General features: G+C 37.4%; 3 protein-coding genes and 1 pseudogene across 11 annotated transcripts; 2 read left to right on the top strand and 2 right to left on the bottom strand.

Annotated features, from left to right (window-relative positions):
- Positions 1 to 8,830: 8,830 nt before the first annotated feature.
- LOC113335620 (protein MAIN-LIKE 1-like) lies at positions 8,831 to 16,419 on the bottom strand. 9 transcript variants are annotated; one of them, XM_026581645.1, is made up of 9 exons: positions 16,124 to 16,419; positions 15,300 to 15,738; positions 14,160 to 14,899; positions 13,844 to 14,053; positions 12,996 to 13,751; positions 11,255 to 11,371; positions 10,190 to 10,241; positions 9,347 to 9,848; positions 8,831 to 9,130 (listed from the first exon to the last, which is right to left on the bottom strand). In XM_026581645.1, exons 5-8 carry the CDS (start codon positions 13,128 to 13,130, stop codon positions 9,364 to 9,366), a joined length of 789 nt encoding a protein of 262 aa, XP_026437430.1. In that variant the 5' UTR covers positions 13,131 to 13,751; positions 13,844 to 14,053; positions 14,160 to 14,899; positions 15,300 to 15,738; positions 16,124 to 16,419; the 3' UTR covers positions 8,831 to 9,130; positions 9,347 to 9,363. The 9 variants fall into 9 exon arrangements, with proteins under 9 accessions (XP_026437430.1, XP_026437429.1, XP_026437431.1 ...); XM_026581646.1 differs by lacking the exon at positions 8,831 to 9,130 and having other exon boundaries at positions 9,432 to 9,559; positions 9,675 to 9,848; XM_026581644.1 differs by having other exon boundaries at positions 8,831 to 9,848.
- Positions 16,420 to 24,884: 8,465 nt separating this feature from the next.
- LOC113335832 lies at positions 24,885 to 24,984 on the top strand (annotated as a pseudogene).
- An 18,063-nt stretch (positions 24,985 to 43,047) lies between these two features.
- Positions 43,048 to 48,194, bottom strand: LOC113335810. The gene is made up of 7 exons (XM_026581847.1): positions 48,092 to 48,194; positions 47,695 to 47,809; positions 47,447 to 47,516; positions 46,571 to 46,824; positions 45,535 to 45,651; positions 44,409 to 44,460; positions 43,048 to 44,088 (listed from the first exon to the last, which is right to left on the bottom strand). Exons 2-7 carry the CDS (start codon positions 47,788 to 47,790, stop codon positions 43,592 to 43,594), a joined length of 1,086 nt encoding a protein of 361 aa, XP_026437632.1. The 5' UTR covers positions 47,791 to 47,809; positions 48,092 to 48,194; the 3' UTR covers positions 43,048 to 43,591.
- Positions 48,195 to 51,835: 3,641 nt separating this feature from the next.
- LOC113335712 (ethylene-responsive transcription factor ERF017-like) lies at positions 51,836 to 52,456 on the top strand. The gene has a single exon (XM_026581729.1). The coding sequence runs from the start codon at positions 51,836 to 51,838 to the stop codon at positions 52,454 to 52,456; it is 621 nt and encodes a 206-aa protein (XP_026437514.1).
- The last annotated feature ends 18,364 nt before the right edge of the window (positions 52,457 to 70,820 follow it).

A 70,820-nucleotide genomic window follows, 5' to 3' on the forward strand; every position in this document is an offset into this window, starting at 1 on the left:
GAATATCGCAAGGGTCGGCGAACAAAAGAATAAAGACAAATAAAGAAATATAAAGTGAGCAAAACTGGAAGAAACATACCTTTTTATCTTTCTCGGGCCAAGAGAATACCCAAGGTTGATAAGTAGTGAGATTCTCAGGAAGAATATTTGATCCAGCAATATAAGGCCCTCTTAGCATCAAGGGAAAAACATACCATTTATCAACTTTAGATTGGCGAGGAGTTGTGTTATTACCAGAATGCCAATCAATATCTTGCATAAGCAGTTTCGCTTCATCAATGTTATCTTTCCTTTTCAAACAAATACCCCAGCGAGTATTCTCTTTCTTCATGGAGATCAGTTCATAATTTTCAAAGAAGCTCGCTACTGTATATTTCTCAGCAATTATTTCTAAGTATGCGAATTTAGGATCCCTAAGTTCTTTGGAGTAAAAATATCCTTTACCAGCACCACGATTAGCAAACTCTAGCATCATACGGATGCAATCCCCACTCAACTGGAAGATAGCTCGCGAAAATCCCGAATGAGCAAGAATTTCATAGATTAGAGGGATATCTGGATCATAAAGAGGAATGGGAAGACCTGCGAGAATTTGTCCTAGCGAAATTATGATTGATTGATCATCACAATATTGATCATAAAAAAGTTTGATAGAAAGAATTGATTTGGCACTTTCACCAGGAATGGTAGAAAGTGTGAAACCTTTCTCTGCAAGATCTTTTTGAACGTCTTTTAAGTTCTTCTCATGTTTATGGCCACTTGGAGGAATATTTGAATATAGAGTATGGGAATGAATAAAAAGTAAGAAGATTGAAGAAGGAAGAACTACAGTAGCGGAATTTACGGAAGAACAATAGAGTTGCAGAGATGAGAGAATTGAAAGGGAAGAGAAAGTAAAAAGAAAGTGAGAATAAGAGTAAGAAGAATATATAAGGAATATTTTTTACTTGAAGAAATAAACACCATTAAGACGAAAATACATGAGCGGTTGAAAAGCAGCTGTTACAGAAGACATGTCAAGAAACAGATGGAAGAAAGAATACGTGTGATAAATGCAGAATATGAAACGATGAATAACTGCGGCATTTCTCACATCATTCTCTACATCGCAGAAAAGATATCAGAAGACGCGAGATGTAGGATCAGAATCTCGCAACAATAATATCTTAGCGAAATTATCAACAACACAACACAACAGCGTCGCAGAACAATTTCAGAAATGATATAATAAACGACGTCAGCTAAAATCATGAGAAATATGTGATGGTCCTGCGAAAATTAGAGAGTTTGCGAGATTAATATTTGTAAGTTGCGAGAATGTTGCAAGTCATATTCGAAAATAAAGGACAGATTAGCTGTCATCCACTATGTATTTCCCTATAAATAGTCGTTCAGTTGTAAAGGGGAGGGAGAGATCTTTTTTGAGTAAGAAATAAGTAAATAGGAGAGAGAAAGTCTAGAGCAGAGGTCATTCTTGATTCCTTTATCTTGGATAGTACTAGGTGATTTAAATTTTCACATTACTGATTCCTCTGCTAGCACTAGTACTTCTGGTGATGGGCTAGTTAATAATGTAGTAAATCACTGTGGTCTGATAGATTTAGGATACATAGGTAAAAACCACACTTGGAGCAGTAATAATACTGGTACTGGCCATAGAAAATCTAGGATTGATTTGGCTCTACGAAATGGGGATTGGAGTATTCACTACCCAGATTCTAGGTTGATTCATCTTAATCACTTAGGTAGTGATCACTCTCTTATACTTCTAGACACTGATTACACTCAAAATAAGTTATGGATTCCTTTAAAAATTTTCTATTCTTGGCTTAGTCATAATACTTGTTCTGATGAGATTGCTAAAGCTTGGTCCATTCATGTCAATGGTTCACCTGGTTTTCAATTTATTCAAAGATTAAAATTCACTAAGAAATTTCTTAGTATATGGAATAGAGAGCATTTTGGCAACATCAACCAGCATGTGGAAAGATTACAGTCTGAGCTTGAATAGCTTCAAAATCAAACTCCCAGTGAGGCAGTTCACAATGAAGTTCTCACAGTAAATGCTGAATTAAGCAAATGGCACCATAAAAGAGCAAACTTTTATCAACCAAAGTCTAGAACTACTTTTTTCAAGGAACATGACAACAACACCAAGTTTTTCCATGCTAGAATCAACAGGAAGAAAGCTAGAAACAATATTGATGCAATCAACGATCAAGAAGGGGTCTGGATTCAAACTAGAGAAGATATAGCTACTCATCTAACAGATAATTTCAAGAGGATTAGTACTTCTACAAATCCTATTTTAGATGAGGGGATTTATTTAGTTATTCCAATAGTTGTTACAGCTGAGGATAATGTTAATCTCTGCAGAATCCCAGAAAATCAAGAAGTTCTTTCTTCTCTCAAATCAATGGAAAGTTGGAGTGCACCATGGACAGAGGGATTTCAGACTGGCTTCTACAAAAGTCAATGGGAAGTTGTTGGGAATGACATCTGTAAAATGGTTCAAATTTTTTTCCAATCCAGGCATATACTCAAGGAAATAAACAAGACCTACATTTCTTTGATATCAAAAAAGAAGAAACCAATTACAGCTGCTGATTACAGACCAATTGGGTTGTGCAACACCTCCTATAAAATAATCTCAAATATTTTAGTTAACAGATTGAAGCCAGTTATGGAGAAAATAATTTCACCCTTTCAAGCAGCTTATGTATCAGGAAGAATGATAAGTGATAATACCATTATTGCACAGGAAATAATTCATTCAATGAAGAAAAAAATAGGAGAAAATGGTTGGATGACACTCAAACTAGATATGTCAAAAGCCTTTGACAGGCTTGAATGAAGCTTCTTACTCAAGGTTCTTCACTATTTTGGATTTTCTGAGGATTTCTATGAATTGATTTATCAGTGCATTAGTACAACATCACTTTCTGTCATGTTAAATGGATCACCATGTTTTGAATTTCACCCCACTAGAGGTATCAGGCAAGGTGACCCACTGTCACCATACTTATTCATTATGGCCATGGAATTTCTATCCAGACATCTTACTGAAGCCAATGAAGCCAAAACTATTGTTGGAATTAAAGTAGCAGGTAGTAATTCACCAGCTAATAATCATCTGCTTTTTGCAGATGATTGCTTGATCTTCAATCAAGCAACCCTTTCTTCAGTTAACAACTTGTTACAACTACTTCAAAATTTCAGTTTGCAATCCGGTCAGGTTATCAACTTTGATAAGTCTTCTGTTTACTTTAGTAAATCCACTAAACCAGAAAATGATGTTGTTCTTACTCAAATTCTAGGTGTCAGCACTATGAATACTAAAGACAAGTATTTGGGATCTCCTTTAATTTTAGGTCATTCCAAACAAGAGTCTTTCAAATATATAAAAGACAGTTTTCTTCATTGATTTTTTTGATGGTCTTCTAGCAACCTTACACAAGCAGGTAGATCGATTATGATCAAGCATGTGTTAAATTTTGTTCCTCTTTATCAGACGGGTACATTTCAGTTACCTAAAAAGCTTATTAATGAGTTAACTTCAATTCAGAGAAAGTTTTTTTGGGGTCATAAAACAAATAAAGGTCATAATCCATTGGTCTGGCTTAAACTATGTAATTCAAAGGATATTGGTATATTAGCCTTCAGGGATCTTGAATTACTTAATCTAGCTTTATTAACAAAGCTAGCTTGGAGAGTTTGTACTGAATATTCTCAGTTATGGGTTAAGGTACTTCAACCAAAATACTTCAAAGATATTGATGTTCTTCATTATACTGCTAAGAAACTTAGTGCTTCTTGGGTCTGGCAAGGTATTGAGAAAGGACTTCATATAGTGCAGGAAAATTGCTTTATGGAAGTGAACAATGGTAAAAGAAAAAGAATTTGGCAAGATAGATGGGTCACTGGTATGCATCAACCACCTACTCTTGTTTCTGACATGCATTCTTCATTCACTTTTGTTTCTAAGCTAATTTTCCCAGATACAAACTCATGGAATATCACTCTAGTTCATCAGCTTTTTGATTCTTCCACTGCTGCTCGCATTACTGTGATGTTCTTGGATACTTCTCTAGAAGAAAAAATCATTTGGATGCCAGTTAAAGATGGAAACTTCTCAGTAAAAAGTTCCTATAACATGTTAGAAAAGTGTCAAAGTGATGCTCAAGTCAATAGTATCGCAGTTCCAAGTAATATATGGAAGTCATTGTGGAAGTGCAAAGTAGCACACAGAGTTAAAATCTTTATTTGGAAATGCATTCGTGACATAATTCAAACCAGGAACAAGATTTCAAGTTACAATTCAGAAATTGATAATATATGTGGCAGTTGTGGAAGAGCAGTAGAAATAATTGAACATCTTGTCTTTGAATGTAGGCATGCAAGGGCTGTATATAGAAGTATCAACGTAGATATAGATGCAGTCAGTTCCAACAATACATCAGCGGCTCAATGGTGCATAAGTTGGTTTCAGTCAAACCAAAACAATAGAGAAGAGCAATGGTTGAACAGGCTTATGATTGGCAGTTGGATAATATGGAAGGACAGATGTGACTCTGTCTTCAAAGGATTATCTCTAAACCTTTTTAATTCCATGCACAGGATACATTACTATTTAAATCTCTGTTCTCCTAATTACACCTTGCACAATTGTGATGAAACCAATAATTCTACATCTTCACTGTAAATTTCAAATTGGAAACCACCATAGACTGGTTTTTTTTAATTCAATATTGATGCTTCATTTACTAACAGAGTTGGTACTGGTTTGGTCTTTCAAGATCATGCAGGGCACTGCGGAGGGATTAAAGGACATTCTCAACAGACTGCGTGACTCCAGAAAAATCCGAATGCAGAGCAGTAAAGAAAGAACTCATATGGGCCAAAACTCTGCAACTAAAGAAAGTTTACATTGAAGGAGATGCCAAATTAGTTTTTCAATCCATCACAGATGATTATTACCTCACTCACTGGGAACGACGTAATATCATCAAAGAAATAAAACATCTTAGCACTAGTTTTGATTTATGCTCTTTTAGTTATGTCAGTAGAAACAACAATCAAGTTGTTGATGCTATTTCTAAACTTGTCAGAACAAGTTCTGTCAATCTGATAAGTTTTAGTAACGTTCCTTCTCCTATTTGTAATTTTCTAGCCAGAGACCAAAATTTCTCTGTTGTCTAGTTTTTCTCATAATAAAATTTTTAATTATCAAAAAAAAAAAAAAAAATTATAGACATGATTGTATTACTCAGAGAATTGATAAAGAAGATGAAGATTTTGGTTGAATTTCTGAGAAATTAGACTAACAGCGGATGAAGATCGTATCAGAAAACCAGAGATTTAGGGTTTTCAATCTGATACCATAGTTGTGGTAAAAAGATCAAATGATTTTCACTAACAGAACTTAACTTTACAAAGATGAGATACTGTACATTATATATATAAGTATCTTAGAGATGATGGTAACGAAAGAAACCGTTAATAGCTGGCAAACACTCATAAGTCAAAGAGTGAGCCAATAAGAAAGAGACGCATTACTCTGTCAGTTACAGACACTATAAACACACTATTCAGACAAGTAGGATTCAGCCAGAGTAATAAATGTGATTCAGATGAACAAGTGTGTCAATTATGGTACACTGATGTTTCTTACGGTCTTCTCTCTATTAAATGATGATGCTGATGGATTTTAGACTAGACCTATTCAAGGAACGTGGCCAGTAAGTTAGACCCACTCAGGAAAACATGCCACAACTGATTTATTAAAATTATAGATAGATAAAGCTTTTGCCCCTGTTGTATAACAGAATGTTAAGAAAAATGAAATAATGGACTCGATGATATGGGGAGTGTCTACAGGTGGGACAAGAAGCCTTGTCCAAATCCTGGACATGAGGTGGCACAATCCTAATGGTTAAAGAGGAGAATGATTCTAGCATCGGGATTGGTAACGAGCTGAAGTGATGAATGATTAAAGGTCCGGATTTATTGTCCCATATCTGGACAATAACAGTTGTCCCATGTCTCGAGTTTTCCGATGATATGGTTTACAAATTATGTTTGGATCACTGACATATCTCAATCTTATTTTTAAAAAACCTTGCTTGCAGATCCGGCAACCATATGTTTCAGACCTTTGAGTTATAATTGTCATATATCTTGACAGCTCAACTGCCCGCATGGCCCGTCATCATTGTCTAGTCGTATGTTTTAGTTGCCTCCACAAAGAAGCAAACCATGCAATAGTAGATCATTTTGTTTTTAGGAAAGGATGATTCTTTACGGACCGAGAAAACTGACTATGGCAAAATTGCCGGACTCATTTTTTTTATGTGGGTCCCGCTGGGCCCGCGGAAGCCAGCAGAGGGCCGACGTTAGTGAGAGAAAAGGGGACGGTTTTTTTTTGTTATTTGTAAAGAATTTTTGTTGTTTTTAATAAACTGTTATAGGACCTTTCATCAATATTATGGTTGGAATTTTTGTATGTGAGAGTATAGTTCTTATGTGTTATCATAGTTGTCGTTTGGACTTGGGAATTGGAAATCAATTTATTGCGGCAGACTATTGCTATTGACGCGGATGGCTCCTTTTTTCATCTTCTTCTTTGAAGCATCCCTTTATGTACGTTGAACGTACACTCAATCTCCTTGCTGGTGTGTGATTTAGTCACGTATCTGTAACTACTGGAAACCCAGTAGCACACCAAAATCAGAGAAGAAACAGATCTAAGACATGATAAAGGTTTTGGATAAGAAATTCTTTATTGATTAACCATTCCAAATAGTGAAGATTACACGTTTTTGAGTACAAAGAAACCCTAATTTCCCACTCTAAGCAAAGCTGTCTCTCACCAAAGAATCCGACCTCCTCATACATTTCCCAAGGACCCCTACTTATAGACCAATCAACCCTAGTGGTGTAAAACTCATTTTTCTTCGCCAGCATCTCGTGGAGATGCTTTATAATTCACCCATATCATTTTCCATGAAGTTTTCCCCTTTCTTTCGCTGAAAACTCTGGGTGTTTGTCGGGACAGCTGTCTATTTTCTTTCTCCATAATTTACTGACTTCGCCAATTATCTTTTCAATCAAGTAACCTTATTTCGCCAACCTTTACTTCGTGGCTGGTATCTTGCCGGGCACTCCAATTGATCCTTCGCGACTTAGACTCTTCAAGTGAGTTACCTCGCCTTAATATGTTATCTCGCACATGGTTTTTCATTTCGTCAGTCACCTAATAATTACGTCCTTGACTTGATTTGACAAGTCACTGACGAGGATTTTAGGGGAGTAGTGCAAGATCTTTCGGCAGGATTCCCTTGAACGACACGAGTCTTCTCCTTCGTCCACGTGACGAATCGTATTTTTGGTATCTACAGTATCACACGAAAAAGAAATTTGATTACTAAAGCCAATGTGATATATTTTGTATTATTGTGAGTTGAACTTGATTACATGACAGGATGGAAGCAGAATTCAAGAAACCCAATCAAAACTTAGTGTGTTCTCTGGGTTGGCCATGTTTTCCGGATGCAATTAGTGACGCAAGATTTTCGTCTTTTTCATTTTTTTCATTTGGAGGCTTTAATAGAAAAGAAAAAGTTCCAAGTACTTATTCTTTTTGATATAGCAGCATCACAATTACACAAAATTGGTTAAAAAGACCAAAATCAACAATTCCTGGGTGAAATGAACAGTTAGATTTTGATCCTGTTTAAATGGACAAAAATGTAAAAATAGGCAGGATGTAACCAGTTTCATCGTGCCCATTTTCAAATATTTTTTCTTATTTTTAATTTACACAGGATGTATCCAGTTTCATCCTTGCTATTTTTTAAATTTAAGCTAGGATGAAACCAGTTTCATCCTTACTATTTTTTTTGGCCATTTCACCCAAACTATTTTTTACTCGTCCATTTGAATCGTGATTTAAAAATATTTGGACAAATGACCCATTTTCCGTCACAATTAACCATTTTCCATATGGGAGCTTGTGATGGAACTTGCAAAAACTTGTCCAATTTGATTCGATTGATTAATGTTGTTCATATTTCAGAATAGCAAGTTGTACATCAAATATTTTTGAAAGAAACTGTGATGAGAGAAACCAAAAAGATTATTGATACAAAACGATAAAGAACTCTGTTACAATCGTCGACTATTTATACCAGACACCAAACAACTAAGTCTTGATTCTAAGACATCGTCAAATTCATCGTCGTTTTCTATGTCTAAGATATACCGTCTCACCTTTGTGACCCCACGCTAGTTGCTTAAGAAATCCAAAAGGGTTGTTGGGTTGAAACTGTTTGGCACCCGGGTTGGGTATGGATAAATGGCTGCTAACATGAAGAAAACAAACAAGACCACGTTTAACACCAGAACAGAAGGAAAAGTAGTTTTGTGGTTTGCCATTGCAAGAGGAAACTTTGTACTGTTGCTGTTTCGTTATACTTTGGGCGTTAATGCCTATATATAGAACGAATGGGACTCGATGATCTCAATTATTTAATCATGAATTTCCATTAATGGAAAACTATGTTATTTCCAATAGTGGATCAAGTTGAGACCAAAAGAGTCTTACTTGGTATAACAATAATGTTTGGTGTAAAGAAAAAGCAAATTAAAGGGCATCTAGCGGGAAATGTGTGGAAGGAAATATGACAAGGCAAACCTTTCCAGTGTAGCGTACTAGTCTAGTACACTGGAATTCTTCTGCTCTTCTTTCTATTGAGTGATACTGATGGAGTTTAGACCAGACCAATTCAAGAAACATGTCCAGTAGGTTATATCCACTCAGGAAAACAGGCCATACGACATATCGGATATCATTAAAAATATAGGAAAAGCTTTTGTCCTTGTACAATGTTAAGAAAAAATGTGATAACGGACTTGGTGACAACGTTTACCATTTTGCCACATGATCAACAAACAAAATACAAGGACTCAAAAGAGTTACAATTTCGGTATTACGAAAGTACAGATCAGCTCATACATGTTGAAAGAGAGTCATGGACTTCTCAGTATCATCAGGTGCTTTGATACAACAAACTGTAAACTGCAACTTCAACTGTGTCGCCAAAAACTTCGTCCATCTGATGCTGACTTCCCGCTAGTTAGATGCATACAAAAAACAGGAGCACTATAACTATCTAGTCACTGTTGATAGAGATAAAGAGGGTATGTTTTTCCTATAGGCTAATACACCTCATACAAGTCGATCATATTAATCTTAAGATATACCACCGGTGACTAAATTGTAAGTAGGTTGCTGGAGTTAACACACAAAACACTACGAACAATCACCAATAGAATCTCCGTAACTTACAGGTCTGAAGCAGCCTATCAGTCTCCAAGTGATGCGTGGGTTCCAGGAAACTTCCATGAAGGCTTCATTGTAGTGGAAAACTCAGCCCCATACTCTAATGCTCCTTTGAGCCGTTTAACCCTGTTAACAAGTACTTCCAAATTCATAATGGACGACTCTATCATGTCAGAGAGTGTTGAGTCGGTCTCAGTTTTTCTCATTTTCTTCGAGGACCTGCAAGAATTATACTTATCTCTCGGAGGCCGAGTTTTTCTTGCTGAAACTGATTCACACGTATCACCATGGATACTTGAAATACTAGAGGATAGAGTGGATTTATCGACATTACCATTGTTCATGTTTGCCGTGCCAGTCTTCTGTCTGCTCAGCAAATCAGCTGAAGGCTTAATCAGAATTTCTCTACCAGAAGAATCCAATGATAATCCTGGAGAAAACGAGCTAGCAGAACAAAACGTCGACGGAGATGGCTCTCCTGTACCAACGTTGTTGTTTCTGATTTTACCTACATCCGATAATAAAAATAAAACATCATTGTTGTTTCAGATGCAACTAAAAAAAATAAATTCAGTATAAAATTCTGAAATAAATTTTACTTCGAAAGAAAAGGTAAACTTATTTCGAGTACCCACTCGAGATAAAATTTATTTTAATCACAGCAAGCCATTTAAAATGAAATCCATTTCACTTATCGCGAAACCCAAATTTTAGGTAAGGAAAAAGGGAATTTTTCAAAGCCGTGTACATTCCATAACCAGGAAAAGAAGCAAATAACAGTATGTGCTTCGTAACATAATCTGAAAAGTACACAACTAACAGATGATATCAAGCAAAACCGAACGATACCTGGACTCTTAGGTTGTATCAAGCAAACACAGGGTTCAGAAGTCTCGCCTACCTACAAGCACCAAATTTAGATGATAAAGTATTACTAGTAGATGAGGCAGTCAGGCACATGCAGTCTATGTGGCTTACTGCATACATTCATCAGCCACCTACAGAATTCAGTATTTTCAGCAACAGGTATTTCCATTTACAAATATGCTTTACGGAACGAGAATATAAACACCACCAAAAGCGACAAACACAATATGTGGACCTCCTGTTAGTCTTGGAGGGGTTGGTTTTTTTCGTTGTTTTATTCTCGGTTCGTCAAGAATCGTCATTTATAAATGTAGACAACAAAGTTTAAAAGAATGCACTAATCACGGAGATAAATTGAGATTAATACAGTCCACCAAAAACATAAATTCTATTTGGTACAAAAAACACTCCAGGATATTGCACATTCTACTCAGCGTCATTTTTGCACTTCTGACAGTTGCATCCTTAAATAATTACCTGAAACAGCAATAGATTGTCCTCCCGGAGAAACAAAAAATTTGGCCCAGAAATCACACAGCAATACATATGCATGCATGTAATGTATAGGGAGAGACATTGCACCACTAATATTTGAGAGGGTCCATGCTAGATGGACCAATGGCTCATCGTTGGTGGTGTGTTACGCTCATCATACAGATTATCATATCCGTAAATGTTTACCATCTGTTTCAGGCTTGTGATACTTACTGACTTTTTCAGTCAGATAGAAGAAATTGGCAAATCAATGTATGTGAAAATTAGCACTTGGCTTGTCCCTGTTTGGTAGTCTGGGATCCCCATTAGGTTTAAAATGCATATGCTTCAACAGTGATGCAATACATAGTTAGATACAAGGTAACACCACATACGTGTTTTGAGGGAAGGAGGACACTTAGAAGCCATCTTTGATTGTAACGGTAAAATGGAGAATTAGTGGTGAAATGTGTATGTCAACGAAATATAGAAAGGTTTATTTGATAATTAACACAGAAGCAGTACTATTTATTTGGAGTATATAGAGTAATAATGAACTGCAGAAGAAATCACCTTCGGGATGGGCACAGTCCGACCTAGCTCTGGTGTCCAATCGAGGGATGGGCGTAATTCTTTGCCAGGGACTATATAAGATCCTCCTTCGCCCATGGGAGATCTCGGAAACTGAACCTGAAAGCATAACCAACCAGAGAAACATAAACCAGCCATCAGCATTTAAGTTGAGAAAGCTTCAATTCTGAATGAACTCTATTACAAGTTGTCAACAAGGAAACTTGAAGTATGAACGTAACCCACTGAGATTGACAACAATTTTATTTTTATATATGTCATAAATCTGTCAGTCCCCAACATAAAAATATAAATTTTCTGAATAATCCTAAACAAGGAAAGCCAGCATAGAACAACTTATAGATTTGCATTAATCATGTGACTAGATATGTGGACGGAGCAGATTGAAAGGAAATACCATGTTTGACAGCACTTAGTTACGGCATACCAATTGCATTAGTCAAAATCAATGACACCCACCCTAGAATCCTAGCTAAGCATGGTGCACAATAAAGCACCCAACCCTCTATGTTCTCAAACATATACGCCCAGTGTCTCCACACCCTAGATTCCCAGGCGAGCAGACCGATTTGAGATTCATGGAAGAAAAAAAAAAGGTCATAGAACAGACACAATAAGGTAATGGAGAGAGTTGTCTTGATAAAGAAAACTGATAAAAATCTTAGAGAAGTTAAGAAGTCAATATTAGCATATAACGTTGACATCAATTCATTGTAAGAATAATTTCATGTGATAAAAAAATATAGATATCAGAAGATTGCTAGAACTCATACATCCCTCCCTATTCTATATGGCTTTTTCTTTTATTTCATTTTATCCTTCTTACATCTAAGGCCCGGCTACGTAGAGGCATACTAATAAATAAACTTCTGTTTACAAGTTCCAAAAGAGCAGCATCCTGTCATTTCTAAGTGACAGGTAAACAGCTAAGTTACAGCATAGCACATCACAACAAAAGCTTTAGATGGCAAGACATGCAAAAATAAAATAAATAAATAAAGAAGCTTCTTTATAATTCCATCTGTTAAAATTTGACAAAAAAAGAACAGCGAAGGAACCACTATATGATATAAACTATTGCAAATTCAATCTATTCCCTTTTGAAACTAAGGAAACACAATGGTCACCGTGGATCAGCTCAGAAATATGTGCTACCGCTGCAGAACAGGAATGCCTAGTACAAAATATTCGTGAGCAGCAAGCGAAAACAATAGGAATGCCAAATTTTCAGTTATGATGTCCAGGATGTGTTGCCACATATATATAATCAATAGGAATGCCAAATTTTCCCCCATCCTAAGAACCTCAAAATTTCAGTTTTACTAGTTCAGTACATATCAACCAGAAGAATCGAAAGAATGGAGTACACACTAACTAGTATATCATCTGATTCTGAACTACCTGAACCGGACTCGGGCTATCAACTCCATATTTAGCCTTTTATCCTGATCTCAACCTAGCTTAGCTTTCTAAAGTTTGACTAATCCTAACTCTCCCAATCTTGGATCGAAGAGCAGTAGGACAGAAGCATTGATAAACATGTAGGCTAACTGAGAGGAAAAAGAAACAAACAAAAAATGGGCATGCTGGTGGTAATGCCAGAATGAACCTTTTCTTGAAGAGAATGATTATCTAAAAGTCAACGAAACCACAGGGAAGAAAAAAGAGGTCATCCCAAGACGAATATACTGAATGAACTTTAAGGGTATATAAATATTTGCACCTGTACAATTTCATCCCCAGTATTCTGATCTGCATCTCCAGCTTGCGCCACTGGCTGACCAATCGGTCCCATATTAACGTCTCCACTTTCATCTGCATCTTTGGCTTGCACCACTTGCTCATCATCGGGTTCCATATCAATGTCTCTACCTTCATTTGCATCTTTGGCTTGCACCACTTGCTCATTAACGGGTTACATATCAACATCTCTACCTTCATTTGCATCTTTGGCTGGCACCACTTGCTCATTAACGGGTTCCATATCAACGTCTCTACCTTCATTTGAATCTTTGGCTTGCCCCACTTGCTCATCCACTGGCCTACCAATGGATAGCAGTGACTCAGATTGACCAACAAATTGAGAAAACAAAGGTCAATCTTCCGATAGCGACGTAGAAGGTTGATCTTCCAATGGCGGCGTAGAAGGTTGATCTTCCGATGGCGGCGTAGAAGGTTGATCTTCGGGTTGCGGCAATTGATTCCACAGGTCCAACACCACTTTATAACTGGCAGCGTTCTTTTTTGGTTCTTTTAGTAAATTTTTATCCAAAGCTTTGCGATCACTAACAGGTTTCAAGACAATTAGATTACCCAAATCACTAAAAGCTACCGATCTGAATTGCCGATCAGATAAATCCGGCCGGTGGTAGCACATTAAGTGGAAGCAGATCAACGGTATTCTGCGAGCTTCCGTTATTTGATAATTTTTGCCATAGTTTATTGGAACCGTGAGAGATTCATACGGTTTCCATCTCACCTGCAATGGAAACACAAGTATTACAATTAAATTTCTGCATACATATGTAACAATTTATACCAAAAAACTAGTGAATAAAATGATATTCTTACATCATTCAGCTCTACTCTACTCAGTATCTTTAGAAATTTTGAAAGTAGACCAGGGGTATTAAGCTTTGTACCCGTGAGACGCATCCAATCTAACATAAGAGGGAATGTCTTTGAAATTTCAAAAGGTTTGGTTCCCTCAACATCCAACGAATTAGAAGGCCACTTAGAAACAGCGGCAAGAAGTCTGGGAATCCGCCCCAAAAAGAAAAGCTGCAAATAGAATTACAAAGAAAATGAAGCGGGACCATATCCTCGAGTAAAAAGATACATAATAAAATTACGAACTAAATCAAGGATTTAAATAAACGTAACTTACCTCAAGTGGGTATAACAGGCCCTGAAATGTTTTTGTTTCAGGCTCTATCCGCCCGAGTTTGCGAATTGTATTAACATACGAAGCAGCACCCCATGCATAATCTTGGATGGTCGACACATCTTCAAGTAACGGCAAATATTTATGTGAGACGACACCTACTTCTATTTCGGGGATCATATAATGGTAGATAAGGAAAAGCATGTATGCTCTCACATGCTCCTTCCAAAATTCATCACCTATCTTATTCCCTTTATTTTTAAAATGTTTCACCAACCAACAAACTTTAACTCCTCTTTTCCGGCTTGGACCTCTGTTGTCTTTCGTGACTAAGCCGTCATTCAGTATTTCAACTCGTGTGTCTTCTGGAAAAGCATCGCCAAATAATCTAGCAAAAAGTTCATCCACATTCTCCGCTGGAGGGGCAAATACTGGTTTGCCACTAATTGGCAAACCAGTGATGAAAAAATGATCTTGAAGCCCGTAAAAAATGCTAACCTCGTCGTTTATCTTGAATACACCATCTTTGTCATAGAAATTGAGAATTGTGTTTGCCAACAAATAAGAACTATTCTCTGAATGATCTTTGAGAGCCTTAAAACACTCGAGGGACAGTGGTGCATGACTGATGGGCTCGGTGGCCATTCTTTCAAACTTCTAAAGTGTTGTGTACTACTATTAAGGCTGTACCGATTTAGCATCATTTCTTTGTCCCTTCAGTGGCTTTTGAGTATTGCATATTTCTATTCGAAGGAAATTCAATTAAATTCCAAAAGCAACAAACTACAAAAGAAATTTTAAGCATTCACTTTCTGACAAAACAGAAACCAAGAATCAAGAAACTACAAAAGAGAATTTAAGCATTCACTTTCTGACAAACCAACAAACTACAATGCATATTGGTTATTATTGAGGGGTTTGGTCAAACACAATTCCTCAAAGACAATTTCGAAGACTGAATTTAAAGGCCGAGATGAAATGATACTTAGACATTTTGCTCAAACACATTCAAAAGACTGAATAAAAGTATATTAATTCAGAGCAGTTAACCAATCAATTGTGTGAGTACTGTAATAAACCTAACAACATGAAGATGAGAAGCAATGCATCTCTCAATACCAACTAAGCGATATATGAACTTACACTAATTTCAGTACACAGATCTGTGTCTCTGGCTTCTCTGAGTTCAACTGACGTATCTTTTCACCAACTGTGCAATATGTAATCTTGTCTTCCGCCTATGAACATACCGAAGTTAACTGTTAGAACCGTTTTAGCACATAATAACCAGATATTTACACAAAAACAGTACCATTGACTCAAACCGAAAACACTGGAATCATGGGATCTAACATCCTCCCATGAATATACAAATACTTGCTTAGTTAGACTCCCTATCCAGCAAAAGCGTATACTAGAACAACTAGATCAAAAAAAATAATTTTGCTTCAAGGGAACAAGTCAAGGTGAACTGCTTATCAACGATGACCACCGGAAATGAATATTGGTTTCTCCAATCCGTTTAAAGAACAATTGAAACGTAAGCATCCTTGATAGAACGAGTCAGCTAGGAACTAAGATCCTGCAGACCAGATTAAGAAGCCTACAAGATTAATATGTGATGGCAAAGTAATCAACAACTAGTTCAGTAGCAATGCAAGCGTTCACTTCACCGATGAAATCTCCTAAACCAGACATAGTTATAATCAACTAAAATGCATTGTTTCAAGACAAAACCGACCTACAAAACAATCTTATTATACTATAGCATCTCCATTGTTCAACAAATTCATACTAGAGTATATGCTCGAATTACCGAAAACAACCACAACCCATGATGAGTTTTCTCCAGATTAGAGTTTTACCAATAAAAATCTCAATTTACTAAACGGTACAAAACCCTAACTTACAAAAAGGAACGAACTTAATAGATAAATTGGAATTTCTGAGCATTTGGGTTTTTTTACCTTGAAGAGAAACTGTTAAGTTAAGAACTTGTTTAGCAACAGAGACAACTTCAGGACCAATTCTATCACCAGGAAGCTTAGCAGAGTAATGTTGTAACTTTTTTCAGCGTGACATTTAGGATCCGATGAAGAAGATGAAAAAGAACGATCAGAAGAATTATGGTTTGAAGGGGTATTTTTCTTCTTCTTCTTCTTCTCCTGAGTGTCAATGTATTTGAGGGAATCAAGAAGGGAGGCGGAATTCTCATAGTTATTTGAAAAACGAGTTGAAACGGGTAAGAGAATAGAGTTTTTGGTCTTATCTGATTCATTTTAAGAATTGAAAAATAACATCCATCTTTTTTAATTAAATTTATTATATTAAGGTATCAATCTGCGAGGTTTTCCCGGGTAGTGGGTTGCACGGACGCTCCATTTTTTAAGTTTGACTCGCGTCCGACACGGGACGGTGTGGGATGCTGACACGACACGTGTCCGACGCATTAATTTGCGTGTCTTGCGTGCGTCTGGTTTGGACACACCTATTACCCGGTTTGACGCATTTTTTTTCATTTCCAGTTAAACTTTTTCGTTTAGTTTTACTATTATTAATTAAATAAAGAAAGACAAACATTTAGATCAATCATTTAGGTCTTTATTAGGGTTTTGTTATTCAAAATGACAACATGTATACCCTTAGAGCATCTCCAATGGTGTCTCGGTATATATCCTATGTGGAAACCTAAAAATTAGGTTTTAATAAACATTATGCATGGGTAGAATCCTATATTGATGAGCATCTCCAGTGGTAGATGTATGTATATCTATTTTAATGCAAGTGTCATTTAGTTATAGGTTATTTAATTTAAAATGTGGGCCAAAATAATTTTAAACAGAAAAATGTATGACGTGGACATGGATTGGAGTATCTAAATTTAGACATTCTCATCCAAACTCAAACTGCCAACTCATGCTAACTTTTGACTATCCAACTACCATTGGAGAGAGTTTTTTATGTTAAAGTATCTAAAATCCTATGTGGCACCAATGTTTTTAGAGACCCAAACTCTATCGGAGATGCTCTTAGTTAGGCATGTATTAATCTAATAATGCATTTTTATTGTGACATGTGTTCAATAGTGATTGATTGTTTGACCTTCGACGTGTATAAACAAACAGTATCTTCTTTTCTTTTCAAATTTATACACATGTAGCTGATGTGATTGTAGATAGTGATAAAAGTGGTTCGATTCTCAGACTTGCGAAGGATAAAATATAGACTTAAATTCTAAACAAAAATAGAAAACTCAAACAAAGATGATGTTGTTATCAATATTAAAAGAACACTGAGGCTAAGATTCCAATATTTTCCAAGTTCAAAGTGATTTAAATCCAATATTTATATTTATCCAATTTTTTCGTTTAATTTGATTCTAAGATGTTGCAACAAGTAGATTTTTAAAATAACAAGTGTAAATCAAAAGCATGAGATATCAAAAACCTAAGTCCAAGCATATACCATCAATGGAAATCACAATTGTTGAATAAAAATCATTAAAACAATTCTCAAACAAGGCAAATAATCATATAAATAATTGTAATAAATAAGATAAATAGAAAATACCACTCTTTATTGGAAAAATAGCTTCCTCTATCGCCTCAGCAATGGGGTTTAGCTCCTTGTATTAATCATGATCTCAAAATATGTATTTATGGCTCAAAAGATGATTAAAAGGATGAAAAGTAATAAAACAGACTCTTTGCAACGTCAGGACGGCGTTACAAATAAACTGTTACAATGGACTGACTGTTACAGAAACGATAGAAGCGAAGTGCTGTAGAACAACGACAGTGTTCTGCGACAGTTGGGCGTGGGTTGATGTTCTTCGTGTTCTTCAGCAGCACCAGCAGAACAGCTTTCCTGCAACTCGTGATTTTTGCTCTCTGTTCTCTTCTAAACCTCTCCTAAAGTTCCCTTCTTCCTCTCTGCCTCGAAACCAACCTATTTATACCTCACAGGCTCCCAAGTAAACCCTAACAACTCGAGTTTATCTTCATTCTTCTTTCACATAAAGTTTTCTCTTTTTATTTTTTACGCCTCTCTGTTTTGCTTCTACCGAGAATTGCTGCCTATTTTTCCGAATCTGTGACACATACCAATCCTGTTTTGGTGTATCACTGAATCCCAATCCATCTCTACGTCAAACTCCGACTAAAACTAAGCCCAATCATCAACAGAACCCAATAAACTTCCGACGCCTATGTTTGCTTCTACCGGCTTCTCTAGCCCAATTCGCTCGGTCCAATCACTTGTAGCAACCCTGTTGTGCTCTAACATGTCCACACCGAAGAAAATCCGAGGTTGAATCTCCTTAAATCGTCCCAAGAATGCGAACTCTAATATGAGTCACGTCTGCCACAATTTGCCGCCATTTTCAAAATTCAAAAGGTGAAGGTGACCTCCCCATAGTAATTAGGTTACCCCCTATCCAGGGTGCTGGGGTTCGCATAACACTTGTCCCTTGGATGCCTTTAGTAATTTTTTTGGGATGTTTTCAACACTTTTTCAGGGTTCCTCCGGGGTATTTCTGGGGTGTCTCTGGCATACTTCTGGGGTGCTTCTGGTACGTTATCTACGGAGGTTAAATGCCACATTTTGAGCCAATTTCGCCGCAAAAGCTTATTTCTCCAAAAACACCTACAAAGACATAAAATAACCAAATAAGTACAAAATCGAGCACTAACAATATATACAATTGGGACAAATTAGACACATAAATGCGTCTATCAAATACCCCAAACTTATTATTTGCTAGTCCCGAGCAAATCAAAATAAAAATAAAATCCTAACTCACTGACGCAGGCATCGTCGATTGCATTTAGCGTATGCAATAAGCCTTTAAACCCCTAGGTGGCCCTAGTGGCCGAGTTATAGTCTCGGGAGGGCTTACCAGAGGTATACCCACAAAACCTTTATACTCCAGACCCTAGCTATCTACGCAGAACCTTGGAAAGCACTAAAGAATCTCCTTGGTTGGCATACTTATTGACTACAGGAAGTACCCTGATGCGAAATTCCAATTGTTGTACACGAGTTTGCACTCAAGCATACTAAAATTCATATAAAGTGACAGAGCTCTACTCAGATAGTTGCACTATGGACATCAATATTCGGAGTCAAACCAATCACATGGATAGATTAAGAGATGGATATAGAAAAAATAGATGGTTTTGATGTTTACTAAGTGAACGGCGTTTCCCATATCTGTCTGAAGGCCTCCGCCAAAATGAACCTATCCTAATGGATTGAGATACTAGTCTGACTAATATCAACACAACTGGCATATACAAGGGAACCAGTGATTGATAATCCTAACTCTAGGTCAACACAGCTGGCATATACAAGGGTACCAGTGGTCGACTTTATTGAATTTATTTTTTGGTCAAATGGTCTGGTCTCATTTTTTTTTCAACTTTTTTTTTCATGGTATCTCAATCACTCTAATTCACCCTAGCATTGGTAACAACTTGAATCGTGAGCCCCACCTAATCACTTAGAGATAACATAGTTTAAAAACAAAATAAAATAAAAATAGAAGTGAAAAGGACTCAACGAGATATGGTGAAACTATCATGTTATTTCTAACACCTGAGCTCTGTGCTTTTATGAATAGACTCTTCTAGATGTTTCCATCTAATCAGATTGGTTCCTCAACTCCTACAACCAAAATGCTTCCATCCACTTAGGTTGGTTAGTGCTATCCTTAATATGCATAAATTTCTAGGCTCTGGAGTTTATTTAAAACAAAAAGTTTCTACCCCACCCCCAAACTTAAATCTAACATTGTCCTCAATGTTTCGAATGAAAGAACAGTACCAAAAATATAAGTAACATGAGGAAATAGTAAAGAGAGAGTTCGGAAAGATAGTACCTGGGTGAAGTGAAACCAAAAACTGACAAAAATATTATACAACATACAAATCGCCTCGATGGTCAATCAAGGGTAAACAGGGTCCTCCAGAGGGACCTCCTCAACATCACCTGTAGGAAAAGGCTCTAAAAAGGGCTTCAATCTCTGACCGTTAACCTTTGAAGAACTAGTACCATCTGATGTCTCAATCTCAATAGCGCCATGAGGAAAAACAGTACGGACCACAAAAGGACCGGTCCACCGAGAGCGCAGTTTCCCGGGGAATAGATGCAAACGAGTGTCATACAGAAGAACTTTTTGACCTGGAGAAAATGACTTCCGTAAAATATTCTTATCATGCACAAGTTTCATTTTGTTCTTATACTCCTTAGCACTATCGTATGCATCTCTACGAATCTCGTCCAACTCATTGAGCTGGAGCTTTCTGTGAGCTCCTGCCTTGTCAAGTGAAAAGTTTAACTGCTTAATAGCCCAATAGGCTCTATGCTCTAACTCAACAGGCAAGTGACATGCCTTGCCAAATACTAAACGGTAGGGTGACATTCCAATGGGTGTCTTAAACGCGGTACGGTAAGCCCATAAGGCATCAGTAAGCCTCGACGACCATCTTTCCTATTAGGATTAACTGTTTTCTCTAAAATACGCTTAATTTCCCTATTGGAAACCTCTACCTGACCACTAGTCTGTGGGTGATACGGGGTAGCTACTTTGTGGGTAATACCATATTGTTTCATTAACAGAGCAAACGGTCTATTACAAAAGTGTGAACCCCCATCACTAATTATAGCTCGCGGTGTACCAAAACGTGTAAGTATATTCTCTTTCAAAAACTTAATTACGACCCTATGGTCATTTGTTTTACACGGAACCGCCTCAACCCACTTAGACACATAGTCTACAGCGACAAGTATGTAAAGATAACCTAAAGAATTAGGAAATGGACCCATAAAATCAATGCCCCACACATCAAAGACCTCAATCACTAAAATAGGGTTCAAAGGCATATTTCTACGGGAAATGGTTCCTAACCTCTGGCAACGATCACAAGAAACACAGTGACTATGGGAGTCTTTAAACAGTGAAGGCCAGTAAAATCCACACTGCAATATCTTAGCAGCAGTCTTCTTAGCACTAAAATGACCCCCACAAGCATGTTCATGACAAAAGGAGAGAATACTGGACTGGTCACTCTCAGGTACACATCTCCTAATAATCTGGTCGGGACAATACTTAAACAAATAAGGATCGTCCCAAAAGAAATGCTTAACCTCGGCTAAAAACCTAGAACGATCTTGTTTACCCCAATGTTGAGGGGTACGGCCAGTAACAAGATAATTCACTATATTTGCATACCAAGGTGATTGGGAAACAGAGAACAATTGTTCGTCAGGAAAGCTATCCCTTATAGGAAGGGCATCACTAGGGGAACTAACAACTAACCTGGATAAGTGGTCTGCTACTACATTTTCAGCACCCTTTTTGTCTCTAATGTCTGGAGAAAATTCTTGTAACAATAGGATCCACCTAATCAATCTAGGTTTGGTGTCCTTCTTAGACAAAAGGTATTTCAAAGCAGCATGATCGGTATAGATTACGATCTTAGAACCTAATAGGTAGGATCTAAACTTATCCAAGGCAAACACGATGGCTAGCAGTTCCTTCTCGGTAGTTGTATAGTTCAATTGGGCATCATTCAGAGTTTTGCTAGCATAGTAAATCACATGAAGTAATTTGTCTACTCGTTGACCTAACACAACGCCTATAGCATAATCTGAAGCATCACACATAATCTCAAAGGGTAGGTTCCAGTTGGGTGCCTGGACTATGGGAGCGGTAGTGAGTAAATTTTTAAGCTTCTCAAAAGCCTCTAAACAAGCATCATCAAAGACAAACTTAACATCTTTTGCAAGCAAATTGCAAAGAGGTCTAGAAATCAAGCTAAAATCCTTAATGAATCGACGGTAAAAACCTGCATGCCCTAGGAATGACCTAATGTCTTTTACGGTTTTTGGGACCTGTAAAGTCTTAATAAGGTCAACTTTGGCTTTGTCTACCTCTATACCCTTTGAAGAAATGATGTGCCCTAAAACAATTCCTGATTTAACCATGAAATGGCATTTTTCCCAATTAAGCACTAAATTCTTTTCCTTACACCTAGTCAACACTAATGTCAAATGATGCAAGCACTCATCAAAAGATGAACCAAACACTGAAAAATCATCCATAAAGACCTCTAAAAACCGTTCTACCATATCAGAAAATATGCTCATCATACAACGCTGAAAAGTCGCAGGGGCATTACACAGCCCGAAAGGCATGCGTCTATACGCGAATGTACCAAAGGGACAGGTAAAAGTGGTTTTCTCTTGGTCTTCTGGGGCAATAACGATCTGATTATATCCGGAAAAGCCATCTAAAAAGCAATAGAAACTATATCCAGCTAATCTCTCTAGCATTTGGTCGATAAAAGGAAGGGGAAAGTGATCCTTCCTTGTGACCTTGTTCAATTTCCTATAGTCGATACAGACACGCCATCCCGTGGTCACTCGGGTTGGGATTAACTCATTATCCTCATTCTGGACTACAGTGATACCTGATTTCTTGGGAACAACCTGAACGGGGCTGACCCACTTACTGTCTGAAATTGGGTAGATAATACCCGCATCTAACAACTTAAGCACCTCTTTTCGAACTACTTCTTTCATGTTAGGGTTCAGTCGACGTTGCATCTCCCTAGACGGTTTGGAGTCTTCCTCTAAATGAATCTGATGCATACAAACGGTAGGACTAATACCCTTAATGTCTGCTATAGACCACCCTAAAGCTTCCTTATTATCTTGAAGTACTTTTACTAGCCTACTTTCCTGATCACTATCCAAGTCGGCAGCAATAATCACAGGTAAAGTCTCAGATGGGCCTAAGAACACATACTTCAGGTTATCTGGTAGTGGTTTGAGGTCCAACTTAGGGGGCTCTTCTAAGGAAGGAACTGAGGTAGTCTCAGAAGCTGGTAATGGTTCGAACCTAGCTTTCCATCTATCAGTGTCTAACACAGGGGTAGAATCTAATAGAGCATTCACTTGTTCAATGGTACTATCATCGTCAAAATCTAAACCAAAATGGGATAGACAACTCTCTAATGGGTCTTCAGACAAGATGTTTGGTAATGACTCCTGAACTAAGGATTCTATCATATTCACCTCTTAACACATGTGTCATCTAGCTCATAAGGTAGCTTACTGACATTAAAAATGTTCATTTCGATAGTCATATTACCAAAGGATAAATTCATCACACCATTTCGACAGTTTATGATCGCATTAGACGTAGCTAAGAATGGGCGACCTAAAATCACAGGTATCTGGTTCTCTGGGTCAGGGACAGGTTGGGTATCTAGGACCACGAAATCCACTGGATAAATAAACTTGTCGACCTCAATAAGAACATCCTCGATAACACCTCGAGGAATTTTGACAGACCTATCAGCTAACTGCAGTGTTATCTGAGTAGGTTTCATTTCACCAAGTCCTAGCTGTAAGTACACATGGTACGGCAGTAAGTTCACATTGGCTCCTAAGTCAAGTAAAGCTTTTTCTACCCGGTGTTTACCTATTGTACAAGCAATGGTTGGGGAACCTGGGTCTTTGTACTTTGGAGTGGTAGTGTTCTGAATGATTGAACTTACATGACTAGCTAAAAAGGCTTTCTTATGGACGCTAAGTTTTCGCTTTCGCGTACACATATCCTTAAGGAACTTGGCATAAGCAGGAATTTTCCTAATTGCATCTAATAAAGGAAGGTTTATGGTAACTTGCTTAAAAACCTCCAATATGTCATTAAAGTTCGATTCCTTCTTTGTTGATGCTAATAGCTGGGGAAATTGGGCTCTAGGCACAGAGTCAGACCTCTCAGGAACCGAATTGGCATCATCGGAAATTTTATTAGTCCCCTCAGTTAGTGGTCCTGAGGGATGAGATCCTGAGGGCTGAACTACAGTATGTTCACTATCGGGAATGGTTACCTGATTGTCTACTACTCTACCACTCCTAAGGGTTCTAATAACATTCAATTGATTCGATGGTTTTGCACCTACTTCATGAACTCCTCTATGGTTGGGGGTAGTCTGACTAGGGAGCCTTCCATTATCTCTCTCACTTAAGGTCTTAGCTATTTGGCCGACTTGAAGTTCTAGCTTAGCAAGGCTTTGAGCATTAGTTTGAAAGTTCTGCTTGGTTTCCTGTTGAAAACTAATTTGGCTCTGTGCTAACATATCCTGAGTTTTTTCTAACATCTTAATAGATTCCTCTAAGCTAGTCATTTTGTTTTCTGGGCCTGATGAATTCTTAGTGTAACCAAAACCTGGGGGAGCATTAGAATTACTAAACTGACCTTGACTCTGGCCCTTAGACCATGAAAGGTTCGGATGGTTTCTCCAACCAGGATTATAGGTTTCTGAATATGGGTCAAACTTCTGACAGTTATCATACCTAGTGTTATTATAGAGAGCATTGGCTTGCTCTTCATTATTATGGCCTTCCCAAAAAGGCTCCAATCTACCACTAGTGTGACCCACTTCTAAAGCTTCTAACCTTTTCGCTATAGCAGCAATTTTGGCATCTGATTCAAAGCTTCCTTCTACCCTATTAATGTTTCCTCTGCCTAGAAGAATTGTTTTCTGGGGTACCCTATTGATTTCCCATTGTTGGGTCTTTTCGGCGATTTCATGCAAATATGTCATCGCATCATCAACTGTTTGGTTTTCAAACCCACCTGTACACATGGACTCTACTGTAGTTGTGGTGGGATAATCTAAACCCTCATAAAGGATCTGAACTAACCTAACCTTTTCTAAACCATGATGAGGACATTGGTCTAATAACTCATTGAACCTTTCCAAATACCTATACAAAGATTCTCCCTCCTGTTGTGTAAACGTGCAGATTTGCGTCCTAATAGACGAAGTTTTGTGCCTAGGGAAAAACTTGTTCAAAAAGGCAGATGTAAGTTGTTCATAGGTTTCAATTGATTCGGAAGCCAAACTATACAACCACGACTTGGCTTTATCTTTTAAGGAAAAGGGGAATAACCTAAGTTTTAAAGCATCATCATCAAGGTTTCTAATTTTCAGGGTACTACAAATTTCCTCAAAGTCCCCAACATGGAAATAGGGGTTTTCATTTTCTTTCCCTAAAAAGATTGGGAGCAACTGTAAGGTTCCAGGCTTAAGTTCATAATTTTCTTCAGTTTCAGGTAACGTGATACACGAGGGACGAGTAGTCCTAGTAGGATTCAACAAGACTTTCAAAGTTGCCATTTCTGGCGCTATTGGACTATCAGGGATTCTTTTCTCAAACGGATGTTCAAAAACGGAATCTTCATGAATCGGACTTTCTAAATTGAGGTAATCAAGACGCTTAGAAATACTAGGTTTCTCTTTAACAAATCTACCTAGGGCGTCTCTTTTACGTTCAGGCATGCAACAGAATAAGGTAGGGAATTCTATGCAAACACGAAACAAGGCTGACTCAACCAAATCAAACCTAAATTTCTAGCAAACAAAAAACATGATGGCTCCACTTAGATTGTTTCTAGACCAGCTTCTATTCTTTCAAAAAGGAACTCGTTACAATCTGAGCAAACCCCTCTGGAATCAATCCGAGTCAAAGTAAGTTGAATCGAGGCGAGGGAAGCTTAGTGGAGCTTTGATACCCAAGGCCTCACCGGTTACAAGGCGGCGCAGTCACGCATTCAACTCACAGAAACCTTCAAGAACTTCGAAGTATGCTCAAAAGAGTAACCAATAATCTTCGAACGACTTTCCTATTAAGCTCGTTACCCTATAGGTCTCATTCTAGTCAAAATTTTAGGCTTAGGTTCGCGTTTGGTTTCGTTTTCCTAAGGCGGGCGAGAAGAGAACGGTGATGAAATCCGAACCCTTATCTTGTATGGCCAGTCCTTTCCCTTTACTAGGAAATTAAAGCAGTCGTTTTCAAGTCCTCAACATATATGCAAACGAAGGAATACAGTAAACCCGCTGACAGGGGATTCGCGGGTGTTTCGTAAAACTTACCTCCCGTACCAGACGGGCGAAGAACCGCTGAAGTCGACTCGGGCCACGACTCCTATGTCATGTACGAACCCGAGGGGCCGAGGCGATATCGTAATCACCGTCCTTCTCTGCACACAGTTTATATTTAAACCAACCCTTCCTTAGGGTTTTAAAAAAAATAATAATGTCCAAAGTCCAATGTCCAAGTGTCCAAAAAAGAAAAGAAAAATTACAAAAATAACAAACCCTAATACAGTTCTCTCTCTTGTTTTTTTAATAATAAAGAAAAATAACTAAAAAGAAATTGTTTTATTTTCCGTTCTTTTTGCTTTAATCTTTCGCTCCAAGTCTTTATGCTTTAAGATCCAATCTTTACGAAATCACCAAACTCCTTGGCTCAATTCTCTTTATGATCCAAAACCTGTAGACAAAAAATAAATACCAAAAAACGTAAAAAAGAAAAAAAATAATAAAAACCTAAAAAATAAAAGAAAAAATAAGTCTAAAACCCTAAAAGCAAATCCGCGTTGGCGGCGCCAAAAATTGATGTGATTGTAGATAGTGATAAAAGTGATTCGATTCTCAGACTTGCGAAGGATAAAATATAGACTTAAATTCTAAATAAAAATAGAAAACTCAAACAAATATGATGTTGTTATCAATATTAAAAGAACACTGAGGCTAAGATTCCACTATTTTCCAAGTTCAAAGTGATTTAAATCCAATTTTTTCGTTTAATTTGATTCTAAGATGTTGCAACAAGTAGATTTTTAAAATAACAAGTGTAAATCAAAAGCATGAGATATCAAAAACCTAAGTCCAAGCATATACCATCAATGGAAATCACAATTGTTGAATAAAAATCATTAAAACAATTCTCAAACAAGGCAAATAATCATATAAATAATTGTAATAAATAAGATAAATAGAAAATACCACTCTTTATTGGAAAAATAGCTTCCTCTATCGCCTCAGTAATGGGGTTTAGCTTATTGTATTAATCATGATCTCAAAATATGTATATATGGCTCAAAAGATGATTAAAAGGATGAAAAGTAATAAAACAGACTCTTTGCAACGTCAAGACGGCGTTACAAATAAACTGTTACAATGGACTGTCTGTTACAGAAACGATAGAAGCGAAGTGCTGTAGAACAACGACAGTGTTCTGCGACAGTTGGTCGTGGGTTGATGTTCTTCGTGTTCTTCAGCAGCACCAGCAGAACAGCTTTCCTGCAACTCGTGATTTTTGCTCTCTGTTCTCTTCTAAACCTCTCCTAAAGTTCCCTTCTTCCTCTCTGCCTCGAAACCAACCTATTTATACCTCACAGGCTCCCAAGTAAACCCTAACAACTCGAGTTTATCTTCATTCTTCTTTCACATAAAGTTTTCTCTTTTTATTTTTTACGCCTCTCTGTTTTGCTTCTACCGAGAATTGCTGCTTATTTTTCCGAATCTGTGACACATACCAATCCTGTTTTGGTGTATCAACTGAATCCCAATCCATCTCTACGTCAAAATCCGACTAAAACTAAGCCCAATCATCAACAGAACCCAATAAACTTCCGACGCCTATGTTTGCTTCTACCGGCTTCTCTAGCCCAATTCGCTCGGTCCAATCACTTGTAGCAACCCTGTTGTGCTCTAACATGTCCACACCGAAGAAAATCCGAGGTTGAATCTCCTTAAATCGTCTCAAGAATGCGAACTCTAATATGAGTCACGTCTGCCACAATTTGCCGCCATTTTCAAAATTCAAAAGGTGAAGGTGACCTCCCCATAGTAATTAGGTTACCCCTTATCCAGGGTGCTGGGGTCCGCATAACACTTGTCCCTTGGATGCCTTTAGTAATTTTTTTGGGATGTTTTCAACACTTTTTCAGGGTTCCTCCGGGGTATTTCTGGGGTGTCTCTGGCATACTTCTGGGGTGCTTCTGGTACGTTATCTACGGAGGTTTAAATGCCACATTTTGAGCCAATTTCGCCGCAAAAGCTTATTTCTCCAAAAACACCTACAAAGACATAAAATAACCAAATAAGTACAAAATTGAGCACTAACAATATATACAATTGGGACAAATTAGACACATAAATGCGTCTATCAAATACCCCCAAACTTATTATTTGCTAGTCCCGAGCAAATCAAAACTACAAAATAAAATCTTAACTTATTGTCGCAGGCATCGTCGATTGCATTTAGCGTATGCAATAAGCCTTTAAACCCCTAGGTGTCCCTAGTGGCCGAGTTATAGTCTCGGGAGGGCTTACCAGAGGTATACCCACAAAACCTTTATACTCCAGACCCTAGCTATCTACGCAGAACCTTGGAAAGCACTAAAGAATCTCCTTGGTTGGCATACTTATTGACTACAGGAGGAAGTACCCTGATGCGAAATTCCAATTGATGTACACGAGTTTGCACTCAAGCATACTAAAATTCATATATAAGTGACAGAGCTCTACTCAGATAGTTGCACTATGGACATCATATTCAGAGTCAAAACTAATCACATGGATAGATCAAGAAGATGGATATAGAAAAACATAGATGGTTTTGATGTTTACTAAGTGAACGGCGTTTCCCATATCTGTCTGAAGGCCTCCGCCAAAATGAACCTATCCTAATGGATTGAGATACTAGTCTGACTAATATCAACACAACTGCATATACAAGGGAACCAGTGATTGATAATCCTAACTCTAGGTCAACACAGCTGGCATATACAAGGGTACCAGTGGTCGAATTTATTGAATTTATTCCTTTTGGTCAAATGGTCTGGTCTCAATATATTTTTTTTTTCAACTTTTTTTTTTTATGGTATCTCAATCACTCTAATTAACCCTAGCATTGGTAACAACTTGAATCGTGAGCCCCACCTAATCACTTAGAGAAACATAGTTTAAAAACAAAACAAAATAAAAATAGAAGTGAAAAGGACTCAACGAGATATGGTGAAACTATCATGTTATTTCTAACACCTGAGCTCTGTGCTTTTATGAATAGACTCTTCTAGATGTTTCCATCTAATCAGATTGGTTCCTCAACTCCTACAACCAAAATGCTTCCATCCACTTAGGTTGGTTAGTGCTATCCTTAATATGCATAAATTTCTAGGCTCTGGAGTTTATTTAAAACAAAAAGTTTCTACCCCACCCCCAAACTTAAATCTAACATTGTCCTCAATGTTTCGAATGAAAGAACAATACCAAAAATATAAGTAACATGAGGAAATAGTAAAGAGAGAGTTTGGAAAGATAGTACCTGGGTGATGTGAAACCAAAAACTGACAAAAATATTATACAACATACAAATCGCCTCGATGGTCAATCAAGGGTAAACAGAGTCCTTGCCAAATACTAAACGGTAGGGTGACATTCCAATGGGTGTATTAAACGCGGTACGGTAAGCCCATAAGCATCAGTAAGCCTCGAAGACCAATCTTTCCTATTAGGATTAACTATTTTCTCTAAAATACGCTTAATTTCCCTATTGGAAACCTCTACCTGACCACTAGTCTGTGGGTGATACGGGGTAGCTACTTTGTAGGTAATACCATATTGTTTCATGAACAAAGAAAACGGTCTATTACAAAAGTGTGAACCCCCATCACTAATTATAGATCGCGGTGTACCAAAACGTGTAAGTATATTCTCTTTCAAAAACTTAATTACGACCTTATGGTCATTTGTTTTACACGGAACCGCCTCAACCCACTTAGACACATAGTCTACAGCGACAAATATGTAAAGATAACCAAAAGAATTAGGAAATGGACCCATAAAATCAATGCCCCACACATCAAAGACCCCAATCACTAAAATAGGGTTCAAAGGCATCATATTTTTACGGGAAATGGTTCCTAACCTCTGGCAACGATCACAAGAAACACAGTGACTGTGGGAGTCTTTAAACAGTGAAGGCCAGTAAAATCCACATTGCATTATCTTAGCAGCAGTCTTCTTAGCACTAAAATGACCCCCACAAGCATGTTCATGACAAAAGGAGAGAATACTGGACTGGTCACTCTCAGATACACATCTCCTAATAATCTGGTCGGGATAATACTTAAACAAATAAGGATCGTCCCAAAAGAAATGCTTAACCTCGTCTAAAAACCTAGAACGATCTTGTTTACCCCAATGTTGAGGGGTATGGCCAGTAACATGATGAGTGCTAAAAAGTGCATATATTTATCCCTTTTTGTTGGCATTTAACTCATCCTTTGTGCATTAATTCTACATTTTATCCCATATTCTGTATTTTCATTGTTTTCAAGAATAAATATTTTTCTTACTTAATTTTATATTTTTAGGTAATAAATAAAGTTTGGATGAATTGCGGAGCGGAATAGAGCAGAAAAGTAGTGAAAAGCCGGGAGGAGTTACGCAAGGAAGCCGCGAAGAACGTTGTGCACAAAACCAAGAGGCTAGGAATGGTCTTGAAGAAGAAGAATTGTCCTTAAAGAAGATATGGGCTTGGCATACCCAAGGCCCAAAACCCTTACTCAAACACATTTCCACTATCCAAGCCCGTCTCGGATTTCAGCCGTCAGATCGAAGCATTTCAGCATCCTACGGTCGCTCCATCATCGCACATCAAACTCCGAAGCCCCCGCTTTACATCGCAACGCCCATCTCCATCTTGGGTCGTCCGTTTTGCTACATCCCTTCATCCGACGGTCGCTCCACGCTTACCTCCGTATCGCCGTTGGATCCACCTACCATCTTCCCATCCATCGCTCCTTGTCGCAGATCATCAAACCTCTCTGCACCCGCCTAACACCCAAGTATCGAACACCCTATACCCCTAGCCAAACGCCCCCTAACCCTAACTCTATCGACTTCTTCTTTCTTCTCCATCTCTTCTTCCTTCCCCCGTCTGCAGAACCCGTACCACCACCATGTCCGCCATCATCACCACCAACTCCACTTCCACAACCACCACTTCCACCAACTGCCAACAAACACCATCATCATCACTCACAAATCCCTCTAACGTGCCCATCATTTCCTATTCACTGATTTCCCTAGTCTAGGGTTTTTGAAAATTAGGGAAAAGAATTGATGGACATGGAAGAAATTAGGTGAGCTAGAGACAAACTGACACATGGGAATGGAGTAGGAGAACAAGAGGAAGGATGGGTCAGTGTGGATTGAAGAGAAATCGCATCAAAGAAGGTAAAATCCGAAACCCTAATTTCTCTGCCAAATTAGGTATTTGGGAAATTGTCCCCAATTTTCAATTGAAAAAAGCATGGAGAAGAACAGAGATGATATGGGTATGGTTGAATTAAGTGAATTAGGTGAGAAACCCTAATTATGTACTGTTTGATTTTGGGGATTTTTGGGGAAGAACCCTAATTTTGTAGTTTTGGGAAATTGGGTCTGTGGGTATAAATAGGAAGTGTGGGTGTGTATGAGAGGGGATATGCCTGGATTAGCCAGAGCACCACCTCAGAGGCCTGGACTATCCAGTGCCCTCAATTATCCATGTTCTGTGAATTTCAATTATAGTTCTTAATTCAGTTAATTTCAATTTCAAATGTTAATTATGTTTATCATGTTTTTAATTACTGTCAACATGTTCTAGTTCTTCAGTTAGGGCTCAGATGAAGCCTAGTGCACTGTTGAATGATGTATTGCTAGGATAGTTATCTTGATGCCTGTTTTGCTTGAGCAATGGGAAGTATCAGTGCTCTGGTATGCCTGTGATTGACTGTGCTGTCAAAGACAGTCAATACTAGGGGCAATCAGTGAGCAAGCTGATTTCCTCCCTTCTAATATATCTCAAGGTCTTCAACTCAACCTAGAATTGCATTGCTTGATTAGGTCACAGGTGGATTCTAAGCCTTGGCTTAACCACAATCCTTTACAATCACTTAAATTTCAGTTCTATTTTGTTCCCTGCTAAATTTACTTTCCTTCACTGTTTTTCTTGCATTTTGAAGCTGTTGTGCACTGAAATCAGTGCAAAAACTCCCCATGCCCTTGGCTTACAACCTTGGTTCCCTGCTATTTTTATTTTATATCCTCTGCCATTTAATCTTTGCTGTTTTGCCATCTTGTGTTAACTGCTTGGTTTGTTAACTGTTTTGGTTCTTTGCATCTGCCATATTACCTTGCCTTACTCACTGCCATAGTGCTTTGCACCCATTGATAGCTTAGGATAATTTCTTGTATGCTCCCACTCCCTGTGGACTGATCCCATTCTTACTTTCTATACTAAAACTTGACCTTGTATACTGGCAAGTCTTTTGTGTGTCATTCCCAAGCACACCAAGTTTTTGGCGCCGCTGCCGGGGAGTGGTGCTGCCATCTGCTGATTTCCTTTGCTGTCCTGCCCTGCAATCATTGCATGCAATCATTGCACAAGATCATTGCAGCTTCTTCCTTGCAATCATTGCACACTGCTTCTGCAATCTTTGCACAAGATCATTGCACTCTTGTTCACTTGCAGGTGCCACAGAGTTGCTGCTGCAACTGAGCTGGGCTGCTGCTACTATGCGAACTGGGCTCCTAGTCTGCTGCTCCTGAGCTGGGCTCTGTTGCTGCTGGGTTTGTGCACCTGCTGTTGCTGGGCTTTCTGCGTGAGCTGTTAAGGACGATCCTAAAGCCCAACTGGGCTGTGCAACTAAAAGGGGACTAAAAGCCCAATTGGGCTTCCCTCCAAAAAGGTAAACCTAAACCCAAACCCAAATTTTTTGGGCTTGTAATTTTTTTTGGGTTTATATTGTTATTCTCTTTTGGGCTTGTAATTTTAATTATCTTTTTGGGCATGTAATAATTATTTTAATTTTAATTTTATTTCTTTCTTTATTTGGGATTGTAATAATTTTAGTTTTATTTTTTTTGTGGGTTTGTAATAATTAGTTTTATTTTATTTCTTTCTTTATTTGGGCTTGTAATTTAGTTGTTTGTTAGGCTTGTAGTTTCTTAATAGTGGGCTTGCTCTAACTTAACTTTTTGGATTTTGGGCTTGCCTCTTTTGTGAACCAAACTTAACTAAATTTTGGGCTAAAAAAAAAAAAAAAAAATTTGCTCCTTATTTCAAAAACCAAAATTTTTCTCCCTCTTTAAAAACCAAAATTTTATCCCAAGCAAACCAAATTTTCTTTTCAAAACCCTTTCAAACCAAATTTTCAAAACCCATTAAAACCAAATTTTTTGAAAAAATGGGCGAGTGTGTGAATAAACTCCGTAGTCTCCATGAATACATGTACCCTAACATAATAAGTCAGTTATCATGTATCGTCTTACCCCAGACTGATGGCCCATTTGAACTAAACGCAAGCATGATACAAATACTTCCTATATTTCGAGGGTTCGATTCTGAGAATCCCTATAACCATGTAAGAGAGTTTGAACAAATTGTCCGGGCTTTACAACCTGACCATATATCCGAAGACTCTTTGAAATTGCGCTTGTTTACATTTTCTTTAAAGGAAAGGGCTAAAACATGGTTTTACAATCTGAGACCGCAGTCATCACCACTTGGGACCAACTCACAAATCAATTTGTCGGAAAGTTCTTTCCACATCATAGGACCATCTCTATTCGTCGAAGTATTAATTGTTTTTCCAGTTAGATGGAGAAACACTTTTTCATTATTTTGAACGATTTAATGATTTGTTGTTTGAGTGTCCTCATCATGGCCTCGAGAAGTGGAGACTGGTCGCCATTCTTTATGAGGGACTAGACTTTAAGTCTCGAGCCTTGGTTGAATCTATGTGTAATGGTGAATTCATTGATAAAACTGTGGACGATGCATGGTTATTTCTAGCTGAAGTTGCAGAGAAAACCCATCAGTGGGAAACCTATAGGGAAACTAGGACCATGCCACATGATATGGGTAATCACCATGAGTCAGATGTTGATTTTCCCAATGAGCTTAATTCTGGATATAGTGTTTCATACCCTATTGCTGAAAATGTCAATCCATATTCACCTATTTTAGAGGCAGATGTATGGACGAAAAACACTAATGGTTTGACAAAGTAGGATTTCATGTATTTGTGATGATGATGATTATGATGTTATATTAGAAGAACATGTCTATGCTGAAAATGTTATGGAACCTTTGGGTTCAAATACATTAGGCTTTTATGCCCCGACCTTCATGAATGATGTTTCTTCTAGTATTCCATATACATGTGATGAGGCTACTGATTTAGATATTGTGCAGTTATCCTGTGAAGAGCATGACTTAGGTAATGTTGAATCTTCTGTTGACACTAATGATCCTATGCATGAAAATATAGTTGATGTGTCTGATTCCATACTTAAGCCACAATATATTGCTTCTTTTGATGTTAATTTGGATATTTCGGATAACCATGATTCTGAATTTGGACTTGTGAAATTGTGTTGTGATGATGAGCATGCTACACAACTTGATTATGATTTAGAAAATGCTGATGTGACTGATAATATTGGTACTTTTGATCTCATGCATGTGAGAAACTTAGATGTCACCTTCTTGCCTAAGTCACAGATTGAGATTATTCCACCCAACCTAGATTTGGTTTGTAACAAAAATTTTAAACCAACTTTTCTGAAGATTCCCAACCTAGGATTGGAACTGTGTGCCTCTCAAGTCCTCTTGGACTATTTTGCATCTAAATACAATACTTTTAAGGAACCACAGTTGGAATATGCATGTTTGTCCATCCCAAACAAAGTCCATTTTCAGTTAGACCTTGTGAATCCTGCACCCCTAAAATTGTTAGATTTTGTGCTTAAAAGTAAACCTGTTGAAAAATTTAGGTTTAGGGGTGATTCATCCGGTTTTTCACTCTCGCTCTCATTTCAGTCCAATTTTAGTGTTTTGAAACTGTCTATGTTTCAACACTTTGTCTTTTGGGTTGATCCTCAACTCTTTAGACTTTATGTATATAGTGAATTTTTTGTATATAACCTGGTAGGTAGTTTTTAGTGAAATTTTATATTTTCTTTATATTTTGCTATTCCATGGTGATCGCGGCTGAAATATGTTGGATTCTAACCATGAACAATGAAGTTCGGTTCTTTCTTTCGTCAAATCGGGTAATCTCTTTCCTTTCTCTCAAAACTCAACATGTTCTTCTGATTTGTCCAAGTTATGAATATGTTTATCATTAGAAACATTGAGGACAATGTTTAGTTTAGGTTTGGGGGTATAGAGTAGATACCACGATAACATGTTATAATTGAAAACAGAACTCCCGCTTTTTGAAAAAATTTTAAAAATTCCAAAAAAATTAAAAAATGATAAAAAAAAAAAACATAAAAATGGAGCTCATTTACCTTGAAATGTTGACTCTTGTGCAAATATGTAATTATTAGGAGTCTTAGTCTAGATATTTAGGCACCCTGATTCTAGCACAATTCACATAGTGATAAGAAACTTGCACGCGCACGATCTACCAATACATGTATAGCCTCGATCTTCAAGGTGTTTGATAGGAAGTTAGATTGCCAATCACTTTAGAATACTGAATGAGACTTGACTAGCTTGTTCTTTGGTTGGCTGGGATAGAAGTTGGAGGATACGTTAAGAAAAGCAACCATAGAATTTGACCGGATGCATTCGATAAGGGCCACCTCTATGCTAGTCATGTATTATGTTTTTATTTTTGTTCATGTATCAAAAGTGTCACTATGTTGTAAAGATCAAAGTTATTTCTTACAAAAAAAAAAAAAAAAAATTCAGAAAAAAAAAAAAAAAAAAAAAAAAAAATCAAGTATTTATTTATTCCATGTTTTGTCATGTTAAAGACAATAGTTCTCTCTTGTTCCAAAAATAAAAGAGAGTAATCAATGTAAATAAGAGTCATATAAAGAGTTATCTTTTTGTTGTAAATAGTCTTGTAATAAGCAAGGAGGGTGCATCCATCGATGTATAACGCGGGTAAACTGAAATATCACCAACTCATTGGGTGAACATTCACAATTCTCGTAAAGCCGGACAGCTAGCTTGGCTTAGAATTCGGTTCTTAGCCTAAAAACTATCTCTTGGTGGTTAGTAGTCAGAACTTCATGTCATTCTAGAAACATGTGTAGATACACTTTACACTCTTATCACATGTCTTTTTTTGTTATCAGTGCTAGGATTGTGCCTTTGATAGCTAGATTGACATCTCCATTTTGCTGTGAGCTTAAACTGACTTGCACATGTCACATTTGATGGAATCTGAGCTTATATTTTGACCTAGAACTTTGTAGGTACGTTCTAAGCAAACCTTCACGAGACTTCACTCGTCCACTAGGGACACTTAGTGGTTTAAAAGGCTTAGTGCATATGCTAAATGCATTCGAGAGACCAGCGACAGTGGTATAGGTAGGATTTCCTTAGTTTTGTTTTACTTGAGGACAAGTAAAATTCAGGTTTGGGGGTATTTGATGAGTGCTAAAAAGTGCATATATTTATCCCTTTTTGTTGGCATTTAACTCATCCTTTGTGCATTAATTCTACATTTTATCCCATATTCTGTATTTTCATTGTTTTCAAGAATAAATATTTTTCTTACTTAATTTTATATTTTTAGGTAATAAATAAAGTTTGGATGAATTGCGGAGCGGAATAGAGCAGAAAAGTAGTGAAAAGCTGGGAGGAGTTACGCAAGGAAGCCGCGGAGAACGTTGTGCACAAAACCAAGAGGCTAGGAATGGTCTTGAAGAAGAAGAATTGTCCTTAAAGAAGATATGGGCTTGGAATACCCAAGGCCCAAAACCCTTACTCAAACACATTTCCACTATCCAAGCCCGTCTCGGATTTCAGCCGTCAGATCGAAGCATTTCAGCATCCTACGGTTGCTCCATCATCGCACATCAAACTCCGAAGCCCCCGCTTTACATCGCAACGCCCATCTCCATCTTGGGTCGTCCGTTTTGCTACATCCCTTCATCCGACGGTCGCTCCACGCTTACCTCCATATCGCCGTTGGATCCACCTACCATCTTCCCATCCATCGCTCCTTGTCGCAGATCATCAAACCTCTATGCACCCGCCTAACACCCAAGTATCGAACACCCTATACCCCTAGCCAAACGCCCCCTAACCCTAACTCTATCGACTTCTTCTTTCTTCTCCATCTCTTCTTCCTTCCCCCGTCCGCAGAACCCGTACCACCACCATGTCCGCCATCATCACCACCAACTCCACTTCCACAACCACCACTTCCACCAACTGCCAACAAACACCATCATCATCACTCACAAATCCCTCTAACGTGCCCATCATTTCCTATTCACTGATTTCCCCTAGTCTAGGGTTTTGAAAATTAGGGAAAAAGAATTGATGGACATGAAAGAGAAATTAGGTGAAGCTAGAGACAAACTGACACATGGGAATGGAGTAGGAGAACAAGAGGAAGGATGGGTCAGTGTGGATTGAAGAGAAATCGCATCAAAGAAGGTAAAATCCGAAACCCTAATTTCTCTGCCAAATTAGGTATTTGGGAAATTGTCCCCAATTTTCAACTGAAAAAAGCATGGAGAAGAACAGAGATGATAGGGGTATGGTTGAATTAAGTGAATTAGGTGAGAAACCCTAATTATGTACTGTTTGATTTTGGGGATTTTTGGGGAAGAACCCTAATTTTGTAGTTTTGGGAAATTGGGTGTGTGGGTATAAATAGGAAGTGTGGGTGTGTATGAGAGGGGATATGCCTGGATTAGCCAGAGCACCACCTCAGAGGCTTGGACTAGCCAGTGCCCTCAATTATCCATGTTCTGTGAATTTCAATTATAGTTCTTAATTCAGTTAATTTCAATTTCAAATGTTAATTATGTTTATCATGTTTTTAATTACTGTCAACATGTTCTAGTTCTTCAGTTAGGGCTCAGATGAAGCCTAGTGCACTGTTGAATGATGTATTGCTAGGATAGTTATCTTGATGCCTGTTTTGCTTGAGCAATGGGAAGTAATCAGTGCTCTGGTATGCCTGTGATTGACTGTGCTGTCAAAAGACAGTCAATACTAGGGGCATATCAGTGAGCAAGCTTATTTTCCTCCCATTCTAATATATGCTCAAGGTCTTCAACTCAACCTAGAATTGCATTGCTTGATTAGGTCACAAGGTGGATTCTAAGCCTTGGCTTAACCACAAATCCTTTACAATCACTTATAATTTCAGTTCTATTTTGTTCCCTGCTAAATTTACTTTCCTTCACTGTTTTTCTTGCATTTTGAAGCTGTTATGCACTGAAATCAGTGCACAAACTCCCCATGCCCTTGGCTTACATCCTTGGTTCCCTGCTATTTTTATTTTATATCCTCTGCCATTTAATCTTTGCTGTTTTGCCATCTTGTGTTAACTGCTTGGTTTGTTAACTGTTTTGGTTCTTTGCATCTGCCATATTACCTTGCCTTGCTCACTGCCATAGTGCTTTGCACCCATTGATAGCTTAGGATAATTTCTTATATGCTCCCACTCCCTGTGGACTGATCCCATTCTTACTTTCTATACTAAAACTTGACCTTGTATACTTGCAAGTCTTTTGTGTGTCGTTCCCAAGCACACCATAACAAGATAATTCACTATATTTGCATACCAAGGTGATTGGGAAACAGAGAACAATTGTTCGTCAGGAAAGCTATCCCTTATAGGAAGGGCATCACTAGGGGAACTAACAACTAACCTGGATAAGTGGTCTGCTACTATATTTTCAGCACCCTTTTTGTCTCTAACGTCGGGAGAAAATTCTTGTAACAATAGGATCCACCTAATCAATCTAGGTTTGGTGTCCTTCTTAGACAAAAGGTATTTCAAAGCAGCATGATCGGTATAGATTACGATCTTAGAACCTAATAGGTAGGATCTAAACTTATCCAAGGCAAACACGATGGCTAGAAGTTCCTTCTCGGTAGTTGTATAGTTCAATTGGGCATCATTCAGAGTTTTTCTAGCATAGTAAATCACATGAAGTAATTTGTGTACTCGTTGACCTAACACAACGCCTATAGCATAATCTGAAGCATCACACATAATCTCAAAGGGTAGGTTCCAGTTGGGTGCCTGGACTATGGGAGCGGTAGTGAGTAAATTTTTAAGCTTCTCAAAAGCCTCTAAACAAGCATCATCAAAGATAAACTTAACATCTTTTCCAAGCAAATTGCAAAGAGGTCTAGAAATCAAGCTAAAATCCTTAATGAATCGACGGTAAAAACCTGCATGCCCTAGGAATGACCTAATGTCTTTTACGGTTTTTGGGACCTGTAAAGTCTTAATAAGGTCAACTTTGGCTTTGTATACCTCTATACCCTTTGAAGAAATGATGTGCCCTAAAACAATTCCTGATTTAACCATGAAATGGCATTTTCCCCAATTAAGCACTAAATTCTTTTCCTTACACCTAGTCAACACTAATGTCAAATGATGCAAGCACTCATCAAAAGATGAACCAAACACTGAAAAATCATCCATAAAGATCTCTAAAAACCGTTCTACCATATCAGAAAATATGCTCATCATACAACGCTGAAAAGTCGCAGGGGAATTACACATCCCGAAAGGCATGCGTCTATACGCCAATGTACCAAAGGGACATATAAAAGTGGTTTTCTCTTGGTCTTCTGGGGAAATAACGATCTGATTATATCCGGAAATGCCATCTAAAAAGCAATAGAAACTATATCCATCTAATCTCTCTAGCATTTGGTCGATAAAAGGAAGGGGAAAGTGATCTTTCCTTGTGACCTTGTTCAATTTCCAATAGTCGATACAGACACGCCATCCCGTGGTCACTCGGGTTGGGATTAACTCATTATCCTCATTCTGGACTACAGTGATACCTGATTTCTTGGGAACAACCTGAACGGGGCTGACCCACTTACTGTCTGAAATTGGGTAGATAATACCCGCATCTAACAACTTAAGCACCTCTTTTCGAACTACTTCTTTCATGTTAGGGTTCAGTCGACGTTGCATCTCCCTAGACGGTTTGGAGTCTTCCTCTAAATGAATCTGATGCATACAAACGGTAGGACTAATACCCTTAATGTCTGCTATAGACCACCCTAAAGCTTCCTTATTATCTTGAAGTACTTTTACTAGCCTACTTTCCTGATCACTATCCAAGTCGGCAGCAATAATCACAGGTAAAGTCTCAGATGGGCCTAAGAACACATACTTCAGGTTATCTGGTAGTGGTTTGAGGTCCAACTTAGGGGGCTCTTCTAAGGAAGGAACTGAGGTAGTCTCAGAAGCTGGTAATGGTTCGAACCTAGATTTCCATCTATCAGTGTGTAACACAGGGGTAGAATCTAATAGAGCATTCACTTGTTCAATGGTACTATCATCGTCAAAATCTAAACAAAAATGGGATAGACAACTCTCTAATGGGTCTTCAGACAAGATGTTTGGTAATGACTCCTGAACTAAGGATTCTATCATATTCACCTCTTTAACACATGTGTCATCTAGCTCATAAGGTAGCTTACTGACATTAAAAATGTTCATTTCGATAGTCATATTACCAAAGGATAAAGTCATCACATCATTTCGACAGTTTATGATCGCATTAGACGTAGCTAAGAATGGGCGACCTAAAATCACAAGTATCTGGTTCTCTGGGTCAGGGACAGGTTGGGTATCTAGGACCACGAAATCCACTGGATAAATAAACTTGTCGACCTCAATAATAACATCCTCGATAACACCTCTATGAATTTTGATAGACCTATCAGCTAACTGCAGTGTTATCTGAGTAGGTTTCATTCACCAAGTCCTAGCTGTAAGTACACATGGTACGGCAGTAAGTTCACATTGGCTCCTAAGTCAAGTAAAGCTTTTTCTACCCGGTGTTTACCTATTGTACAAGCAATGGTTGGGGAACCTGCGTCTTTGTACTTTGGAGTGGTAGTGTTCTGAATGATTGAACTTACATGACTATCTAAAAAGGCTTTCTTATGGACGTAAGTTTTCGCTTTCGCGTACACATATCCTTAAGGAACTTGGCATAAGCAGGAATTTTCCTAATTGCATCTAATAAAGGAAAGTTTATGGTAACTTGCTTAAAAACCTCCAATATGTCATTAAAGTTCGATTCCTTCTTTGTTGATGCTAATAGCTGGGGAAATTGGGCTCTAGGCACAGAGTCAGACCTCTCAGGAACCGAATTGGCATCATCGGAAATTTTATTAGTCCCCTCAGTTAGTGGTCCTGAGGGATGAGATCCTGAGGGCTGAACTACAGTATGTTCACTATCGGGAATGGTTACCTGATTGTCTACTACTCTACCACTCCTAAGGGTTCTAATAACATTCAATTGATTCGATGGTTTTGCACCTACTTCATGAACTCCTCTAGGGTTGGTGGTAGTCTGACTAGGTAGCCTTCCGTTATCTCTCTCACTTAAGGTCTTAGCTATTTGGCCGACTTGAAGTTCTAGCTTAGCAAGGCTTTGAGCATTAGTTTGAAAGTTCTGCTTGGTTTCCTGTTGAAAACTAATTTGGCTCTGTGCTAACATATCCTGAGTTTTTGCTAACATCTTAATAGATTCCTCTAAGCTAGTCATTTTGTTTTCTGGGCCTGATGAATTCTTAGTGTAACCAAAACCTGGGGGAGCATTAGAATTACTAAACTGACCTTGACTCTGGCCCTTAGACCATGAAAGGTTCGGATGGTTTCTCCAACCAGGATTATAGGTTTCTGAATATGGGTCAAACTTCTGACAGTTATCATACCTAGTGTTATTATAGAGAGCATTGGCTTGCTCTTCATTATTATGGCCTTCCCAAAAAGGCTCCAATCTACCACTAGTGTGACCCACTTCTAAAGCTTCTAACCTTTTCGCTATAGTAGAAATTTTGGCATCTGATTCAAAGCTTCCTTCTACCCTATTAACGTTTCCTCTGCCTAGAAGAATTGTTTTCTGGGGTACCCTATTGCTTTCCCATTGTTGGGTCTTTTCGGCGATTTCATGCAAATATGTCATCGCATCATCAACTGTTTGGTTTTCAAACCCACCTGTACACATGGACTCTACTGTAGTTGTGGTGGGATAATCTAAACCCTCATAAAGGATCTGAACTAACCTAACCTTTTCTAAACCATGATGAGGACATTGTGCTAATAACTCATTGAACCTTTCCAAATACCTATACAAAGATTCTCCCTCCTGTTGTGTAAACGTGCAGATTTGCGTCCTAATAGACGAGGTTTTGTGCCTAGGGAAAAACTTGTTCAAAAAGGCAGATGTAAGTTGTTCATAGGTTTCAATTGATTCGGAAGCCAAACTATACAACCACGACTTGACTTTATCTTTGAAGGAAAAGGGGAATAACCTAAGTTTTAAAGCATCATCATCAAGGTTTCTAATTTTCAGGGTACTACAAATTTCCTCAAAGTCCCCAACATGGAAATAAGGGTTTTCATTTTCTTTCCCTAAAAAGATTGGGAGCAACTGTAAGGTTCCAGGCTTAAGTTCATAATTTGCTTCAGTTTCAGGTAACGTGATACACGAGGGACGAGTATGCCTTTAGTAATTTTTTTGGGATGTTTTCAACACTTCTTCGGGGTTCCTCCGGGATATTTCTGGGGTGTCTCTGGCATACTTCTGGAGTGCTTCTGGTACGTTATCTACGGAGGTTTAAATGCCACATTTTGAGCCAATTTCGCCGCAAAAGCTTATTTCTCCAAAAACACCTACAAAGACATAAAATAACCAAATAAGTACAAAATCGAGCACTAACAATATATACAATTGGGACAAATTAGACACATAAATGCGTCTATCAGTAGCATCATTTTCTAATTTTTATAATCGAAACACCTGACTTTGTTGTATAAATACATGATTATATGTATAAATAATATATAAATATAATATTTATATACATGTCCTCGTCCTAGTTTTTTTGAGAATTTTATGGTGTCAGCGTCCGCGTCGTGTCCGTGTCTACGCGTCCGCATCTGTGCAACCCAGCCCTGGTATTTTCTAAAGCTCGAGAATCCAATTTGTAGTATATATTTGGAGGCAGACAATGTTAAAGAACAATTTGATAATAGACTTGATGACAATTTGTTTCAAAAAAAAAACTTGATGACAATGTTTACCATTTTGTCACACGACCAACCAAAAACAAAAAAACAAGGACTCGAAGAGTTATAATTTCGGTATACGAAAGTACAGCTCAACCGATACATGTTGAAAAAGAGTCGTAGGCTTCTCACTATCATTAGGTACTTTGATACACTTCAACCCTGTCACCGAAAACTTCATCCATCATCCTGACATCCCGCTAGCTAGATGCACAGGAAAACAGGCTCTTAAGACTTAACAAGAGCTCTGACACTGTCTAGTCACTGTTGATAGAGATACAAAGGCTATGTTTTTGCTGTAGGCTACTACACCTCGCACAAGTCGATCTTATGAAGCTTAAAATATAATGCTTATAGAGAACCCACCATATGACCACAGGTGACTAAATTGTAAGTAGGTTGCTGCAGTTGGCACACAAAAACTACGAACAATCACCAGTAGAATCTCCTTAACTTACAGGTCTGAAGCAGTTTATCAATCTTCAACTTATGAACGGGATTCCAGAAACTTCCAGGAAGGCTTCATTGTAGTTGAAAACTCAGCCCCGTGCTCTAACGCTCCTTTGAGCCATTTAACCCTGTTAACAAGTACTTCCAAATCCATAATGGACGACTCTATCATGTCAGAGAGTGTTGAATCACTCTCCTTTTTTTTCATCTTCTTCGAAGACCCACCAGAATTATTCCGATCTCTCGGGGGCCGAATTTTTCTTACTGAAACTGATTCATTCGTATCACTATGGGTACTTGAAATACAAGAGGATAATGTGGTTTTATCTGAACCACCGTTCTTCATGTTTGCTGTGCCAGTCTTCTGTTTGTTCAGCAAATCACCTGAAGGCTTAATCAGAATTTCCCTATCTAAAGAATCCAATGAGAACCCTGGAGGAAATGAGCTAGCTGAACCATATGAAGAAACTGAAGATGGACTAAACTTGAACGGCGAAGTCTCTCCTGTACAAATGTTGTTGTTTCGGATTATACCTATATCCAAAAATAAAAATTTAGATGCAATTTCAAAGAAGAAAATTAATATAAAATTCTGGATGAATTTTAATTCTAAAGAAAAGGAAACTTATTTCAAGTACGCAATTGAGATAAAATTTATCTTAATTACTGGAACTCCCCAACTAAAAGGAAGTTTATTTCAATTACTAAGAAACCCAAATTTTAACAAGGAAAAAGGCAAATTCAAACTCTGCACATCCCATAACCAGGAAAAGAGGCAAATAAGAGCATGTGCTTCGGAACATAATCTAAAAAGTACGCAACTACAGATAATATCAAGCAAAGCCAAACATTACCTGGACTCGTAGGGTGTATCAAGCAAACACAGGGTTCAGAAGTCTCACCTACCTACAAGCACCAAATATAGATGATAAAGTGTTACTAGTAGATGAGGCAGTAAGGCACATGCTGTATATGCACTGCATACATTTATCAGCCACCAATAGAATGATATAGAGATCGATATTTTTAGTAACAGGTATTTTCATTTACAAACATGCTTTACTGACCGAGAATATAAAAACCGCTAAAACTGACGGACACAATATGTGGACCCCCTGAGGGTGAGGGAAGGGCCCGCCAAAAATCTGTGAGGGGTCCGATTTTTTCTGTGTTTTGTTCTCGGTTCGTCAAAAATTGTTGCTTCATTTATAAAGGAAGACAAAAAAATGTTTAAAAGAGCACACTAATCACTGAAATTAATATAGCCCACCAAAAACATAAATTCTATTTGAGAGTCCAGGATATTGCACTTTCTACTTATTGCATCATTGTTGCATTTCTGAGAGTTGCATCCCTAAATAATTACCTGAAACAGCAACGCATAGTCCTCCCAGAGAAACAAAAACTTGGGCGCAGACATCACACAGCAATATATGCATGCATGTATAGGGAGAGACATTGCACCACTGGTGTTTGTGAGGGTCCATGCTAGATGGACCAATGGCTCATCGCTGGTACGCTCATCTTATCCCAAAATGTTTACCATCTGTTTCAGGCTTGTGATGCTTACTGGCTTTTTCAGTCAGATAGGAATCAAGAAATATGCCTATCACTCTATCAGTCTATGTGAGAATTAGCACTTGGCTTTTTCCTGTTGGGGAGTCTGGGACCCCCATTAGTTTTAAAATTTAAAATGCATATGCTTCAACAGTGATGCAATACATAGTTAAATACAAGGTAATGCTACATATGTGTTTTGAGGGAAGGAAGAAACTTAGAAGCCATAAATGGAGAATTAGTGGTGAAATGTGTATGCCAACAAGGTAATAAGATGGTCAAAATGAACTAATTTGAAACCAATCATAGTATTTGAGTAAAATAGATGCAGATAACATAGAATGGTTTATTTGGTAACTAACACAGACGCAGTACTATATCTATGGAGTATTTGGAGTAGTAATGAACTGCGGAAGAAATCACCTTGGGGATGGGCACAGTCCAACCTAGCTCTGGGGTCCAATCCAGGGATGGGCGTAATTCTTTGCCAGGAACTGCATAAACTCCTCCTTCACCCACCGGAGGTCTCGGAAACTGAACCTGAAATCAAGCCCAACCAAATAAAGATAAACCATCCAATTCCGCCTTAATGTTGGAAAAGCTTCAATTCTGAATGAACTCTATTACAAGTTGTCAACAAGGAAACATAAAGTATGAACATAACCCACTTGGGATTGACAACAATTTGATTTATATATATGTCACAAGTCTGTCAGTCCCCAGCACACAAATTTGAATAATCATGTGAATAACTTAAAGATTTGCATTAATCATGTGAATAGATATGTGGACGGAGCAGATTGAAAATACCATGTTAGACAGCACTTAGTTACGGTATATCAACTGCGTTAGTCAACATTAATGACACCCTAGAACTCTGGCTAAAGCATGGTGCACTATAAAGCACCAACCCTTTATGCTCTAAAACAGATATCTGTGGTGTTTCCACACCCTAGATGCATGGGCGAGCAGATGGATTTGAGATTATTGGGAGAAAAAAATATCAGAAGAGACACAATTAGGAAATGGTGAGAGTTTACTTGACAAAGAAAACTGACAAAGATCTCAACTAACCCTAACTCTCTCAATCGAAGGAAATGGTGAGAGTTTACTAGCACAAACTAACAAGTATATCATCTGATTCTGAACCTGACTCTGGCTATCAACTCCATATTTAACCTTTTATCCGGTCACAACCCTAGCTTAGCCTTTCTCAATCTTGACTAACCCTAACTCTCTCAATAATGGATAGAAGAACTGTAGGACACAAGCATTGATAAACATGTAGGCCAACTGAGGGGGAAAAACAAACAAACAATGGGCATGCTGGTGGTAATGCCAGAATGAACCTTCTCTTGAACGAAGAGATATCCAAAAGTCAACAAAATCACAGGGTGAAAAAAGGGGTCATCCCTAGATGAATGCTGAATGAACTTCAAGGGTGTATAAATATTTGTACCTCTACAATTTCATCATCTTGTATGTTAGTGATACTAGCTGACCAGTAGCAACCATCTTTGAACCAATCAACCATATCCCCAACTTTCCAAGGACGGTCGACTACTCCGACAACTTCTGATATGTCAGATATATCAGGCATTTGACTTCGAAGATAGATCTGTGGATACCCTGGGCGCAGCATCAAATGTTTCTTCTTTACCCCAGTATGTTTTTCAGCCGGATTCAGACGATACAAGTTCATCCGCGTTATTTCTGCAAAATACCGAGATTTTGAAAATCAAAAGTACAAAAGAACCTGTAAACACTAAACCTGGAGTTCTTCTAAACTCAAACTAATTCAATTCAAAATGTGATAAGATTGCAGACACAAACTATGTTTTCTTTTTCTGTATTTCCAGACACGATTACTCAGAGTCTCAACACATTGAAGTCTAACAGTTCATAAATTGTCAAAATGTTTTGTACTATAGATGCCAAAGGTTGGAAAAATCAATAACAGTGTGCAGCTTCTTTAAAGCAAAATTATATAAGCTCCAAGTTTGCAATCCACAAAATCGCTTCAATCCAGCATATCTGAGACCTGATTAAGCATAAATCGGTAAAGAAAACCAAATAGTCTTAAGAAACTCAACCAATATTCTATCAGCTGTCACAGATCGAATTGAAAACCAGGTTCTAGTGTTGTTTTAATCAGCTAAAACTATACGAATGCCAACTAAACTTCGAGTCTTAGATATCCATTGCTATATCCCGTGATTCATAAGTTCACTAATCAATCCATACCAACCATAAGAAAATAAACCGGCCACACATTCAACATAGAACTCAAATCTAAGGTAATCGTCTAAAAAAAAGAAAAGTAAACCACACTTACTTTCGTCTGGAAAGTCATAATACTCTAACGCAACAGTAGGTTCTGCACCTCTGATCCTGTAATCTTTAATCTACACAAAAATAAACGAAATGATATGTATGAAGCAAGTCATTCTAAATAACACCAAAGCACAACGCATGCAACTGCACCAAGAGCACACCATTTCAGCAGAAATATAACCAAGCAGGTAAATCATACACAACTCCTAAATCATCATGATTCAAAATGTAATGCTGCAACAACACTACCTTGCATCGGAACCATGCTCCGCGAAAACCATCTTTAAAAGATTTTGATTCTCCTAACTGACCAACTTCAAATGGAAGATTCTGTTCTCCTTCCATTGTCAACAGATTGAAATAACTGCAAAACAACAAATTCAGATTTCAGACATTCATAAAACCAATCCAGACAAAGAAATTCCGTAACAAAAAATGACCATTTGAAATTAGACTCTCCCTATAACCTAAATATTGAAAATTTCTATGATAATCAACCAAATTAATCAATCATATTCTAACAAAAGGGGGAAAGAAATGAATCCCTAACATTTGAGCAGAGACCAAATGAACAAAAAAAAGAAAGAAAAAGAATCCTATTCTAATTCCTCAGAAACTCAATTGAAATGGGGTTAAAGATTATTACCAGATTTTGAATGAGAAATTTTACTTTTTAATAAACCCTAGAAAGGAAAAAAAAAACATTTGATATTTTTGCTCTGAGTTTGCTGGTAAAAGAGGAACCTTTTCCTTTTAATGCTTTCAATGACACTTGTAACAGTATTTATTACAGTAATAAGGGGTTGATTATATAAGGAATACCAAATTAGATAAGGGAACGCTGTCTGGTTAAGGGCTGTTTAGTTTTCTTGAGAAATAGTTCGTACTGTAATAAGGGGTTGATTATATAAGGAATACCAAGTTAGATAAGGGGACGCTCTCTGGTTAAGGGCTGTTTAGTTTTCTTGAGAAATAGTTCGAGCCTATTTGTCAAGTAGTGCTTCTGCTTTTCCAAAAATACTAGTAATTTTTAGGACTCAAGAACAATGTAGATTAATTTTATGATTATTCTTTTCTCTTAGAAGAGAAAAAAATCAACTTATGCCAAAAATCTACTTTATCATGTAATATTCAAGAACACTTCATTTCCTACTTATTGAGATTCATCTTGTTGAAGATGAATCCAAAGCTACTTATCATGTAATAATCAATCGTGATATGCCGGAAAGGCAATTACTATTTACTTTTGTGATGATACTGACAAATTTTCAATAGGGTTATATGATACTAACAAGTTATCGTAATCACGTTGATGGCAACGTCTTAACAACATCATCGTTCTGTTAGAATTTTGAATCCACGTTTTTTTATGCATAGAAATTCCAGTTACCGGCAATGCTGATGAAAAGCTGGAATGAATACCTAAGTCTTAAAACGCGGCCAAGCAGGCAAGTACATAAAGTCATAAACAATTACCTCACAAGTTACAATAGTAACAATGATGAACTTTGGCCGCGTCTTAGCACCAAAACAGCTCCGTCCGCTGGTACATCTACTGGTTGACGACTTTTATGTTCACAGAACTACTTAAGCATAGAGTAGGGCTGACATGCAGATTCGTATCACTGTCGGGAGCAAACAGTTTGTACTCCTAGTTGGCTGTTTCTTAAATGCAATGGCGTACAAGGTACAACCTCCCATTTAAAATTTCGTGAAAATTTTGTGGTACGATCATAACCAAAGATCAAAGACCAAAACAAACGATCAAATTTGAGTTTAGTCTGGTGTGTAACGTTACGGGTGGAAGACTAAATTTGATCGAGCGTACACTATATATTCGCCTGGTGTGCGGAGTGGGATATACGTCCGCCTGATTGGGGAGATTCTTAAAAAAAAAAAAAAGAAGAAGAAGTGGGGCGGAGGTATAAAGCCCGCCCCACAAAATTTTTTTTGGAAAACAAAGAATGGGGTGGGGGTATAATGCCGGCCCCATACAAAATTAAGAAAAAAAAAATGGGGCGTATACTTTGCGTACGCCCCATGTGGAGCGTAGACTTTACATACGCCTGGTGTGGTGCGGGGACTTTACGTACGCCTGGTGTGGAACGTAGATTATATAACCGCCTGGTGGTGGGGCGTGAACTATACGACCGCTCGACTATATTTGGGTTTGGTCTTGATCGCCGACCAAATGTGGTCTGAGTTTTACTCTTTGATCAAATTTTGATCGATGATCCGTCCCACTACGCCAGCCCACTCGACTAGAAATTTGCTCTTAGTCATCCACTGCAATTGGTCTGACAGTTCATATATATGTGATTTGATAAATACAAGAATTTTTTCTATTTAAAACTTTAGAATGAGTCCTTAAGTTAACCCTACTACCACATGAGATGCTTTAAGTGTTTCCCATGTCACAACATTATTTTATTTTTTTTCAAATGCTGAACATAAATTTCGTCCAAATCTTTTCTTGAGAAATCAACAAAGTTTGGATTTAAAATTTGAATTTATATATAAATCTTAAATATAACTAAAGCACATATTGACAACGAAATGGGGTATTTTTATCGATAGTCCTATTTCTTTTTCGGGAATTCTGGGCAAATCGTCCAACTAAATTACTCAAATCAACTCTTTCGCTTGAAAAAGAGCCCTTATAGTGAGCCTTTATTCATGTATTCATTTACTCAAAAATAGTTCGACATTTTTTATTTTTTCATTTTCGGAAAATTTTTTTTTGTATAATAAGTGTTTTGTTACATATAAACCTAGGTAGCTGGACAAAGAAAAAACCATTGTACGGTGATAATGAGACTAAAATCCTACTTTTTTTTTTATGTAAATCACATTTCAATTCATTCAAACTAAAATAATGATTACATGATTGCTTACAAGATTATCAAAAACACCAAAATACAAGATAATCACAACCCAAATACAAATGAAGATACCAATTGCTAGTACATCGCGAAGAGAAAGAGCTGTGAACAACAAAGAGATCCAATTTTTGTAGATGTGGTAGTGATGAATGATGGTTTGAACCGGAATCAACTCCGACCATTTAAAATGATTAACTTCTTCAATAAGAGATTCTCCTAATAAAATAGAGTTATTTTGCCCAAAATCTTGTAGATCCAAACGAATCTGGGTGCCCTAAATCCTTCTTGTTGAAGATGAATCCAAAGCTACGCCGAGCAGAATCGTTTATGTTCTTGATGAATCCATAATAACAAGCCAATGAATTGTAATGTATTTGAGTGTGTGTCATGATAAGAGTACAATCTCAAGTGTTCTTTTTCAAAACCACTAGAGATTGAGGGAGGGTGGTAGCACAGTAAATTGTATTGTGTCTGAGTGTGTGTCATGATAAAAGTGATATTATGTAACCGTGTGAGTCACACATGAATGACAGTGAGGCATGAAATGTAAGTGTTTGTACGGGTTTGAGTCTGGGTATAAATTCTCCTGTAAGAACTCAAATGAGTGTGGTTGAAATTGTAAATAATTTTACTCAGCAAAAAATGTAGACATCAAATGTTAATATTTTTGGGAGAGACTAGAGAGGGAGGAGGGAAGAGAAAAATAATCCTGGACCTTTTGTACAACCCACTAAATGTCAAACAATTTCAACCGTTGGAGACCTTAAATGGTTCGATATTCTCCTTTCTGAGGGTCTAGTTACGGGAAAACAACGGCCATAAGCCCATAAGGATGGTTTTTTGGACGGCCTGTTCACAATCAACGTGCAAACAACGGCCAATGGGACCTTCATCTTGGTACACCAAAAGCCATAATCTTTTGTTAAATCTTAAAAATCCGAAATTGACCTAACCAATAGAGACGTATCAGTCACAAACAATGCATCACTCCTATTATAATAGATCAAAAATACACCACGTGAAAAACAAACCCGTTATAATAATATGTCCTACAAATTAACCACACAAGAATTTTGATAGAGACTTATTTCTCTCTTCACAAAATTCTAAAATAATTCATTGATGTCAACCTGAAATAAGTCTCATCCATGAATTCTTCTTCTATCTGACTTTACCTGTAATAGTCCCTACCGCGTTTACACCCTACATCCTCAAATCCTAACCATCCACTCGCTCCTTTCTAGACACTTTTTGACAGTCACTATTTGGACTGTGCAGCAGTTCAACACGTTCAGTTAGACTCCCTCTCTCTAATGGAACATCACCTTCCTTCAACACTGACCTCGACTTGAAACCAAAAACTAGCCGCAATCACTACATATATATATATATAGAAATGGCAAAGGCATGCAAATTTATTCAATCATCATCGTATTCATCTATGTACGTACTCATCAATTTATCATATCATAAACTTGCAATATTTGTTTCCTTTTTTGAGACAAATAATGATTCGGAACGATACAGTTGATGATCCACCATCGTTACCCAGTCTTGGAAATGGTAACGGTAGTGAACAGTCTAAATATAAGGGTGTAAGAAAGCGTAAATGGGTAGCTGAAATTCGATTACCAAATAGTCGGGAACGAATTTGGTTAGGTTCTCATGATACACCAGAGAAAGCAGCTAGAGCTTTCGATGCTGCACTCTTTTGTTTACGTGGTCAAGGAGCTAAGTTTAATTTCCCAGACAATCCTCCGAATATTCAAGGTGCTAGCTCGTTGTCTCGAGCTGAAATTCAAGAAGTTGCTTCTAGGTACGCGAATGAAGAAGACGAACAACAACACAATGAAGAAGAAAACATAAATCGGTTGGAAACTTCTAACAATAATAGTGACAATGGTACTACGGATTGGGAATTCTTAGACTTGTTGTCGGCTTCCAGCGGTGCGGGTGATACGAAGAGTACGGTTAATAATGAGTCTGATTTTGGTGTTTATTCCGGTGTTGATGATTTTCCTGGAGAGTTTCTGCCATTAACACCACAACAAGAAGTTGGTGGGAGTGATTATGGAGATGAAAATGATGGTGGGGTTTTTCATCACCACTCAAATCTTTGGAACTTTTAAAAAAATCTAATGAACCAGCTCGGGAGATTATAGTCTGCTCTGCCGAGTTGACGATTTTCGAAAAATAAATAAATTATAAATAATTGTTTTAATAACTTATATTATTGGACAACCCATTATTACATGAAACTAGTTGGAAGACAAACAAGCTAAGCTCAAACGACATACTACTACATTAATAGAATAGGTTGTTGTGCTAACCTACCAGCGAGCCTCATGAGTAACCTAGCCAAAGGAGTCGAAGCGGATGGGGCTGAGATTGTGTCACAAGGGGGGCAAACTAACTCTACCTTTCATGTTAATTTCTGCAATAGTACGCCATTGGGACTCGAACCTTGGACCTCCTGGAACGCATGAAATTTTGGGGAATGAGGATGACCAGCTGAGTTAGGTGCTTAGATTATGTTTTAATTTTTTTTATTTAACCCCGTAGGGGAGTGTTGATGGCTCATTTTCGTGCTTAGGTCCATCCTTAAAGTCATATCCTTGGCTATGAATTGACTCAAGTTGGCTTTTGTCAAGCAATATTGAGCAGTGTCAATCGTGTTAATTCGATTTTTGTACGGAAAATGGGTCATTTGTCCAAAAAATTTTAAATCATGGTTCAAATGGACGAGTAAAAATTAGTATGAATGAAATCGACAAAAAAAAATAGCAAATATGAAACTGGATTAATCGCGGCTTAAATTTAAAAAATAGCAAGGATGAAACTGGATGCATCCTGATATAAATTAAAAATAAGAAAAAATATTTGAAAATGGGTAGGATGAAACTGGTTACATCCTGACTATTTTAATATTTTTGTCCATTTGAACAGTATCTTTTTTAATTTTTGTCCATTTAAACGGTATCAAAATGTACAAGTCTTTTTCACCCAGAAATTATTGATTTTGGTCTTTTTAACCAGTTTTGTGATTTTTGTACCACCTAGACAATTTCGTAGTGCCAAACCCATTTGGAGAATATCAGAGGCAATTTGTAATTCTTTCTTTAATCACCTTGAATATTTAAACAGTTTTTCTTAAAGATTTCTTGATGGAATATTAATGAACAAAACGTGGTATAAAGCATTGAATTTTTAACTTTATTTTAAAGTGCAAAGCATTTTTAACCATTAAAAATCCAAAAAATATTAAGTAATTGTTGCAGTATGTGATATTAGTGTCCAAACATGTGGGAATTCCAAGCTTCTCCCATGGGACATAATAGCGCCCCTAGCTAGCAATTCGGGATTCGGAAAACGTATAGAACGTCAAACGTATGAGTATTATACGAATTTGCAAAATCCAAATTAGGTCAAAGAGTCGGTCAACGATTTGTAGCACGACAGTAGTTCGGAACGGTATACGTGTATAATTCAATTTACTATTTTGAATTCGGTACTGAAAATTCCACACATATTAAACTATAAAAACTAATATTGTAACTTAATTAGGGGCTGAATTTACATTTAAATCAGTATATATATGCGGCATAATAAATTGTTAGCATCAACAAGGTCGCAGTTCGGTGGTTGCAAACTAAGTTAAGAAGCGGGAAGTCATGGGTTCGACCTTCTCCGTACACAGATTTTGAAATTCACTCCCATGAAGGGACTAATGGGCTAATTGGGCCTTGTTCCCGAACTAAATCGCCGACCAATTCGCGACTCCGATTAATTCGCGATTTATTCGGTTACTCCATATTACACGAGTACTAGGGTCGGGAATTCAGTTCGATTTATTCGGTTACTCCATATTACACGAGTACTAGGGTCGGGAATTCAGTTCGACGGGCGTATCATTCGTTCCCGTTTTTTCTTTATAAAAAAAATAAAATAAAGAAAGCCAATCACCAAGTGGTCTGGTGGTTGGCATACTCCTTCCCACTATTGAGGTAGGGGTTCGAACCCTGTAATTACCAAAATCCACTCCATTTTATGGAGTTTGGACCACTAATTTATTCGGTGACTCCGTATTACAGGCGTACTAGGGTCGGGAGTTCAGTTGGACGGGCGTATCATTTGTTTGCGAATTATTCGTGAATAAATCGACGAATTACTAACTAGGAGTAGTGCCTTTGTACTCTTTTTTCTTAGAAGTGAGTTTCGGATAAAAAAATAAAATAAAGAAAGCCAATCACCAAGTGGTCTGGTGGTTGGCATACTCCTTCCCACTATGGAGGTAGGGGTTCGAACCCTGTAATTACCAAAATCCACTCCATTTTATGGAGTTTGGACCACTAATCTAGGATAGTAGGATATCAAAAAAAAAAAAGCAAGTTTCGGAAAAAATAAAATAGAACAAAGCTCAAAAAATAATGTTTTTTGTTAAAAAAAAACAGGTAGTCAGCTCAGTTGGTCCTCAAATATGATGTGCTCCAAGAGGTCGTAGATCTGAATCCCCAATGACGCAATATTACAAAATTTGACATGAAAGGTAGAGTTAGTTTGTCCCCCTTACGACATAATCAACCCCTAGCCACTTCGACTTTCTTGGATGGTTCCTAATAAAGACTCTGCTCGTCAACCTATTCAACTAGTGTAATAATAGTACGCTTTTGGAACTTCGCTTGTCAGGTTTCAAACTAGTTTCTTGTAATAATACGCTTCATCCAACAATAATAATAAAAAATGGATAACCAATATTGTAAATGATATTGATCTAACCTAAACTTAGAATGGTGAATCATGGTTTAATTTCACCCAACATTTTAATCATAAACTTTCTTGATTTCCTCCAAATTTACGAGATAGTACTTCTCTGTCGACATTTTTCTTTTTGAAGAAACCTATAAAAAAGTCATCGGTAAATTTACCAACTTTTTAATGGTCGTTGTGTTGCATATATAATTGTTACTTGCTAATTTCAACACGGTAAATTCATTTTATTAGCTAGCATAAAACAAATGTGCCAAATTAAACACATTGCATGAACACACATAAAAACATGTCCTAAATTCTTTTCTGAAACAAAAGACATGCAAGACTTAGAGAACTAATTTAATAGAAATAAGCATCTAAGACTTGTGCGAGAATCCGTAGGGGCAAAGACCAAGGTTTTTAAATCGTGAACCGTTTTTTGAAATTTCCAAATCGAATCGTATGTAAAATCATGAATTGAAGATTCATGGCGTTAATTATTAAATTGTATAACTATGTGGAGTACCTAGCAAAAACAATGTGCCTTTGGAAGTTTTGGTCTTTGATCTTAATATATACTGATAAAGTTCGTTAAATATATATATATATATATATAAAGAGCAAAGTGGTACTCTTAATGACTCATGAGGTCAGGTCATGTGTTCGAACCTCCACATTCTCATTTTTGAAATTTCTTTTTTGACTTAAGAATCTAATCAAAAATCGTAGTCAAATAAGGTTGAATACACGATTCATGGTCAAAATGATTCGTATGTGCGATTAGTATCAGTTATGTATTAAAATCGTGAATAGAACGATTTTCAATACCAAGGTAAAGACTAAAAGTTATCTTCAAATCATAAATATTATATATAGGATTTTTTTTTCTTGATAAATAGAACAGTGATCCCTAAACTATATCCAATTACAGATTTCGAACCTTTACCTACAGTGTGAGAAAGTGGGAATCTTCAAATCACTTGATGGTATTCATTATACACGTAGGAATTCGATATAGAACTTTTGTGCGTCGATCACAATGGGCAATTAGGAACTTATACATATATATTTTCCTAGCTGAAGCTTACTCAGTTGATGAGAAATATTTTGTGGAACTCAAATGAGGGTCAAAGGAAGATGATTTGGGTTGGTTGGCCTAAGATTTGTAAATCAAGAAATTTTGGAGGATTGGGTGTTAAAAGTCTAAGACTAAATAACAAGGCACTGAAGACTAAGTGGGTTTGGAGATACGCTAAGAGAAGAAGGCTTTATGGAGAAGGATTGTGCAACAAAAGTTCAAAAACAACAGTGTTTGTTTCATGCCAAGTGATGATGCAAAACCACAAGGCAGAGGGCATTGGAAGAATATTTTGAAATCAACTACTTTCATGGATTCAGCTGTGTCTTTTCAAATGAGGAATGAAAAACCCATTAGATTCTGGATGGACAAGTGGACTACAAATGGTCCACTGAAAGATAGATTCCCAGCTATTTATAGAGTTGTTTCTCAAAAGAATGCCAGTATTGCTGATATGGTGATTAATGGAAGATTGCAATGTTGTTTTAGAAGGAGACTAAGTGTAGAAGAGCAAATGGAGTGGGACAGTTTGTGCAATGAATCAGGCCCTGTACCTGTGTTCTCTGAAGAAGAAGATGAGATCTCTTTTGAAGGTGAGTTTTCAGTGCGAGAATGCTACAACAGGAAGGTAGAGGATAATAATGTGTGTAACTTTGAGAAGTTTGTTTGGAGGAAGGACATTCCTGCTAAAGTTAGCTTCATGTTATGGGCAAACTTTCACAATTCTTTACCAACTCTCACTATGCTGAGCCACAGAGGTGTTAATGTTCAAAACAAATTATGTCTTTTCTGTCAACAAGAAGAGGAAGTGGCAGATCATATTTTCCTTCATTGCTCATATGCTGCACATGTATGGGCTTACTTTGTGAAGGCTTTTACTGTGACGCCACAACTCCTAAAACTGCTCAGCTATAGGATTACAACCTAATTGAAGCATCAATTCATATTATCAATCCTAAGAACCATCTTCGCATAAAGTGCTAACAAACAAACCCAAACTCTCTGATACAGTATGTTTGGAAGTCTCTCATGTTATATAAATATATAAATGTGTTTTTTTACAAAATAAAGAAAGAATATATATAATACAGATACACGACAACACTATACTCGGGAGAGCACTAAGCTATGAAAACGGATATCTTCGCACGCTTCATTCCTTCTGATTACTGAAACTGAAGTGGGAACAAGTTATCACATCGTCCCAAAGGGTGCCCAAAGAAACATATAACTTCCAAGTAATCACTAACACGATTCATAGTTCAAAGAACATAAATTAAAAAAAAGAGTAATGAATCTAAGCATTCAACATTTCATGCAACAAGAAAAAAGTGTTATCCTAACCTCGCCAAACTCATTGGACAAGATGACGAGAGAACAACCCTAACCAATAATAATAACACCATCCACACATAGTGCCCATACAAACCATGATTCAGAATATTACCATCAAGATCAGAAACTTAGTCAAACAAGTATAATATGCACACGAGTGATTTCCCTCAAATAGAATAGTATATATAATATCATAACGGTTGAATTACCGCCCTACTAGGTAATATTCAAACGGATGAGTTACCACCCTACTATATTAATAAGCAATACTACTAAAACGAATGAATTACCACCCTACTATGAAATAGTTATAATACTATTAAAACGGATGAATTTCCACCCTACTAGGTAATATTGTCGACGAATGATTTACCTCCTTACTTAACTTAGCTAAGAGCCATGGGGAAACACATACACTCCTCGCAGGGAAATCTCACAATGCATATCACAAACAATACATCGAAGCAAACATCGTGCATACATATACAACATATACGTCATACTCAAAGATACATGAGTAGTACATCAAAGAACACGCAATGATGCACATCGATAGTAAGGATTCATCATGCTCGCAGATAAAGAAAGCTTAATGCTTACAAAAAGTTTACAGAGTTCCTACCTGTTTTGATGACAAGCCTCCCCTACCTCGAGATCTTCAATCCACTGGTTCATCCTTTGGATCGATCGTTGTTAATAAAGACTAATTGTTAATCACACAAACACTCTAAGAGATAAGCCAAAAGGCTCACACAAGGCTCGGATCATAATCTCATACAATTCTCTAGTTATAGGATAAGTGAACTATCTAATGGTTCTAAGCCCATTTATGGATTTACACCTTTCCATTCTTTATCTTTAGCATAACTAAGGTTCACTAATTCAATTGGATCGTATTTATAGTTCATTCAATAGGTCTCATGAATATCTACAACTTGTAGAAGGAACCAAAGGCTAATTCGGACCATAAGTGGTCCAATTCATCAAACTATGAAAACTGTCCAAAGCCCAAGCCCATGACCCGCGGCTTACTCCGACCCGACCCATCAAACCTGTAGTTGCAGGAAATCCTACACTACACCCCTCATAAGATTTCATTAGCATTCAACTCATTTTAGATTAACAATCTTAGTTTTATTGATCAATCTTTGAACAATCTTACAAGAAAAGATAAAGGAATCAAGAATAACCACTTCTCTAGATTTTTTCTCTCCTATTTACTTGCTTCTCAATCAGAAAAGATCTCTCCCCTTCCTTTACAATTGAACGACTATTTATAGGGAATTACATAGTGGATGACATCTAATCTGTCCTTTATTTTCGGATATGGTTTGCGACATTCTCGCAACCTTACAAATGTTAATCTCGCAAACTCTTTGATTTTCGCAGGACCATCACATTTTTCTCATGATTTAGCTGACGTCGTTTATTATATCATTTCTGAAATTTTTCTGCGACACTGTTGTTTTGTGTTGTTGATAATTTCGCTGAGGCATTATTGCTGCAAGATTCTGATCCTACATCTTGACTCTTCTCATATCTTCTCTGCGAAGTAGAGAACGATGTGAGAAATGCCGCAGATGTCCATATCTTCATATTCTGCATTTATCACACGTATCCTTTCTTCCATCTATTTCTTGACACGTCTTCTGTAACCGCTGCTTTTCAACCGCTCACATCTTTTCGTATTAATGGTGTTTATTTCTTCGAGTATATAAAATCTTCTCTATATATTCTTCTTACTCTTCTTTCCATTTTCCTTTTACTTTCTCTTCTCTTTTTATTCTCTCATCTCTGCAACTCTATTGTTCTTCCATAAATTCTGCCATTGCAACTTTTTCTTCTTTATTCTTCTTTTAATCTTTTTAATTTCTTCTTCATCTCCATACTTTTCCCTCTCTAGGTCTTCACTGTTCGTAACTTTCTTCCTTTTTAATATTTACGAATTAATCTTCCTGCTGGTGTTTTCCATGGATTCATCGAGGTTAGTTTTCTTTTTTCTTTCTTATGGGTTTTGCTGAAATTGATCTTGCTTACTATGATGTTGTTTATGTGATTCCCATACTTTTGTTATTTCAGGAAAAACGCCTCTAACACCAAATTTACGGTTCAGAACCCTAATATTCCCAAATCGCAGCATAAGATTGTTGTAAACAAAAGAAAGTCTGCGAATCAGAAGGTACTAAGAAACATTATTCTTTTCTAATAACAATATTGTTGCCTCTGTTTCTTATCTGGATTGTAATTCGCAGGGTGATAAGGATGCCAACAAACCTCTCAAGAAATCTCGCCACCTTAAAACCGTTGAAACCTTTGTTCCATTCCACTTACTTATCTTTTCTAAATCTCCTGCGACATCTTCGCAAGTTAAACCATTATCTCCAATTCGCGAAAAGGATGCCTCAGATTTCATTTCTTCAACTGACCTTTCAATGATTGAAACCCCCCTTATTAATCCTTCTGTGAATGAAACTTCTTATCCTCCTATTGATAATGTTTCTCAACCTTCTATCATTGCCAGTTCTCTACCTGAGCCTCTTCCTTTTTCGAAAGAAACCGTGGAAGGAATAGATATTGCTTTCAAAGTTTTGTCTGAGGTCCTGGATGATGGCAAGAAGTCTCCCATTGATCCTGTCAAGTCTGGTATTTGCGAAATTCTGAGTAAGTATTTTGGCTCTGACAGAGCTGCTTCGCAAACAGCTTTGGAAAAAGAGTGTAATGCTCTTCGTCTCGAAAATCAAAAGCTCCAGAATGTTTCGCTGGATCGCGACAATCTTCGCAAGAAGAATGATGAACTGAGAGGTATGATTTCCTTATCTGTCTTCAATTTGCCTTTCTAATGATTTTATCCTTTCCCTTTTTAATTCCTTGAAATCCCTCTTTCGCATGTTCCTTAACCGAATAATGGAAGATATCAATTTGAATCTGCGGTTGAAGAAGCCCGTGTTGATAAAGAGATTTTGATGGATCAATATAACCAATTAGATAACCTCTATTCATACTCGTTGATCATATAAATAATCTTACCAATGAAAATACCCAATTAGTTCGGAGGCAAGATTTATTAATAATGAATATCTCGCCTCTCTTATTCTTTAACTAAAGCTAATCTAGGGATGGAATCTTTATCAGATGAGAATAAAACTCTATCTCAAGAGAAGCGAATTTGTTTAAATAAGATGGCGATATCTTCGCAACAACTTAGCATCCTTCAGAAAGTATGTGATGACCAAGAACAATCTCTTCGCTCTTTGAGAAATGAACTTAAAGAAGTAACAGAGTCATCTATCGCTGAGATACACTCATTCAAGTAGAATAGCTTTAAGTTTAAAGGCAAATCAACTAAAGAACAATATTCCAAATTAGAAGAATCTTATTCTTCTTTGCGAAGAAAAATGCCTTTCTATTTCTAAAAGAAAAATCTTCAGTCTCGACTTAAAGGTTTAGTTGGAGATAAATTTGATGATGCGATGGACCGTTGGGAGAAAGTTGTCTGACCTTGATTCAACACCTTATTTCGCAAAAGGAAGGTAGTCATAATAGTTTGACTGCCTTAACTATCTTTTCTGTCATATCTTTTTGAGTTCTTCATCTTACTGAAATTTTGTATTCTACTTTTCGCAGAGTCTGAGAAAAATCTTCATTCCTCCATTTCTGTTTTGAGGCTAAATATGCCAAAATTCGCAAAGAAAATGCACTCGTCTCTTGTCCTTACTGGTTCTCGCGACCGAGCAGAAAGAAGACTTGATTATCTTGCTTACTTTAAGGATATTCAAGATAGGAATCATCAGAGAGCACTTCTTCGTCAAGTTCATCTCCGGGCTGAAGTCCTTGTAAATGATATTTTATTGTCCAAATCTCTTCCTCCTACATCAATCGAACCTTTGGAAGTAGATGATGATGAAATTCCTCGTCCTGCTGACAGTGATTATGATTATGAAAGTGGTGGAGAGAATAGTCTTTTGGAAGATGGAGAAGAGATCCCTTCTAAGGAAGCAACTGCTGGTGCTAATCAAGATGAAAACGAAAAAAAATCTCTTCTAAAGAAGTAATTGCTGGCGATAATCAAGGTGGCGGCGAAAAAAAGTCCCTCTCAAAGGAATTATTGTTGGTGAAGATCAGAATCGAAATGAAGAAGAGGTTGGCGATAATGAGAACATTGGCGAAGAGCGTCCATTATCTCCTTCTACTGGAATTAATACTGAAGCATGAGCTTCTTATCTAGTTCTATCTTCTTGAATTGTTTCATCTTTATTATTTCTTGCGAATAATATTCTTCAACCAACTTTGGAATTAATTTTCTCTTTTAGTATTTTGCTGGCGAGAAAGATAATGCCTCTTGTTTACTGATTCCCATACTTGCCTCTCATTATTTCTTGCGAGAAATGATGTTATGAATACTTATAAATATTTTGTTTTGTCATGTGGTCTTATTTTGCCTTCCTAATTAAAGGTCTTATTATGCCACCTCTTGTCATTGCGACAAAATCGCAGGACGTCCTTGCACTTTCATGCAAAAACCCATTGATCTTGCCTTAACTTTTCTTTTGTATTATTGCCTCTTCAGGAATGTTGCGACAATATGATAGGCCTAAATATTCTTGCGAAAATAAAGCCCCATTACATTGCCGTCTTGCGACGAAATCGCAGGACGTCTTCGCACTTTCATGCGAAAACCCATTGATCTCGTCTTATCTTTTTCTCTAGTTATTGCCTCTTCAGGATTGTTGCACAAATATGACAAGCCTTAATACCCTTGCGAGTAAAAAGCCTCATGACATTTGCGTCTTAAGACACTTATCAGCTCCCTAATGGAGGGTGCCGCCCTTATCTCCCCCTGGTTGCCCCTTCAAGGAGGCGTACTTCTACCATACAAGGTTAGCTCCTCCCATCCAGTCTTAACAACAACCAGTTGTTTTCGCAGCCTCTTATCCCTTTTACCTATAGGGTTTATGGTTACGAGACTGCACCCTAAGTGGGGTTTTCTTCGGGCCGAGTGCAGTATAAGCCAAGACTTGTCAAGAATGGCAAGGTACGCTCCAGACGCCCCTGGCACTCTTGACTCAACCGTGTACCTCGGCGCCTTGATCAGATTCTGCACTCCTTGGGAGAGTCCTTATTACCTTAGTCGCCCAACCTAAGTCATATGCTTAAGCTGAGAATCCAAGGTGCCTCTCCCGGATGGGCTTTATTGACCCCAAATCTCCATGACTCAGGTTCCGGTGGCGGTGTAGCCTTTCCCTGAGCCATGCAACAGGTACCCCCTTATATGATGTACTTTAGGTATTATATTTGCCTCTTGCAAAATTTTATTCGCGAACTAGGGTGTACGCTATAAAGGTTCGCCCCTTTCTTTTATGTCATTGTTCTATGATTATCTCTGCGAAAGTTTCGCACATCATGATCTTGTTTTGATATGAATAATCTCGCAACTATTCTTTCAGAATCCATAACTTCTCAAAGCTTCTTACGGATAATATCTTTTTAAGTACAATCTGTTCCATGGTCTGTCAAGTCTATGACCAACATCTCTACCTTCTGGATCCATTAATTTATAAGCTCCTGTTCCGACTATTTCCTTAATGATGTAAGGTCCATCCCATTTTTTCGCTAACTTTACACCATTTTCTCGCTGATATATTGGTGTCTCTCGCAGAACTAAATATCCTGGTTGGAATTCGCGTACATTGACACGTTTATTATATTCTCGGGCTAATCTTCGCTGATAATTCTCCATATGTTGTAAAGATCTTTCTCTTTTTTCTTCTAATTCATCAAGTTTGCTTAAGATCAAACCCGCACTAAGATTTTTCTCCCAAGCTTCTCTTTTTGTTGTCGGAATAACAACTTCTGTTGGTAACACCGCTTCAACTCCGTATGTTAAACAAAAAGGTGACATTCCAGTAACTTCTCTTCTAGTTGTATTATAAGCCCATACTGCATTATGTACTTGTTCGCACCATGCTCTATGACGTCCTTCTAATTTCTTTTTTTAATATATTTGCAATTGTTTTGTTTGTTGCCTCTGCCTGCCCATTAGCTTGTGGATACAAAGGAGTAGACTTTCCACATTTTATCTTAAATGCATTAAGTAAAATTTCTATGTTTTGTCCTTCAAACTGTTTCCCATTATCAGATACCAACTGCGCAGGAATTCCGAATCTGCAAATGATATTTTCGAATATGAATATAAAGATATCTTTGTCGCGAATATGTTGTACTGCCTTCACTTTTGTCCATTTTGTGAAATAATCTGTTGTGACTATTAAGTATCTTCTTTGTCCAGATCCTGGTAAAAATGGCCCCACAATATCTAAGCCCCACTTTCCAAAAGGCCACACACTGGTTCAAGATCACAATGGTGCTCCAGGTGCATGTATTTTCTTTCCATGCCTCTGACAATCTTCGAAACGTCTTGATATCTGTTTTGCATCTTCGTGCATGTATGGCCAATAATAGCCTTGCATTTTTGCTCTATGTGCCAAAGATCGTCCCCCGCTATGATTGCCAGCGTCCCCACTATGTAACATTTTTAGTACTTTTGCTACTTCTTCTCGTGTCAAGCATTTGAGTGATGGTCCATTAAAGGATTTTAGGTATAGCTTCCCATCTCTTAATTCATAATTTGTTGCGCGGATTTTTAACTTGTGTGCTTCCAATCTATTTCCTGGTGTTTCTACTTTCGCCAAATATGCATGAAGTTCTATTCTCCAATCTGCGATATTGTTCGTTTGTTCTTCTTCTCCACCTTCTATCATCATTACGTTCACTTCTTCTTCTTCTTTATTGATTGATGGTGACAGAAGCATCTGTATTTTTATGCATCTCGCAGTTGGATTTGTCATCTTGCTTGAGATGGAAGTAAAAGCGTCTGCGAGTCTGTTATCCTTCCTTGAAATGTGCCTCCATTTTATCTTTGGGATTTTCGCTGACAATTCTTCAACAAGCTTCTTGTATTTCTTCAAGGATGGTTCATTTGTAGTGTACTCTCCTTTTATTTGGTGAATGACTAGCTGCGAATCACTAGTGATCTTGGCATTTTCTAGTTTCATATGTATTGTGAACTTTAAGGCATGTACCACAGCTTCATATTCCGTTTCGTTATTAGTGGATGCGAATTCCAATCTGAATGAAAAAGCCATCTTCGCTCCTTCTGGAGAAATTAAATCAATTCCAACTCCATTGACTTCTACATTTGATGATCCATCTACCAATATCTCCCATCTATTTGGTTCTGTTAATAAGTCTTTTGGATCTCCGTGTTCTTCTTTTATATCCATCATTTCTTCTACCGCTTCATCTTCTTCTAAAGGAAATTCTGCCAAGAAATCTGCAACAACTTGTGATTTTGGTGAAGACAAAATTTCATATTTAATATCAAAGTGGCCTACTTGTGCATTCCATCTCTCCACTCTTCCTGATCTTTTTGAATTCTTCATCACTGATTCAATTGGTACCTTTGTTAATACCTTTATTTTGTGCGCTTGAAAATATATGCGGAGCTTAAATGATGCATAAACTAATGCTAAGATTAGCTTCTCAATCTTTGAGTAATTCTTCTCGGCAGTATTAAATTTTTTGCTAATGTAATAGATGGGTTTATCCACTCCTGCATCTATTCGCAATAACTCGGCACTTAATGCATGCGACGTCGTCGCAAGATAGATTAATAATTTTTGTCCTAATTTTGCTTTTTGTAAAATAGATGTATTCATAAGATGTTCTTTGATCCCTTGAAAAGCTTTTTCGCATTCATCAGTCCATTTGAATTTCGCACCCTTCTTGAGTATATCGAAAAAATACTTGCATTTGTCTGATTATCGCGAAATTAATCTCCCCAGCGAAGCTAAAAGTCCATTCAACTTCTGTACATCTTTTATTGTTGTTGGTGTTGGCATGTCACGAACTGCTTGCACTTTTTCTGGATCAACCTGTATTCCTTCCTTTGATACAATGTAGCCTAAAATTTTTCCCGATTCAACTCCAATGGTACACTTCTCAGGATTCAGTTTAATGTCATACTGCCACATTTGTTCAAAAATCTTCCTCAGGTCCTGTACATGGTCTTTGGCTTCTTTACTCTTTACTAGCAAGTCGTCCACGTATACTTCTAATGTTTCGTGTATCCATTTCACGAACACCTTCTCTACCATTCTTTGGTATGTTGCTCCGGCATTTCGCAAACCAAATGGCATTTTCGTGTAACAATATAAACCTCTAGGGGCGAAAAAAGCAGTATGCTCTTGATCTTCTTCAGCGAGAGGAATCTGGTTATATCCTTTGTACCCATATAAAGACGATACCCTATCATTTCCCGCTGCTAATTCCACCATTTGAGGAATATCTGGTAACAGAAAACTATCTTTAGGGCAGGCTTTGTTTAAATCAGTGAAATCTATGCAAATCCTTATTCTTTTGTTTTTCTTTGGAACAATGACCATGTTCGCTATCCACTCTGGGTATTTAGCTTATCTTATAATTCCTGCATCAAGCATTTTCTGTAGTTCTTATTCTACTAGGGAATGGTAGGCTGTTGCGATTTTTCTTATTCTTTGTTTAAATGGTCTCACATTCTTGTTAATCTCCATCTTGTGACATGCAATTGATGGATCTATTCCCGGTATCTCGTCCATACTCCCTGCGAAAATGTCTTTATATTCTCGCAAAAGGTTAACATTTCTTTCTTCTTCTTCTACATCCATCTTGGTTCCAATTCTCAATATTAGAGGTTTTTCTATAGTCCCAACGTTTACTTCTTTTGTTGGTTCTGCGGAAGTGTAACTGGACTTGGGTTCTCCCATTGGTGTTGGTTCTTTTATTGTTTTCACAGGTCCTTCTCCTTCTTCCGAAATTTCGTTGGGTATTCCCCTGCCTTCTTTTGCTCTTATCGTGTACATTCTAAATTCTTCTTCTTTCTTTGCCTCCTTTGCCAACTTTCTGCGAAATTGTTTCTTTTTTGCTCGTCCTTCATAATGCTTTACTTCAATTTGATGACATAATTTCGCATTGTCAACATCTCCTCTGATTTCAACTATTCCATTTGGTGTAGGGAATTTAATACACTGATGCAACGTTGATACTACAACTTTTATCGCATGTATCCATGGTCTTCATAGCAACATATTATGTAATATTTCATATCTTCATTCATATAAGATGTAGTTGCCTCTTCATATTATAAGGCGATTCCATATCCACCACGCATAGTGTCACGTGTGTTTCGATCTCTCCTAGTGGAATTCGTACCACTATTTCTCCTTTAGGTTTTGTTGTGGATTTTACAAAGCCATGAACAAGATATGTTGAACTGGACATTTCTTCATCTTTAAATCCCATTCCCCTGAACGCATGATAAAATAATATATCCAGTGAACTTCCTGTATCGACTAAAGTTCTGTTCAATGTCCATTCTTCCGTGGATTTTGTTGTTGTCCCCTTCTCTTTTCGCGTAATAGGCACTGTAATAACCAATGGAGATGTGTGGTTCAAATTTTCTTTTGGTATTTCTGCCGCCATGAATGTGATTTTTTTCTTTTCTCAATCTTTCAAGGGTGATGTATTTTCTACCGCCATAACCTTCCTTCCTTCAAAATCTCGTTTATGTATCCTTCCTTTGATGTTTTCATGGAATTCATTAACCATTGTTTTTGTTATCATGTTACACTCCAATCTTTTGTCATCTTCATTGACTCTAATCATTTTTCTTTTAACTGGTTCACTGATTTTTTTAATCACTTTCTGGATTTGAACAATCTCAACAACAATCTTCAACTTTCAATCTTCAACCTCCCTGTTTCTAGCGCCATTATGTAGTTGCAGGAAATCCTACACTACACCCCTCACAAGATTTCATTAACATTCAACTCATTTTAGATTAACAATCTTAATTTTATTGATCAATCTTTGAACAATCTTACAAGAAAAGATAAAGGAATCAAGAATAACCACTGCTCTAGATTTTCTCTCTCCAATTTACTTGTTTCTCAATCAGAAAAGAGCTCTCCCCTTCCTTTACAATTGAACGACTATTTATAGGGAATTACATAGTGGATGACAGCTAATCTGTCCTTTATTTTCGGATATGGTTTGCGACATTCTCGCAACCTTACAAATGTTAATCTCGCAAACTCTCTAATTTTCGCAGGACTATCACATTTTTCTCATGATTTAGCTGACGTCGTTTATTATGTCATTTCTGAAATTGTTCTGCGACACTGTTGTGTTGTGTTGTTGATAATTTCGCTGAGGCATTATTGCTGCGAGATTCTGATCCTACAAAACCGGCCCGTTAACAAAAGGTTTGGTCCCACGGAGTCATCTGACAGTCATTAACGGTCAACATGGTCAAATAATAGTCAATGTGAGTCAAAGGTCGAGTCAAATAAGGATCACTGAGTCAGCACATGATTGACTCAGGCAGAATGACTAAGTCAGTTGACTAGGTTGAAAGACACAAGGCCTAAACCCTTGCACAGGCCAGAGCCATTGCTCAGGCCAAAGATTACAAGTGCACAATCATTGTGCAACATAACTCTACAATACCACTACACATATCATTCATCCAAAACAACTTCATAACACATTTTCAAATTAAATTCAGCTAAACTTCATAATTGAACTACAACTATAAGCTTAGACTGCCTGCAAAAGCAGTAGCTACTCCACATTATTTCATCATTCTGCTATAACAATGATCTACATGATGGCAACAACTCCATGTCTACAATATTTGGTTAAACACACACTCCTTTCAAACCCTAAATCATTGCCTCTCTGCCAACAGATTCAAGTACCAGCTCATTCCACACACATACACACCTGTAATTGCTCTTACAATCTATACTTCATAGTCTTACTTCAGCCATAACCCTTATGTCCACACTACAACTCAACTCTTTCTTTCCACTATCAGTTCCATTTCAACAAGAACATCTCTAAATTCATTCCTACAATTCAGCATAATCCATTTCAGTCTTCTTTTTTGCATACTACATCACCACCATTACAATATCACTACCAAGTTCAGTTCACATTCATTACTGCAAACCCATCCACAACTGTAATCTTAGTTCAACAAACCACCTTCAGTATCCCAACTCCATTTTCATTTCACCTGTACATTAAAACTCCAACAACTGCAAATCCAGCAGCCCATGCAGTCGTGAATACCAACACCAACAGTTCTGAAAAAGTGGGGTACAACAACCACACCCAATATTTCGCTTAGCAATCTGTATGGACAAACTCGAATATACTTTCTAGAGAATCAACTAAACAGTCAGACTCAATCTAGATAAAAAATATATCAAAGAGTTTATATCTCAATCTTTATGTTTGATATATACTCAAGCAAATAGAAATTTGCGAGTCTTTATCAAATACTAGAAAGATAACTTGGATGGTACCAAAGACCAATATCCAAGTGTCAATCAATTTAAATCAACAACCAAAAGGTCGGACATTCTAATTGGTTGAACAACGCACAACCTGTGATATTTCAATTATATAACAAAATATAATGTGGAAAAGAAATAACACATACACCAGAATTTGATTAACGAGAAAACCGCAAATGCAAAAAAACCCCGGGACCTAGTCCAGATTGAACATACACTTTATTAAGCAGCTACAGACACTAGCCTACTCCAAATTAACTTCGGTCTGGACTGTAGTTGAACCCCAATCAATCTCACACTGATCCAAGGTACAGTTATGCTCCAACGTATTTGATCCCAGCAGGATACTACATACTTGATTTCCTTAGTTGATCTCACCCACAACCAAGAGTTGCTACGACCCAAAATCGAAGACTTTAATAAACAAATTTGTATCACACAAAAAAGTCTACGCTAATAGATAAATCTGTTTCCCACGAATATACCTACGAGTTTTGTTTCGTCTTTTGATAAATCAAGGTGAACAGGAACCAATTGATAAACCAGACTTATATTCCCGAAGAACAGCCTAGTATTATCAATGACCTCACAATAATCCTAATCGACGCAGCGAAAAAAGATATTGTTGAATCACAAACGATGAGACGAAGTGTTTGTGATTTCTTTTATATCTTGCCTATCAGAGATATCAATCTCAAGACAATTATTACAATTTTACTCGTACGATAGAAACACCAAGATCAGATCACACAACTACGAGAAAGTAGTATCGATCTGGCTTCACAATCCTAATGAAGTCTTTAAGTCGTTAACCTGGTTTAGAAGAAGAAATCAAAGGTTAAAGGAGAATCGACTCTATCTTATCACAACTAGTATCACACAGAAGGTGTGGGGATTAGGTTTCCCAGTTGCTAGAGTTCTCCCTTATATATTATTTCAAATCAGGGTTTGCAATCAATGTTAGCTTAGTAACAAAGCATTCAGTATTCACCGTTAGATGAAAACCTGATTTAGAGTCAAGCTAATATCTTTCAACCGTTAGATCGAAAACTAGCTTGTTACACACAAATGAAATGCACGTTTTTAGGCTTGTGTAACCGTACCTAAACTGGTACATTTGTTGGTTCAATAATAGTCAACCAAATGGTTAGCCATATGATCACTTTCATATCAACCATATTCTTCTTCACCATATTTAGTTCAAGTGACTCAAATGAACTAGTTAGAGAGTTTTTCAATTGTAAGGAAATCTTATGTAACTACACAAGATACAATCGAAGTAAAAACGAGTTGATTCACTCGAATCGGTTCATGAACTATATAGCCACGGTTTGCATTTTCATTCCTTAGTTTATATAAGAATAAGTTCACAAACATCGTATTTAGATATAACCTACTCAAGTTCGCGGACTGGGTTCGCGGACTTAAGTTCCCGGACGGAGTTCACAAACTCCAGCAGAAATTCTCGAGGCGAGAACTTCCGCCAGTTCGCGGACTGAGTTCGCGGATTTGGCTCGCGCCACCATGCCGGTTCTCTTGATCAACAAAGTTCGCAAACTTCGGTTCAAGGAATAAGGACTTATACATATATGTGTTTCCACAATAATGCTTATATCCTCCAATGGTTATATAATCTAAACTCTCATTTCAATCATTGGAACATTCTTAGAGGATGTTGATATCCTATAGTTGTTATTCACAAACTATTTTTCGTCAAAGTAAGCAATTTCCAAAGTGATTGAAATTTGTCATGACTTTCGTCACTAGGTAAAGATGAACTTGGTTAAAGCGAAAGCTTACCAACAAATATTTCGAGAAATAAATAGGCGAGATAAACTCGTCTCGAAATAGCAAATGTGTATAATCTAAGTCTATATAACAAAACGACTTTTGTCTCAAGATAGGAGATAAATAGACTTTTGAGTGATAGATAAG

This window comes from Papaver somniferum, unplaced genomic scaffold (genome assembly GCF_003573695.1).
Source record: "Papaver somniferum cultivar HN1 unplaced genomic scaffold, ASM357369v1 unplaced-scaffold_15, whole genome shotgun sequence".
Taxonomy (NCBI): Eukaryota; Viridiplantae; Streptophyta; class Magnoliopsida; order Ranunculales; family Papaveraceae; genus Papaver; species Papaver somniferum.

Coding starts and splice junctions, on each gene's coding strand:
- LOC113335620 (XM_026581640.1), bottom strand. CDS start 14,801: ATGGCCACCGAGCCCATCAGTCATGCACCACTGTCCCTCGAGTGTTTT. Junction 14,054..14,159: donor GCCTGTTATACCCACTTGAG/GTAAGTTACGTT, acceptor TTCTATTTGCAG/CTTTTCTTTTTGGGGCGGAT. Junction 13,752..13,843: donor GTAGAGTAGAGCTGAATGAT/GTAAGAATATCA, acceptor TTTCCATTGCAG/GTGAGATGGAAACCGTATGA.
- LOC113335712 (XM_026581729.1), top strand. CDS start 51,836: ATGATTCGGAACGATACAGTTGATGATCCACCATCGTTACCCAGTCTT.
- LOC113335810 (XM_026581847.1), bottom strand. CDS start 47,790: ATGGAAGGAGAACAGAATCTTCCATTTGAAGTTGGTCAGTTAGGAGAA. Junction 47,517..47,694: donor GAGCATGGTTCCGATGCAAG/GTAGTGTTGTTG, acceptor ATTTTTGTGTAG/ATTAAAGATTACAGGATCAG. Junction 45,652..46,570: donor AAGATGATGAAATTGTAGAG/GTACAAATATTT, acceptor GCTTGATTTCAG/GTTCAGTTTCCGAGACCTCC.